This window comes from Pongo pygmaeus, chromosome 1, assembly GCF_028885625.2.
Source record: "Pongo pygmaeus isolate AG05252 chromosome 1, NHGRI_mPonPyg2-v2.0_pri, whole genome shotgun sequence".
NCBI lineage: Eukaryota > Metazoa > Chordata > Mammalia > Primates > Hominidae > Pongo > Pongo pygmaeus.
In genome coordinates this window covers 23,121,317-23,192,914 of record NC_072373.2, presented here as the reverse complement: position 1 = coordinate 23,192,914, position 71,598 = coordinate 23,121,317, and the positions used below count along the sequence as shown (strand labels likewise).

The 71,598-nt window shown below is 47.4% G+C and overlaps 1 protein-coding gene across 1 annotated transcript; it reads right to left on the bottom strand.

Moving 5' to 3' along the window:
- Positions 1 to 16,900: 16,900 nt before the first annotated feature.
- PARP1 (poly(ADP-ribose) polymerase 1) lies at positions 16,901 to 64,479 on the bottom strand. Its single transcript, XM_054484932.2, has 23 exons — positions 64,103 to 64,479; positions 58,496 to 58,661; positions 48,467 to 48,582; positions 46,669 to 46,883; positions 44,907 to 45,006; positions 42,569 to 42,685; positions 41,756 to 41,932; positions 39,200 to 39,347; positions 37,227 to 37,367; positions 36,079 to 36,321; positions 35,730 to 35,798; positions 35,299 to 35,431; positions 33,260 to 33,455; positions 30,389 to 30,517; positions 26,608 to 26,691; positions 24,380 to 24,502; positions 23,661 to 23,789; positions 22,132 to 22,230; positions 21,192 to 21,344; positions 20,131 to 20,258; positions 19,289 to 19,350; positions 18,153 to 18,267; positions 16,901 to 17,733 (listed from the first exon to the last, which is right to left on the bottom strand). The coding sequence occupies exons 1-23, from the start codon at positions 64,220 to 64,222 to the stop codon at positions 17,652 to 17,654; spliced, it is 3,045 nt and encodes a 1,014-aa protein (XP_054340907.1). The 5' UTR covers positions 64,223 to 64,479; the 3' UTR covers positions 16,901 to 17,651.
- Positions 64,480 to 71,598: the final 7,119 nt, after the last annotated feature.

Here is a 71,598-nt window from a genome sequence, read left to right as displayed (position 1 = left end):
CAGAGACTACTCAGAAGTGATTTGCTTAATGCTTCTATTTCCAGAAGTGCTAAACAGAATATGCTCTATCTTTTGCCAGCTAATACTTTCAGAGTAGCAAGAATTAGTTCAGTCAGTTAACATGGGTTTTTTAAAAAAAAGCAAGGGGCTGGCATGGTGGCTTAAGCCTGTGATCCTAGCACTTTGGGAGGCTGAGGTCAGGGGATCACCTGAGGCCAAGAGCTCAAGACCAGCCTGGCCAACATGGTGAAACCTTATCTTTACTAAAAATACAAAAACTAGCCAGGCGTGGTGGTGCACACATGTAGTCCCAGCCACTTGGGAAGCTGAAGCAGGGGAATTGCTTGAACGTGGGAGGAGGAGGTTGCAGTGAGCTGAGGCCATGCCACCGCACTCCAGCCTGGGCAACGGAGGAGCAAGACTCCATCTAAAACACACACACACACACACACACACACACACACACACACAAACAAAAAAAGAGTAAGCCATAGAAAAGCTAAGCCTTGATAGGGACTGGGAAGCTGGGAAGGAAATTTGAAAAAAACACAGGTCACCTGCCACACAGATGGGAGCTGAGGGTAGTAGACTTGGTCTCCATATAAAATAAATTTTTCTGGCCGGGTACAGTGGCTCACTCCTGTAATCCCAGCACTTTGGGAGGCCGAGGCACGTAGATCACGTGAGGTCAGGAGTTCGAGACCAGCCTGGCCAACATGGTGAAACCCCGTCTCTACTAAAAATATAAAAATTAGCCGGGTATGGTGGCAGGCGCCTGTAATCCCAGCTACTTGGGAGGCTGAGGCAGGAGGTTGCTTGAGGCAGAGGTTGCAGTGAGCCGAGATCGTCCCATTGTACTCCAGCCTGGGGAACAAGTGTAGCTTCGTCTCAAAAAAAATAAATAAAGTAAAATAAATTTTTCTGTTTAACAACAAACTGAGCCTTATAAGGTATGATTATTAAAATTATTCAATTATAACTGACCTTAAAAGTTATGATTATTAGAATTATTCAAGCAGTGTTGGTTTGACCAACACTCAAGGAAGCCATGCAAAGGAGTCACACACTGGCTAGAAGGCTGGCCTATGTCCAGAGTTCTTAACCCCGAGACCCCAAACAAAGGTAAAGTCCCGGCTGGATGCAGTGGCTCAGCTTGTAATCCCAGCACTTTGGGAGGCCAAGGCGGGTGGATCACCTGAGGCCTGGAGGTTAACACCAGCCTGGCCAACATAGTACAACCCCATCTCTGCTGAAAATACAAAAAATTAGCTGGGTGTGGTAGCACACTCCTGTAGTTCCAGCTACTCAGAAGGTTGAGGCATGAGCATTGCTTGTACCCAGGAGGCTGAGGTTGCAGTGAGCCAAGATTGCATTGTGTCAAGAATTAGTGGGTTCTTGGTCTCACTGACTTCAATAACGAAGCCTTGGACCCTCGCGGTGTTGAGTGTTACAGCTCTAAAGGTGGCGCGTTTGGAGTTTGTTCCTTCTGATGTTCAGATGTGTTCGGAGTTTCTTCCTTCTGGTGGGTTTGTGGTCTCGCTGGCTCAGGAGTGAAGCTGCAGACCTTCGCGGTGAGCGTTAGGGCTCTTAAGGCAGCGCATCTGGAGTTGTTCATTCCTCCCAGTGGGCTCGTGGTCTCACTAGCTTCAAGGAGTGAAACTGCAGATCTTTGCAGTGAGTGTTACAGCTCATAAAAGCAGTGTGGACCCAAAGAGTGAGCAGTAACAAGATTTATTGCAAACAGTGAAAGAACAAAGCTTCCACAGTGTGGAAGGGGACCCCAGCTGGTTGCCACCGCTGGCTCGGGGAGCCTGCTTTTATTCTCTTATCTGGCCCCACCCACATCCTGCTGATTGGTAGAGCTGAGTGGTCTGCTTTGACAGGGCGCTGATTGGTGCGTTTACAATCCCTGAGCTAGACACAAAGGTTCTCCATGTCCCCACCAGATTAGTTACAGAGTATGGACACAAAGGTTCTTCAAGGCCCCACCAGAGTAGCTAGATACAGAGTGTCCATTGGTGCATTCACAAACCCTGAGCTAGACACAGGGTGCTGATTGGTGTGTTTACAAACCTTGAGCTAGATACAGACGGCCGATTGGTGTATTTACAATCCCTGAACTAGACATAAAGGTTCTCCAAGGCCCCACCAGAGTAGCTAGATACAGAGTGTCGATTGGTGCATTCACAAACCCTGAACTAGACACAGGGTGCTGATTGGTGTATTTACAGTCCCTGAGCTAGACACAAAAGTTCTCCAAGGCCCCACCAGAGTAGTTAGCTACAGAGAGTCCATTGGTGCATTCACAAACCCAGAGCTAGACACAGGGTGCTGATTGGTGTGTTTACAATCCCTGAGCTAGACACAGGGTGCTGATTGGTGTATTTACAATCCCTGAGCTAGACATAAAGGTTCTCCACCTACCCACCAGACTCAGGAGCCCAGCTGGCTTCACCCAGTGGATCCCGCACTGGGGCTGCAGGTGGAGCTGCCTGCCAGTCCTGCGTGCACCCGCACTCCTCAGCCCTTGGGTGGTCGATGGGACTGGGCGCCCTGGAGCAGGGGGCGGCGCTCATCGGGGAGGCACGGGCCGCACAGGAGCCCACGGAGGGGGTGGGAGGCTCAGGCATGGCGGGCTGCAGGTCCGGAGCCCTGCCCCGCGGGAAGGCAGCTAAGGCCCAGCGAGAAATCGAGCGCAGTGCCGGTGGGCTGGCACTGCTGGAGGACCCAGCACACCCTCCGCAGCCACTGGCCCGGGTGCTAAGCCCCTCATTGCTCGGGGCCGGCAGGGCCGGCCGGCTGCTCCGAGTGCAGGCTCCGCCGAGCCCACGCCCACCCGGAACTGGCGTTGGCCCGCAAGCACCGTGCGCAGCCTCGGTTCCCGCCCGCGCCTCGCCTTCCGCACCTCCCCGCAAGCTGAGGGAGCCGGCTCCCGCCTTGGCCAGCCCAGAAAGGGGCTCCCACAGTGCAGCGGCGGGCTGAAGGGCTCCTCAAGTGCCGCCAAAGTGGGAGCCCAGGCAGAGGAGGCGCCAAGAGCCAGCGAGGGCTGTGAGGACTGCCAGCACGCTGTCACCTCTCAGCATCACTGCACTCCAGCCTGGGTGACACAGTGAGACTCCGTCTCAAAAAAAAAAAAAAAAAAAGAAAAAGAAAAAGAAAGGTGAGGACCCTTCTTTTCCTTTGAAAAATTCACATACTTATTGAATTGATAATTTATTGCTGCGTAATAAATCACCCCAAGAACAGTAGTTTCTTATCTCACAGCTTCTGTGGGTCAGGAATTTGGACGCAGCTTAGATGGGTGATCCTGGCTCATGAGATTGAAGTGAATGTCGACCAGGGCTCAGGCATCTAACACAGCAGCTGTCAGCTAGGGTAGAGGGGTGATTTTGCCCCTCAGAGGACATTTGGCAACATCTGGAAACATTTTTTATAGTCACTAAGTTGGGGGAGTATGCTATTGGCATCTAGTGGATGGGGGCCAGGGATGCTGTGATAGCTCCTACAGCACACAGCATAACTCCCCGCAACAAAAATTATCCAGCCCCAAATGTCAATAGAGGCACCCTGATCCAAAGGCTCAAATAGGGCTGGAGGATCCCCTTCTGAGAACGCTCACTCACACGGCGGGTAAGGGCTGCTGGTGTGCTCCCAACATGGCAGCTGGCTTTCCCCTGAGCAAGTCAGCTAAGAAAGAGGGCAAGGGGGCCGGGCGTGGTCGCTCACACCTGTAATCCCAGCACTTTGGGAGGCCGAGGTGGGCGGATCACCTGAGGTCAGGAGTTTGAGACCAGCCTGGCCAACATGGCAAAACCCGTCTCTATTAAAAATACAAAAATTAGCTGGGTGTGGTGGTGCATGCTACTGGGGAGGCTGAGGTTGGAGAATCACTTGAACCCAGGAGACGGAGGTTGCAGTGAGCTGAGACTGCGCCATTGCACTCCAGCCTGGGTGACGCAAACGAAACTCCATCTCAAAAAAAAAGAAAGAAAGAAAGAAAGAAAGAGGGCAAGGGCCAGGGGGCGTGGTGGCTCACGCCTATAATCCTAGCACTTTGGTAGGCTAAGGAGGGCAGATTGCCTGAGGCCGGGAGGTCAAGACCAGCCCGCGGAACTTAGTGAGACACCTGTCTCTACACAACAACAACAACAACAACATCAACAACAACAACAACAAAAATATATATATAGAAAGAGGGCAACGAGGAAGCCTTTTATGATGAGTTTATTAGAAGCAAGTTACTGAGTACAGCCTTCACTGAAGGGAGAGGACCTGGCTTCCACCAGTTTTTTTGTTTTTGTTTTGTTTTTCAACCCCTTTCCCTCGGCTTTCACCATTTGAGGAGGGGATCATCAAAGAATTTGTGGACATTTGAAAACCAGCAAGCCTATCCACAACACAATTCTACACATTAAGTTCAGTGTCACAGATTCCAGAGCCTGCCCATGGAATCCCTAAATTAAATAACTCAAGGTTCCTTCCAGCTCCAACAGATAAAATCTAGTAACTTCCGATCAAGACATCTTCAAGGACAGGTAAAAACTAACAAAGCAGCGAAAACCTCAGGATTCTATCCCCAGCTCCTGTGTTCACATTATACCCTTCCTTTCCTCCTCCTGGGCTCTCCATCCAAAGTCCTTGCAACTTACTGTGTCACTGTATTTCGTTCCAAAGCAGGACTGAGGGGCTGACATTTACGGGTGAACCTTGAGACTCCACTTCAAGAGAAAGATTAGCTGAGGTTTCAAGACCCCCCCACTCCCACCTTTTAGACTTAATGCAAGTAGGACTGACAATGTTGCAAGTAAAGGTAGTTCTTACTGTCTGGTCAGAGGAAATGAGGTACAGCCAGGTTCAGCAATGCACCCATTCATGGATGTCATGGGCTGATTCCCTGAGGCTTTATTTAATTTCAGTCCATTCATTTAGTTGCTTTCCATTAATCATGAGCAATATCCCCCAGGAATTGTGGTCCTAAGACAGTTCTTGGAAAAAGAAAGCAGAGTCCATTTGATTTTGTAACTTAGTTCTCAAGATTTTCTAGAGAATCATTTCTTGGTAGTGATTTTCTGTTTTCAGAATGGAGAAGGAGATGCTTAGAGGCTTCTGGGTGTAAAATGGCTTCCTCAATCCTGTGCTTTGATGGATCAAAGGAGGGAGACGGTAATAGACTATTCTGTGACCCGCCCTTGAAGCGTCAGGCGAGCTCAGCTGAGCACTTGGAGAAAAGTACTGATGGAGCAGAGGGTTTTTAAAAACAGGGCCCCGGTGTTTTTCCTGGCCTGGAAATGCTGCCAGTTTTACTTCTTGCCACCTCTTTGATCACCTTTGGAACAAGCAGGGGCTGTGAAGAGAACAGTCAGGCTCAGGCACCACCATCCCTTGCCTTAGCAGTCTGAGTGTTACTGGGAGGTGCTGACCAAATGACGTCTGTGTGTTGGGGTGGTGGGGGGCCTCCCTTCCCGGAGCCTCTCAGGATGGGAGAGGACAGTGCTTTGTGGCGTGAAGGCACTGCGGAAGAGGAACAACGAGCCTACTCCTTGGGAAGCAGATACAACCTGTGGGTCTGTCACACATGGGCAACGAAACCTCTGTGTGTCCTCGCCCCTGGGGCTCACCCGCTGCAGGCCCCATTCATCACCCGAGAGTGAAAGAAAGGACAGAGCACAGCACGGCCTGCCTCAGCCCCCCGAGTAGCTAGGACTTAAAGGCCTGTACCATCATGCCCAGCTATTTTTTTTTTTTTTAGATGGAGTCTCGCTCTGTTGCCCAGGCTGAAGTGCAGTGGCACGATCTCAGCTCACTGCAACCTCTGCCTCCCGGGTTCAAGCGATTCTCGTGCCTCAGCCTCCCAAGTAGCTGGGATTACAGGTGCTTGCCACTACGTCCAGCTAATTTTTGGTATTTTTGGTAGAGACAGGATTTCCTTATGTTGCCCAGGCTGGTCTTGAACTCCTGAGCTCAGGTGATCCACCTGCCTCGGCCTCCGAAAGTGCTAGGATTACAGAAGTGAGTCTCCGCACCCGGCCTCCAGCTAATTTTTTAAAATGTTTTTATTTTTTGTAGAGACAAGGTCTTGCTATGTTACCCAGGCTGGTCTCAAATTCTTGACCTCGAGCCATCTTCCTGCCTCAGCCTCCCAGTGTTGAGATTAAGGCATGAGCCACTGCACCTGGCGAGATCCTGGGTTCTAAAGAAGACTTCTCGGGGTTCACTGAGGGTGTGGGGTTGTGCTGGGAACTCCACCCTGAACGTTGCACTCCTTAGGCCCATCCTGCCTCCTTCTCTCCTCTGCGGGAGGCCCTGACCCAGGCCTCCACCCACGCTTCGCCTCCAGGGCTGCAGCATGGGGCCCAGACTCCCCTGCTTCCCCTTCTCGTGGCTATTAAAGGCAAATAAACAGACCCTTTTACAACTCTAGAGTTTTCCTGCCTGTTGTTACCGGGAGCAGGCAGCTGTTAGCAATCAGCAAATGTGGGCAAGTTCCTGAGGTGCCAGAACTGTACAGCGTTCTTATGGGGAGCCCTGTTCCACAGGCCACTGCTCCCTTATCTTCAATCAGCCGGCAGGTTTCCTGATTTCCTTATCTCAGAGCCTACTTTTGGCCAAGGGGACCTTCTCCTCCACAAAACCCAACGTCCCAGTCAGAAATGACAATAAGCCCTTTGGAAGTGATTCAAGCAGAAAAATGAGTGCCACTTTGTTTCTCTCCAGCGGGTAATTATGCTCTGCCAGGGGATGAGGCCTGAAGAAAGTTTCCTTAGAAACCGAGGCCAGCAGCAGTCTTTCAGGTGTGCGTTCTGGGAGTAAAGGCCAGGAGCTTCTTGGAGGTAACCAGCCCTGGCAACAAGCTTGGCAACCTCGATCTGGCCAGTGCTACGGAGCCGGAGGAACCAGGAGAAGCTTGCTGTGGAAAGGAAGCACCAGCAGAAGCCACCACTGGTGCCCACGTCCCCAGCCACAGTGCCTTCCAGCCAGGGCTGAGGGCACCACAGTTAACAAGGGGAAAGTGAAGGGACTTGGGGAACCCAAGCCCAGTGCTTGTGTGTGCTAAACAGTAGGGATAATGAGAGTGTGACAGGAAAATAGAGACTTCCCAATCCTATTTAAAAGGTTGATGGTTTTTATTATCTGATTGTACAGGCTTATTGTGAAAAAATGTGAAAAACCCCAAAGATTACAATTACTCTTATGTTTACCACATACAGATTACTACTTTTCCATTTTGGGGTTTTCTTCTCAATCCTTTTTTCTAAAATGCATATATATATATTTTTTTCCTCACAAAATTGCATCACGCATCAGACAATGATGTGCCTGGCCAATTTTTGTATTTTTTTTAGTGGAGATGGGGTTTCACCATGTTGGCCAGGCTGGTCTTGAACTCCTGCTGGGATTACAGGAGTGAGCCACAGCGCCCGGCCTAATCTCCAAATTTTATCAAATTAATGTATGTATATATAGTGTGATAAGCAAGTGCAGTAGTTGAAAGATTTAAAATAGAACGAGGGGCCGGGCGCTGTGGCTCACGCCTGTAATCCCAGCACTCTGGGAGGCCGAGGCAGGCAGATCACCTGAGGTCAGGAGTTTGAGATCAGCCTGGCCAACATGGTGAAACCCTGTTTCTACCAAAAATACAAAAATTAGCTGGGTGTGGTGGCGTGCACCTGTAATCCCAGCTACTTGGGAAGCTGAGGCAGGAGAATCGCTTCAACCTGGGAGGCAGAGGTTGCAGTGAGCCAAGATTGTGCTACTGCACTCCAGCCTGGGCAACAGAACGAGACTCTTCTCAAAAAAAAATAAAATAGAATGAGGGCTGGGCGTGGTGGCTCATAGCACTTTGGAAGGCTGAGGTGGGAGGATCCCTTGAGTCCAGGAGAGAACAGCGTGGGCAAAATAGTGAGACCCCCCCGCCCCCGTCCCCTGCATGCTGCACGCACTGTCAAGGCTCTTGGATGGAGAAGGCCCCCAGCTGGGCTGACTCAAGTAAAGAGGAAACTTTATGAGAAAGTGACAAAGACTCTGGGTATCCAAAAGAAAGAAGCAGAGGATCAGGTCTGTGGGAAACAGGAAGTGGAAGCAGAAAGTCCCATCTTCTCTCCCCTGAGGTGTGAGGGGCATGGCCTCTGGAGAGCTGCTGGGCTCCCTCTTCCCTTTGATGACTTCTACCAACTCACTCTGCAGAGTCTAACTTGGTCCACCTATGACATCTTGGCTCTAATTTTTTTACCACTGAGGGGCAGGAGTTGATGTTGCTGTTTTTTGAATGGCATTTAAAATCAACTTTTATTTATTAAGGTGCGATTTATCTTCAGTAAACTATCTAAAGTGTGCGACTCAACGGATTTGACATCATAATTGACACGCACATTTCCAGCACCCCCGAAAAGAGTCCCTGGAGGTGCAACAATTTTTTCTTTGTACAAATTGCTGAGCGTATTGACTGCTGGCTTTGGGTTATGTGAAGGGAGTTGTCACTTGGTCCACTCAATAAGCAGGATTTGTGTAGACGCCAGGCAAGGAAAGGCCCATCTAAACAGTCATCTACTGTATGAGCTTGGGCAGGTTAGTCCCGCTGTGCCTCAGGTTCCCATATGTAGACTCAATCATAATATCCCTCATGGGGTTGGTGTGAGGATCAAATTTAAAAATGTGCAACAGAATGTTAAAATCAAAGTTGTGGCCAGGCACAGTGGCTATGCCTGTAATCCCAGAACTTTGGGAGGCTGAGAAGGAGGATTGCTTGAACCCAGGAGTTCAAAACCAGCTGGTCAACATAGTCAGACCCCATGTCTATAAACAATAAAAATAAAAATTAGCCAGATGTGGTGGCATGCGCCTGTAGTCCCAGCTACTGGGGAGGCTGAGGCAGGAGGATCACTTGAACCCGGGAGGCAGAGGTTGCAGTGAGCCAAGATTGTACCACTGCACTCCAGCCTGGGCAACACAGAAAGACCCTGTCTCAAAAAAAAAAAAAAAAAAAAATTGAAGTTTTAATGGAGACTTCAAGATAAAATATGTGAAAAAGAAACAGTCTGCGAAGAGCTCCATGATTTTTGGGAGCTTCAGCTAGGTGGGGGATATAAAAGGGCCCAGAGCATGGAGAGGGAGGGAGCATTTCCTAAGAAGGCTATCCTAGGCCAAGAGCCCATGCTCCCCCAACTAAGCAGAAGGGAGTCATTGTCTCCTTGGAGTTTATTGGTAACTCCTCAGCGGCAGGTATGGTGGTCCAGGGTCAGTCCCGTCCTCTGGGAGACACAGGACTAACTGCTTTTTGGGGAGCAACTGGGGAGCTGTGTGGGGACTGGCCAAGCTCCCGGAGATGGTCAGGGCCAGGGATGTGTGAGTGAGTCCTGTGGACCAGGTGTGGGTGTCCAGTGGGAGAGAGCAGGGTCTTGTCCAGTGGAGACCCCAGCAGCAGGGAGCTGGAGTAAGTGCCTAATCACTAAGAACTGCACAGGGGGCTACTGCAACAGGCACCTGCCTGGTTTAAGGGAGTGCCCTCTGAGGGACCCAGCAGGGACCCCCTGAAAAGCTGATGAACGTACCCTAAGGAAGAGCCAGTGACACATGCCTGCAAGAGCTAGATTAACCGGGTGCCAATGCAGGGAAGTCCTTTCCTATCCCCCAGCGGCTCCCTCCCTTCACCTTCCCTGAAACTGCCTAGAAAGTAGGACGAGAAGAGGAGAGGCTGAGAAATGGAGGAGAAAGCAACTTTTTTCTTTCCTACCGCAGGCCTCCAGCCCAGGGAGAAACGTTAATGCTAAATCAAGTTCAGAGATTTGACTGTTACCGTGGACTAGACATCCCAATTACTGAGCTGGAAGTGTCTGAATCTGAGAGTCACCAGGGGAAACTGTCTTTTACAGAAGGGAAGGCCTGCAGAATTTCCTTCCAGTGGGAGGGGAAGGCGTCTCCTCTGAACAATTTTAAAGGGCCAGTGGGAGAAAAATAAATGGTTTGTTCACACGTTGTGTTTGTTCAACATAAGGTAGTTAAGACGTGTTTTGTTGAGTGTCCGTTAGTTTATCAGAGGTGTCCTGCATTTCATCAGTGCTGTCACAAGCCAGGGCCTGCCTGGAGATGATCCCTGCCCCGGGGACCAATGCGGGAGATGCCCAAGACGACCACACTGCAGTTCACTGGGCTTGTTCTTAGGGAGTTGCTAACCCTGCCCCGGAGATCTCAGAGGTCCTCACAGGCCCTCGGGCTGGTCCTGGTGTCCTGGGCACCACTGTGGCTGCCCATCCTAAGAGGGAATGGAATTGCCACCAGTATAACTGGAATCCAGTAACTGCTCAGGCAAAAGACTGTGGCCCCAGTCAAGGAAAGCAGGACCATCCCCTGGGCAAAAACATGAGTTCACAGCAAAAAGACAAGCTAGGGAGGAAAAGAAGAGTTTGGTTGCCAATGGCGTCCGCAGTGTCATGAAAGCCTGGCTGAGCCTGTGAGATGAGCACTAAGTGCCGCCACTTCAACTATTCTGGGCAACTGCTTCTATTTCTGTGATGGTTTACATCTTTTCTCACAAAATCAAAGAACGTTAAGCAGCTGAGGGCACCTCAGTGATGATCTGCACCGGAAGTTCTAAAGACCTTGAGCTCATGGGCCGCTGAGAATCTGATGGGCTTATGGACACACTACCCACAAGAGTGCCTGTGTCTCAGCTTCTGTGCACAATTTCTAGGGCATGACACGCTCCCAGGCCACATTCTTCACTCCCTTTGTCCTTGCTGACATCCTGCACCGTACCTGATACTCTAACTCCAGCCTTCCTGCAGCTGTGGGGCACAGGCATGTGCCCCAACCCCTAGGCAATGAGATGAGAAGAGAGGACTATTGGGAACAATGGAGAAAAGTTTTTCTCTCTGGTAAAAGATGAGGGGGTAACTCTCCTTTCCTGCCCCTGGATGGTGGTGCTAGGTGTCCAACTGCCATCTGGAAACCATGAAAAGCCAAGAGAAACAGAGAAGCAGAATTAACCAACGCTGCAAACGTCAATTTTTTAACATTTTTATTAAAAAAAAATTGAAACAGAATCTCACTATGTTGCCTCACCCAGGCTGGAGCACAGTGGCGCCATCTCAGCTCTCTGTAACCTCTGCCTCCTGGGTTCAAGCAATTCTCCCACCTCAGCCTCTCAAGTAGCTGGGACTACAGGCACGTGCCACCCCGCCTGGCTAAATTTTTGTATTTTTAGTAGAGATGGGGTTTCACTATGTTGGCCAGGCTGGTCTCGAACTCCTGACCTCAGGTGATCCTCCCACTTCAGCCTCCAAGTACTGAGATTACAGGCGTGAGCCACCGCACCCAACCTTGTTTTTTTAGAGTCAGGTCTCGCTGTCATCCAGACTGGTGCAGCGATGTGATCACAGTTCACTGCGGGCCGGAACTCCGGGGCTCAAGTGATTGCGATCCTCCCACCACAGCCTCCCTAGCAGCTGGGACTACAGGCACACGCCACCATGCCTGGCTAAGTTTTTAAATTTTTTGTAGAGACAGGGTTTCATTATGCTGCTGGGCTGGTCTTAAACTCCTGGCCTCTGGAGATCCTCCTGCCTTGGCCTTCCAAAGAGTTGGGATTACAGGTGTGAGCCACAGTGTCCGGCTCCCACTTCTTGAAAAGTGGCTTTCCTTTTTATTTTTTAAGCTGAAAGCAGCTCAACTGACAAACAGATTCCCCGAAGACCACCCAAACCATCTTTTGAGAGTTCATGGACCCAGTTTAGGAAGCATGACTAGTCTGGTCTCCTCATTCTACTATCTTCTCTGGTCAACTTGCTTCTGCAACTAGAAAGTAATCGTGGAAAGGTGAAGGCAGGCTGGAATGTGGCTTTCCGAGCCACTGTGTGTTGTCTCTGAACTCTCTGGAAAAACTGGGATGAAAGGCAGTCTTCACATATGAAGAATAATAAGGTAGAAACATCACAATGGAAAAGACACATGTTCTCAACCTGGCTCAATCTCAGCCTCTCTTGGGACCTCTTACCTCTCTGAGCCTGTTTCCACATCTGCCTACTTCGCATTAGGTTGTCTCAAGGGACTGCACATGAAAGTGCCAGAGTAGGTTCTTGCTGGCATCTGGCTGACTTCTTCCTGACCACAGTCGTTCCACAGCATGAAGATGCAGCCTGCCACACACGAGTGGTTCAGAGGATGATCCAGGAGGCTGAGTTGGCTGCTGCCTTCTTTCACTTTGGCCAGGAGAGCAGTGAGAGCACAGTGCACCCAGGATACTGAGGCCCTGCCACCCGCTTGTCATCAGGGAGAAGAGGCAGGAGCTGGTGCCACCATCTGCTTCTCACCACCCTCCATCAACACCCTGCTGGCTTGACTGCATGCTGGCTCCATAGCTTGGGTTCTTGTTGGTTCACAGAAACAAAATCCTTTAAAATTATATTTCTGGAATCTTATATAGTGCTAGGCAGACACAGAGATCACAACTACTCCAAACTTTGTTATTGGCTCTAAACCAAAGCTGCACACTGGCTTATTCAAATCTAAAAAGCCCAGCCTGGTCCCTGGGTGAGTACCACATGGCTAAAATTAGCCTGGCCATCTGCTGAGACAGCAGCTGGGCTATTCTGAGCCCCAGCAGGCCTGCCTGAAGTGGAGCTGGGCCTGGGAGTAAGTGCTGGAGAGGCTGGACACTTCACAGTTAAGGGGACTACAGGGAGGGACATGGAGGATGAGGCCACACTGAGAGGGAAGGCCAGTGTCATGGTGATGTTTTCACAGGATAGAGAAAACACAGGATGGTTTCTGTGTCCTGTTCTCTAGTTTCTCCTCTTACCTGGAGCTTCCTTTTTGGCTTCAGACTCGAGCAAAACCACTCTTTAGGATTTTAACAATAATGGCTAAGATTTATGGAGCACTTATTATAGGTCAGGAACCACACGAAGTACTTTAGGAGAATCAGCACACACACTCTCAAGACAATTCTAAAAGGTAGGTACAAGATCTGGGGGATTCAGAATGGCCTGATTGTTCCTTTTACAGAGTTCATGAGAAAGAGGTTTGGCTGAAAGCACCAGACAGGCATGAGCCCTGGGTCAGACAACCCCAAGAATATAGGGATTCCCTTCTGTGAGCCCTGACCCGTGCCTGCCTTCATCTCTGGAAAGGACCAAGAGTATCCTCAGAATCCAGAATCCACTGAACTAAAGGGCAGGACATTTAGGGGTACAAATGTGATGTACACATTTATAGGTACCCTATAATAAAGAACTCAATTTGAGTGTACGCATAGCCATTGTAACTCACCATCAGAAACCCTACACTCAGGCTAGACTTGTTCTGTGGCTTAAAACTGCAGTGTCTCGGCCGGGTGGAGTGGCTCATGCCTATAATCCCAGCACTTTGAGAGGCCGAGGCAGGTGGATCACTTGAGGCCAGGAGTTTGAGACCAGCCTGGCCAACATGGTGAAACCCCATCTCTACTAAAAATACAAAAATTAGCTGGGCGTGGTGGTGTGTGCCTGTAATCCCAGCTACTAGGGATTACTAGGGAGGCTGAGGCGGGAGAATCCCCTGAACCCGGGAGGTGGAGGTTGCAGGGAGGTGGAGGTTGCAGTGAGCTGAGATGGCGCCACTGCACTCCAATTTGGCCTGGGCAACAGAGTGAGACTCTCTTTCAAAAAACTGCAAAAAACAACAAAACCCCCCAAAACCTGCAATGTCTCTGCCCCTCTAACTGGCTGCTTTGGTCTTTTTTTCTGTAGTTGGTCATGAAGCCATAGTTGACATCTGTGACTTTCCTTCTGGTACCCATTCCTTATTTCCTTTGCCCTCAGCCAGAACCTGTTGACTAAAGTGACCCAAGCCTTCACTCCTGAAGGGTCTGAATTTTCCACAGTGCTGTCATTTTTTGGAGTTGCAGTGTTTTTGGTTGCTATACTTCCCCTCGCCTTTACCACTGGACATGGTGGCACTAAAGCCCTCCCGAGAATCTCCTGGGCTCTAGACATAGTCCTGCTTGCCTCCCTGTGCAGCATCCCACTTTCCCCTTGGTAATCAGGATCAGTCACTTCTGCCAGCAAGGTCACCCCCTTCCTCTGCACATTGCTGCAGTGGTACAAGGAGCCCCAAACAGCCAAGTGGTAGCCTCATCTTCTAAGTCGATGAAACTATAATTGTGTTGTCCCCTAGAAGCGTCTCTCCCTTAGGGACTAAGACCTCCAAACACAAGCCCTGTGAGGGGGTATCAGATGTGGTGACAGCAAGAGGAACTACTCCCACCTCACCCACTGGTCCCCAGACCCATGCGCTTTGGCCATGGGGAAACACCAGGTTGGTCTCTGATTTCAAGCCTCTACTGCATCCGTAAGATGAAACCCCATCCCTTCAGGACGTTGTCTCACAACTGGCACCATCATGAGCCATTCTACTCCTCATTTAGTTCATTTCTGGGTGATGGGGCATGTGGCAAAACCAGTTAATTCTAAGTACAAGCCTCATGCTGGACTCTGTGCTGTGGAATGAGGTCGCTGATCACAAGCAAAGCTATACAGAATGCCACAGTGGTGGGCGACACTGAGTGCTCTCAGTCCACATGGCCCATAGGACGCACACCAGCTGTCCCTATTACCAGCACTGTTCCCTGGTCCAGTGGGCAACATTTTTCACAAAAGGGCTAATTCGCTGAGGAGGAAGGTGTTTACAGGCCACATTTTCTTTACTTTTGAAGTCTCCAAAATATATCTTCTTATAACCTAGATGACCGACTCTAGAGAACAGTAGAGAGAAATGAGAAAACCAACACTGACCTCTTAAGCCATACAAATGGGCATATTTGGCACGTGCCAAAGGGAAGCTGCCATCTAACCTTCCATGCTGAGGCTGAATGGCAGAAGTGAGGGGGCAGTGGGATGCTAAGCACTGTATCAGACCTCCCTAAACCCCAACGGCCCCAACTTAGACTCAATTTGGAAGGCCCTGCCTGATGAAATGGTGGAAACACTATGCCTCAAAAAAACCACCACCAGTCTTTGAGGAGTCAAAGCAGAATTTAAGGGAAAGGCAATGACACCACTTTGAGAAATGTGAACTCCTCAAGCACCTGGGTGTACTTTATAGAGCAGAGTAAAACCAGCCCAACAGGTCAGAGGTGAATGATTCCCAATGTTCAGATCTTAACAGTTAAGATACAAGGTTTCTGAAGGCCAAAAGACAATGCAGCTTCCAGGCTGTTGGTGTAAACAATGAACACTAAGTACATACTATGCCCGCACCAGGGACAAGGCCACCATTAGATTTCATTCCTAAAAGCAGTACTTGAGGTTTGCCCTAAGGCAAAGTTCCAAGCAAATCATTCTACAGCAGCTTTGCCTTAGTGCTCTGGGACGCTGAAGGAATGGTTCTTCACCTCTTGTGTAGCAAGAGATAACCACTGATGCAGAATTCATTGGCGAGCATATTGGCTAAAACACTACTGTGTACGTAGTGCATCTTTTATAGATGTATGCATGCACCACTGTGTGGAACAGTGTGCTCTGAAATGTGAGCCCAGTACTGCCTTGGGCAACTACTGTTGGCCAAGGCCACTTCCAGGCACAAAGGCAGGAGGAGGGCAGCTCACCAGGAGGGGCAGAGGGCTATACCTCTCTCTTCTCTCATGGAGCACCCCGAGTTTCTATGCAAGGCTGGCTTTAATTTTTTTTTTTTTTTTTGATACGGAGTCTCGCTGTGCTGCCCAGGCTGGAGTGCAGTGGCGCGATCTCGGCTCACTGCAGGCTCCAACCCCAGGTTCACGGTTGGCTTTAATTTTTAAATTAAATTATCACATTTTAGTTGCTACTCTGAGATATGTCTTGAATTTTTTTTTTTTTTTTTGAGACTGGAGTCTTGCTCTGTTGCCACACATGATCTCAGCTCACTGCAACCTCTGACTCCTGGGTTCAAGCGGTTCTCCTGCCTCAGCCTCCTGAGTAGCTGGGATTACAGGTGCGTGCCACCATGTCCAGCTAATTTTTGTATTTTCAGTAGAGACGGAATTTCACCAGTTGGCGAAGATGGTCTCCATCTCCTGACCTCGTGATCCGTTCGCCTTGGCCTCCCAAAGTGTTGGGATTACAGGCATGAGCCACTGCACCCGGCCAGGACTTGCATTTTTTTAAAGTGAAGAGAGAAAAGCAGAATGTGTAAACTAAAACATAAAATGCTAATTTCTCTTTTGAAAGGAAAATAGATTGAGAAATGTGAATCTTCCTTAAAAAAAGAAACCAGTTTTGATTACAGGGAACCCATTAAGTAATCACTCCAACCTAAAAATACTTGTTTAATCAGGTACTGTGAGGGTAATTGCCTTTCTCTGTGCTGATAAAAAAAAAAAAAAGGTAAAGAGTACAGAATACTCAGGAGCCCAAGAGCCGAAGAGCCTGGATTGCTGGATAATCAGGAGAGAGGGTCTCCAGGTCAAAGGTGCTGGTCTTGAACTCCTGGCCTCAAATGATCCTCCCACCTCAGCCTCCCAAAGCACTGGGATTACAGGTGTGAGCTACTACCTCACTTGTCCCCTTCTGTAAAAGGTCAGAAGTGACATAAGACACTGGCCCTGCTTTCAGGCAACTGAAACGTAAACATTTAAGTATGATTCTCAAATGTAGAGTAGTTGTATGAGGCAATGTGGTGTATGAAAGGCAGTCCTCCAGAGAGCAGGATGAGTTGATCACCACAATGCATCTGATAAGCCGAAAAAAAAAAAAAAAGTGTCTCCTATGCCTGGTGCTTGGCCCACCCTTAGGTGGGGCATTCCCATTAAGCAATGCTATTTGCTGCCTGGCACGTTCTGGGGTTTCACAGATAAGGGTAGAAACAATCCCCCCAAAGTCTCTTGGGACCTTGCACTGTGAAGATTAACCATATCTGTAGTCAGAATGAGACCAGACACGCGATACACAAATAGAGAAGGCATCTGCATTTTTAATCGAGTATTACTATTAGCCCTTGGATAAATATATTTGCGGTAGAGTTTTAATTTGGAAGACAAAAGTGCCCATAAGAAAGTCAAGAATTTCAAATGCAACTTTTAATACTACATATTTCAAGAGCTCCCATGTTCAGTATTCCTGGAGAAGGAAAGCTCTTTTTGTTTCTAAGTATGAGAAATTGTTAGCGTTCCTTCCTTTGGTCTTCCCACACCCCTCATCACAAAGAGGCAAACAAAAAAACTAAAAGGGGACAATAAGTGCAAGATAAAAAAGAAAATCTAAATAGTATGAAATTAGTTTTTATTTTTAACTAAAAATAAATGCTTAACATCTTTCCAAAATCAAAACTAAAGACGAACACTTAGAAAAAAGGGTGGAAGCGTATTTTTCCTCCCCTGGGGAAACCAATACGGCAGACATTCTAACAAAGCTTGGTTTTTTCCACAGGACTAGTCTATGCAAACAGAATCTCTCTCCAGCCTTTTCTCTATGTCAGTTTTATCTACCTGGCAAGAAAAAACAAAAACCCCAAAACAACCCCTCCCCACAAACACAACACAAAACAAGGGATTGAGAAGTTAGAGAAAACCTTTAACGCGTTTCTGTAAAATCTTTTCTGATGTGCTACCCATCAGCAACTTAGCGGCCAGGTGAGTTGGTGCAGAAGCGCTTTGGGTGAATTCATACCAGAGCCACCGGGTGTGACTCGGCCACCTCTCCCAATTACCACAGGGAGGTCTTAAAATTGAATTTCAGTTTCAGCAGATACTTCAGATTTACCTGAGCAATATCGTAGACAATGTACCTGAGGGGAAGCTTGTTAAGGAGCCAACAGTCATACAACAGAGGGTACACGTGCCTCATCTCCCCCAGGCTGGCAGGACGCTCAGTGCCAGCCTGAAAGTCACTCTAAGGCCTCTTCATGGGGCTGGGTTGCCTCATCTCCCCAGGGCTGGCAGGATGCTCAATGCCAGCCTGAAAGTTACTCTAAGTCTTCTTCAGGCAGAGGAGAGGAGATCATCCTCTGGAAACTGGGGGAAGGCTCATACTCTGTAAGCCAGGCTGTGCACAGGGAGGGACCACAGAAGGGAAACAGTCACCATGGGACACATTACAGGACAGCCTCTAATCCTTGTCTGCCCCGGGTAATCTGACAGCATGTAAGTGACTCTGTAGCTCGAGAACATCCCTTTGTGCTCACACAGCATACTCAAGAAAGGATACTCGTTATATAGTAGACAGGTGTCATTCACACCAGATGAAATCCCGGTCCCAAGAGGAACCTCTACACCATCCAGACTAATGCTAGCTGAAGGGTCAGGGGTAGTTTTGCCCAAACCTGAAAAACAGAAGTCACAAGTGACATGAACTGTGAGAGCAGATGTGACAAAGCTTCCAGGGAGATGAGCTCTATTTGATGTTGAGTCCAGGTGGTCTTTCTTTTTTTTTTTCCTTTTTGAGATGGAGTCTCACTCTGTTGCCCAGGCGACAGTGCAATGGCGTGATTTCAGCTCAGTGCAACCTCCACCTCCCGGATTCAAGCAATTCTCGTGCCTCAGCCTCCTGAGTAGCTGGGATTACAGGTGCGCGCCACCACACCCAGCTAATTTTCTGTATTTTAGTAGAGACAGGGTTTCACCATGTTGGCCAGGATGGTCTCGAACTCCTGACCTCAGGTGATCCACCACACTCAGCCTCATGTGCTCATTTTAAAGACATGCTCTATCTTTCTTCAGATATAAAACTAAGGCAATAAATCAAGGTTCCCAGGGCATCAACCTTTACTGAGTTTAATGAGAACAGTGGCAGTACCCTCCCTATAGGATCACATTTCGGCTCAATAGAATTTCAAAGCGGCCACTTCAACCAGGCAGTGGAAGGTTCTAAATCATATGCTGCAAATTCTAGCAATCCAAGATTCTCCAGGCACTACTATGTCACGAGAGGTCCCTCACTGCTGTAGCTACAAGTTAGGTTAAAGCCGAAACCCATGCACCTGGTTACTGGTGCCTGCACCAAGATTCTCCTGTGGCATCTGTGATACCAGCTGCAGCCACAGAGAGTGAACTGTTTTTAAAAATGAACCTCCTGCTATAGAGCTTGCCTATTTTTTTTTTTTTTTTTTACAAAAATAAATAAAATGAACCTCCAATTATGGTCAGCTGCAGCATATTAACCACCACTACCACCCCCCCAAACAACAACAACAAAAACACACACACACCCCTCGAAAAGATAAAATGAATCTCCAGCTGTTTGACAGCCAGCCACAAGGCAGCCTTCTCAGGATAGCAAGCCTCCCTGCTTCTGTGCTGTCCAGGGTGCCTTGGGCTGTAGCAACAGCTTTGGAAACACTTTACCTTTGACACTGTGCTTGCCCTTGGGTAACTTGCTGATATGTGAAGCGTGCTTCAGTTCATACCTATTCAAAAGAGGACAGTCTCAGAAGAGGCCTTCACACTGGGCTCTCAAAACCAACAGTTTGATTAGGAGAATAAGATCAGATATAGAGATGAGATAAAAGCCCACAAAACCCAGACCATCTTAACTGCTCAGGCTCCCTCCTGAGCTTCTGGAACTGCTCCAGAACCTGAAGCTGCAGTTGTGGCTGAACATAGTTTGTGCCCAGCAATCACTGCTATGGGGCCACTTTCAAGGCAAGGCCCTATTTGGAGGGTGGTCAGCAGCTCTGGGTTTCCATCTACATTCCACAGTCCCCAGACCCCTGGCCTTTTACATGACCCTGTGCTTTTGGTTACAGTTCACAGGACTAGGGTGATGTCCAAATCAAGCTGGACTAATCAGATCTTTCTCTATGGAGAATCTGGAAGTGGGATTAAAATTCCAGTTCCATTTGGGTTGGTCTAAGAAAACTGAAACACTGGTGAGTGGAGGAGGCGGCCTGGGGGATCATCCTTTGTGCAACTCAATCTCTCTGCTTCCCAGTCCAAGGACAGAAGACACTGCCAGCTCTGGAGGCCTGGCTGCGTTCCTGCCCTTGCATTTCCTGAAGTATCCTTGTATCTCCCTTGTTCCCTTAACTTGAATTGGATTCTGCTACTTATAAGAAAAGAATCCTAATTGGTGGGTCCAGTAACTGCAGTGGGGAATTTCCACTCTCCCAGCCAAGGGGAGTTCTGCCTATGGCCCATTCCATCTGTCTCCATGAAATGCCATCAGTCCCAGAGCCAGGTTTACTCACATGTTTCCAAGGGCAACTTCTCCCAACAGGATTAAGCCTATTGGGTCTCCCTGAGATGTATGGCAGTAGTTGGCACTCTTGGAGACCATGTCAGCGAAATAGATCCCTTTACCAAACATGTAGCCCGTCTGGAAGGTTGGAAAAGGGACAGCTGAGAATCTTCTGATGGGAAATTAGGAACAGCTGTTCACTGAGTGCCAACTTGAGCAAGCCACCCAGCTAAGTGCTGCAATCCATCACTTCTAATTTTCACAATGCCCATGGTGAGGAAATACCAAAGTTTTAGCTCACAAGCCAGGCTGCTCAGATCCTAGCTCTGCCGGGTGCCAAGGAGCTGCAAGAAACTACGTAACCTCTCTGGACTGTACTTGCCTCTTTTCTCAAATGGGGAACATAATCTCATGGAGCTGCCGTGAGGACGGAATGAGCTCATCCATGTTACTTAAACTAGCGCCTGTCAACACCCAAGGAATGCAGGCTGGTATTTTTATTCCCTTTTGTAAATGAAACACGAGGTTCACAAAGGGTAGGCCATTTGCCCGTTATACACTACTGCACAGCACCAGAGAGAATCATTTAAACTTCTCTCCTCCTCATTCTACAACTGTGAAACGAGAGGCTTAGAAGGCCCTGTCCAGGTGGACCCATCTAGAATCCAGCAGGTGGCATCACGATCCCTCGTGTCTAGGTAAAGCCTTACTCATTCATCGCTACGTTTTCCTGCTGAAGACACTGACACTCAGAGGTGGCCTGGGTGGAAGTGGTAGAGGTAAGCCTGGACTCAGCTTGGCCTGTAGCCACACGTGTCTGTTCTTTGCTTGTCAACACACCCGATTAGCATCTGCAGCAGGCCCTGGCCTGGATGCTCTACCTCCTTTGTTCCAGAAACTGTGTTTGAAACCCCTGACAGGGTTAGGGTCAGGAGGATAAAAGGGTGAAGGCCCAAAGAAAGGATGTCTGGCAGAATCCCCCTAAGCCAACTAGGCCTCTTACTCAAAGTTCTTTATGGAGACACCTGCAGAGACAGGTATTGCCCACCCCTCGCCAGGCCAGGCACATACCACGGGCGCTTCAGGCGGGGCTATCCGAAGACCCTGGGACAGGATCCCAGCGAAGTTGGTGGTCCTGGACCCGTGCCACAGCAATCTTCGGTTATGAAGCTGCTTAAAGGGCTTGTAACGCTGGCATTCGCCTTCACGCTCTATCTTAAAGATCTGGTTGGAGTAGTAAACAAAGGGAAGGACAAAAGAAGCCATTTGTTACTCTGGTTGACTGAAAGATAGGACTGGATATAGGAGAAATGACCAGCTGTCCCTAAGGATAGAAGACTTAAGGTCTGCTGCAATGTAAAAAAATGTTTTCCGCAAGGCTGGGATGGAAGGTCCAGGTCCTGCCCAGCAAAGCCCAGCCATTGCTAGTTAGTATTACCATGCAGCAGATGTGCACTTGAGGAACTTTATCTTGGACCTCTGATAATCTATGTTCTGAGACCAGGTTTGGGGACAGGAAATGTCCTTTAAAACAGAATAAAAAGCCATCCCCAAACTACTGTATAAGACTGCTAATTTTATAATCCCAGCACTTTGGGAGGCCAACGCAGGTGGATCATCTGAGGTCAGGAGTTCAAGACCAGCCTGGCCAACATAGTGAATCCCTGTCTCTACTAAAAATACAAAAATTAGCTGGGTGTGGTGGCTCACGCCTGTAATCCCAGCTACTCTGGAGGCTGAGACAGGAGAATCACTTGAACCCGGGACGCAGAGGCTGCAGCGGGCCGGGATTGTACCACTGCACTCCAGCCTGGGTGACAGAGTGAGACTCCATGTCCAAAAAAAAAAAAAAAAAAAAAGACCACTAATTTTTCTGCTGAACAAATGAGTCACTTCTTTGGGTTATTTAAAGTAAATAAACTGCTCTTTTCTACCCAGGCCCAGGTTGGAGGAGTGGGCAGGGAAGAGCTGGCAGGACACAGAAGGAAGTGGGGGAAGAAGGGATTCTTACATCGATGACTTCCAAGTCATACGCATTGTGTGTGGTTGCATGAGTGTTCTTAACATACTTCCTGATGATCTCGGCTTCTTCAGAATCTCTGTCAACCACCTGGATAAACAGAATCTTGGGATTAACACAAAAGAGACCCCAGGAGAGCTACAGAGGAGGAATGCTCAGGCTCAGTCGATGCACAGCTCAACACCACACTCCTCAAAGGAAGCCGGGCATGACCGAGAGCCTGTGTCCCAGGCCTGTGGGCTGGGCAGATCCTGGGCCAGTGGCTCCACTTCCCTGAGCCTCCACCTCTTCATCTATTTGGGCTGCTAGAGAATCTCAGGGTTCTTTTTTGTCTTAAAATTCTATGTTTTGGGATATCAGGGAAGCTAGAATGTGGGGTTCACTGTCAGTGAACAGGGCATCTCCAGAACAAGCAATTGGCTCCTGGAAGAGAGGCCAGCTCAGCATGAGTTAAAACACAATGGGCCAGAGGAAGTCACAGCTATGATGTGCAATTAAAATTATCCCTGGCTCAGAGCACAAGCCTAACAAGCATCTGTCAAATAGCTGATGTAATCTATGCTCAGTAAGCCTGAGTATTATGGCGGAGACTAGTTATGTTTTATTTTCATATTTATATTCAAAGTTCAGAAAACCTAGGAATGCTGGTCTACCTCACTGTCTTTTAATTAAAAGCCTTCAGAATTGTAAAAAGAGAATAAGAATCCCTTCACGAAGAACCACACCTACAGTTTTCCCATCAGGAAGGTGCTCTAGGGGCAAAACAAATGACATGTGGTGTCTTACCCTGCTTGGACCCATAGATCAATACTTTGTCCTAGGAAAGAAGCCAAGGCTCTTTCTTTAGTGATGTAAACACCTGGTACCAGACTCAACATACTCTCGCCCACCCGAACCCCTGCAACACTGCAGGGAATGGGCTGAGGACAATGGGGCACATGAGTGTAGAGACAGGCTCAAGGACTGGGCCATCTAGAAGCTGAGGCAAAAATCCCTCCTCTAGTTGGTCTAAGCAGGGTGTTTAGAGACTGTGTGTGCCAACACAGGCCACTTCAGCACCAGAGAAAAATGAACCCAAGCATTGTGTTTTTATTACAGCTGCCATCAAGCATTTCCAATTCTGAAATGGACACCGGTAATAAGCCTTCTAAAAGTTCACGCTACAAGGGTTTAGAAAAACAGAGCTCCTCTCTAGATTAAGGAGAGGAAAAAAAACAAACAAACAAACAAAAAAGAACTTTTGGTAAGACCCTCAAAAATCAATTTGTACGCCAAGCTGAGGTGCTGGCTTGGAAGGCTGCCTTGCAAACAAGGTGCATTATCTACACGTGAAATGCCCAAAGGTTCTCAAAGGACCACCAGCAGCAATGTCCGGGAACTTGTCAGAAAAGTGAATTATTGGGCACCAGCCATCTGTGTTTTAACAAGCTTTCCAGGAGATCCTAACACACATGGAAGTTTGGGACCGCTGCCCTCAGGATGAGAGATTAAGATGCTTGAGGAAGGCCTGACCCTGTTACCTTAATGTCAGTTTTGAGCTTCTCATAGTTGACATCGATGGGGTCCTTGCTGCTATCATCAGACCCTCCCCTGAGCAGACTGTAGGCCACCTCGATGTCCAGCAGGTTGTCAAGCATTTCCACCTTGGCCTGGAGGAGGAAAAGAAAGCCCCCGACTTAGGTATCATGGTGAATGAGACAGACTCACCCAGGTGGCAGAGAAAACCTACATGCAGAGAACGTCCAACACAGTGAAGGGCAAACCCTCCTGCTGGTCACGGCCAGCCTGTTACCTGCTGCACATATTGAGAGCTCATAAGGACTTTCTGGAATGCTAACAAGGCCTTGTGACCTGGGGGAGTTGAGAGGTGGAAGAACTGTCTTTCCTCTCGTACATGCTGACATTTGGGACCTACAGTGAAGGTACTTTAGACAAATGGGTCCTGAGCCAGGAGCTCTCTTAAAAGGCAGGGAGGGAAAATGGGGAGGAAGATGCTGTTATGAGGGAGAGGCTGTCCCTCTCCAACCGCTCTTTCCCCAATGGATTTGGTAGAACACGGGCAGGAAAAACAGCTCTGCCTCCATCAATGTGGGTAGAAACCCAACTTCAAAACAAGGGCAAGAGGGTGGCCCTCCCAGCATTGGTGCTGCCCTCAGGGATCATGATGGGGAGGGACGGTTGCAAGGTAGTCCCACCCCAGCCCAGCAGACCTGCAGTCCCTTCTGAACCCTTGCGCTACCTGCACACTGTCTGCATTGTTCAGAAGCGGAGGCTTCCTCATCCCAAAGTCGTGGGGGATCAGGGTGTAAAAGCGATTTGAGAGATCCAGGATCTGAGAGTCGCTGCTGCCCTGAGACACTGCCTGGAGAGGAGGGGACAGAAGGAACGCAAGACTGAGGGAGCAGCTCCGAGCCCCCGGCCAGGCTTTCTCTTCTAGCAGGTGGGTGCTGCAGCAGGTCCAGAAGTAGCGTGGTATGTGCACATGCCAGGACACATGGGAAACGACTAGAAGACCACCTTCCTGTTAAAGAGCAGGGCAGGACCCCCATCCTCTAAAAGCACCGCTCAACACGTGATAGGCTTCTCCCATGAAGTTTCATTTGTACAAAGAACTGTGCAGTTACAGACATTTGAAACCCCACCACAACTATGCAAAATGTTAACTGTAAAATCTAGGTGGTGGGCTCATGACTATTGCTGTAAAATTCCTTCAACTTTTTGTATGTTTGAAACATTTTCATAATAAAATGTTGGGAGGAGGTTGCCCATCGCTATAAAATTCAGTCAGGCTCCCTGCGTCCACTGACCTTCATTGGAATTAGTTTTTACTGTACCTGGAGGTTGAAGTGGCCAGGCACAGAAAGGCTAAGCAACCCTTACACTTACTGCCAGTGTCACCTGGTGCTCTATATGCAAAGGGTGCGCAAAAAATGCACAGAGATGGAAGAGCAGGGCCACTGGGATTCCAGGAATTTGGCAGACAGCCTAGGTGACCACAGGAAGGTCAAGGGAATATGAAGTGGCACCAGCAGGGCCGAAGCCCCACGCCTGCTTCTCGCTGTGACACGGACTTCACCAAGTTGTACAACTTCCATCTGTGTTGCCCAGGTGGCTCTGGCAATGGGTAAGGATGCTATTCTAGCTCATCTTCCTGAAGAGTACTGCATGGGAAGAAGCTGGGGCCAAGGAAAGCCTTGTAAGTTCTCAGTCAGTGAGGAACAAGGAGAGAGGTTCACTGCTCAGAGCCGGAGTTGACAGATCCGGTTCAGGGCCTTTTCTCCAGCACCAGCCAGAAAGCCCGCTGCCTGGGCCCACTTCTGCTTCCTGTGTGCTTTCCTTCTTTCTATAGGCCAGGCCTGTACCCACCCACAAATACAAGCGGAACCCTCCAGCCCCTCCAGGTTGTAGCTAGAAGGCTCCGGGACTGGGAGACCTTGAAAGATGCTCAAAGAATGTTGAAATAACATGAATGAAAGAGGCTTCCATTTGATGACTTCCTAGTAACTGCAAAATAAACTCTGCCTAACTCTTAAGGACACATAAAATAAAAACCACAACACAGGTGACCCTTGAACAATCAATTTGAAGTATGCGGGTCCATTTATACACAGATGTTTTCAATAAATACAGTTAGCTCTCTACAGCTGTGGGCTCTGCAGTTGAGAATTCAACCAAACTCAGATAAAAAATATAGTATTCTCAGGCCAGGTGTGGTGGCTCATGCCTGTAATCCCAGCACTTTGGGAGGCTGAGGCGGGCGGATCACTTGAACCCAGGAGTTTGAGACCAGTCTGGCCAACATAGTGAAACACCACCTCTACTAAAAATACAAAAAAATTAGCCAGGTGTGGTGGCCCATGCTTGCAACCCCAGCTACTTGGGAGTCTGAGGCACGAGAACCGCTTGAACCTGGGGGTGGAGGTTGCAGTGAGCTGAGATTGTACCACTGCACTCCAGCCTGGGGGACAGAGCGAGACTCTGTCTCAAAAAAGAAAAAGAAAAGAAAAATCCCACCAAAAAAAAAAAAAAAAAAATCTCAGGATGCGAGACCCACAGATGTGCAGGGCCAACTTTTCTCCTCCATGGGTTCTGCAGGGCAGACTCTAGGACTTGAGCATGAGTGAATTTTAGTGACCCCGAGGGAGTCCTGGAACCAATCCCCGAGGATACAGAGGGATGACTTTACTTTTAAGAGATAGGGTAACCAACGTCCTCAAGTTTATGGTCAGTTTACTACGTATCTGACAACTGAAAAATGTTGCTCTTCATTAGTTTTGTGATAAACTTTTTTAAGTAGCAGGCACTTGTCATTTATTGAACTGAAAAAAATCTAAACCCTCGTGAAGTGCAGTTTAGTACTTCCAGTTTCTTAACCTTGAGTAGATGTTACCCTTGCCACCCCCAGGTCTCACCCCCTAAGTCGGCCAGAGGAGGGCTCCAGGAGGCCCCTGGTGGCCCTGGGCTTACCTGCTGGACCTCACTGAGGATGGAGTATGCGGCCTGGATCTGCCTTTTGCTCAGCTTCCCCAAGGGCATCTTCTGAAGGTCGATCTGAGGAGACAGGGGATTTCGCTCTGAAAGCTGGGCACTGTGCAGTGTGATCGCAGGAAAGCTGGACCGGGCAGCCCACCATCAGGCCCCCAACAAGAGAAGTCAGGAGCCTGCTGGGATTTCCTGAGGACACCAGTGACCCAAATCCAGAGTCTGTAGCCCCACCCCACCATGAGGGATGGCAGTGTGCCTGAAGATTCTTGCTCACTTCCTTTACGGCTGGGCTTAGCCAACCATGTCTCCTCTGCCCCTATGCCCAGTTTCAAATAGCCCAGCACGTCTGGACAAAGATACAGCATAATTCCCATCCAATTCTGATGTGCAGATGCGGGCTCATAAATCATGCTGACCACCCCACCCAGTGGCCTTCCCTGGGGTCCCAGAGCCAAGGCAGTTAGTTAAGTGCACCCCTGGGTTCCCAGTTGGAAAAGAACCAAGAGTTTTCAAGTGTTGAACACTATTTTTAAAAAGGACACATTCCTGAACTTATGGACTTACATTCAAATCAATGCCGTCCCTTTCAGATCAGTCACCTCCAACAAATATTGCTACTGCTCACATCTTGGGAACTGCCTGCCATCAAGAGAAGCTGCAGTGGAAGAAGCATGAGATCTGCAGCCTTCATTTTCCATTTGTTAAGTGGGGCCACCTTCCTTAAAAGGCACTCACTCCCTTTTGCGAGCAGCCCTGCTTATTTGGCTCAGCCGCCGCGTGGAGACACCTGTGTACCAATGGGCCCCACACTCTGTATCCTGGGACATCGTCTCTGGGGCTTTGCCAATAGACCCTTCTGAGCTCCCTGGGGGCCGCGACTGCGCCTTTCCATTTCTGCATGTCCAGCACTTCCTGCAGTGCTTGGAACAAAGAACTCAACAAGAATCTTAGAAATGGAACTGCTATGGTGATAAAATTAAATAAAAGGATGTGAAAAGTGCTCATAGCTCATCAGACACCTACCAGGAGCCAACAGCTTCTAATAACATCCACAAGCCCTGGCATGGGCTTCCCTGTACCCTCAACACTGCAAACTCCATCCTAAGGGAAGATCTGATTTCTGGCAAGAATTAAGCAGCCGGAGCCACATCTGGGGAAGAAGGTGGATAATCTATTTCAAGCCAAGAACAAGGTACAATAAAAGAACAGAGTGACTTTGGTATGGACCCTCAACCAGCTCTGAAAGCAATTCTCAAGAAGGAATCCCAAAAGAAGTTCTGACGGCACAGCATGGCCAGAGTGAGGGCAGAGCTCTGAAGGGCGTGACATTTTCCACGCTGTATAATTCTGGTGTTTATGTAAAAAAAGAAAATACCTAGTTTCCCTAATTGTACACCCCTAAAAACATACGCACAAACTAAAAATAAGAGGTGGGCTCCATCCACACAGGCCGCCCTCAGTACTGGAAAAGAAACTCAGGCACAGCGCTGGATGGTGGGCTGGGAGCAGTGGCTCCACAGCTGCCCAGTTTAGAGAGAAACAGAAAAGTAGGAGAAACACCTTGGCACTGGGGACCCACAAGCCCCAGCTGCAGCCAGGAGGAGGCTCCTAGGGCTGCAGCCTGGAAACCTGCCCCCTGCCATGTGTCCTGACTGCCCGGAACCCATTCCCTTCTGTACTCAGGACGTGCCCTCCTCACAGGGAGAGTCAGGTTCCCCTGGTGCTGGGGATGAAGCCCTGAGGGCCACTGTGTCTACTTCTCCACATGGTTACCCCAATCCCACGTGGACCCCGCTGAGATCAGGAGTAGGCACCCCGCTTTCCACACACTTCCAGCTAGCTGCCTTTTAGCTTGTTTCAGCAAGCAGCGCCCCTGTCCCTTTTCTTCCTGCTAAACTAGTTACCTGTCCAGTGAAAAACATTAAAATGTCATTTCAGGCTGGGTGCCATGGCTCACGCCTGTAATCCCAGCACTTTGGGAGGCTGAGGCAGGTGGATCACCTGAGGTTAGGAGTTCAAGACCAGCCTGGCCAAAATAGTGAAACCCCATCTCTACTAAAAATAAAAAAAAAATTAGCCAGGCACAGTGGTGCACGCCTATAGTCCCAGCTACTCGGCAGGCTGAGGCAGAGAATCGCTTGAACCCAGGAGGCAGAGGTTACAATGAGCCGAGATCGTGCATTGCACTCCAGCCCAGGCAAAGACAGTGAAACTGCATCTCAAACCAAACCAAACACAAAACAACAACAAAAAAACATTTCACAGGAAAGGACTTGGGTTTGAGAATAGCTGAGAACTTCTATGAATCACAGATAGACCAAGGTGTGGGAGACTGGAAATGATGTGCAGGACTTCCAAACGTGAATGAAACGAGCCCCTCTTCTCCCTCACCGTAGCACCTCTCAACCTTTCCCTCCACCTCCGTCCCTAATTCTCAGTGAGCCCACCCGTAAGTTGTTCACACTAGTGACCTCATAAACAAAAGTCAGATTACACAGCGATTTGAACAAGCACAGCGAACAAGCCCTGGCCATTTTTTAAACCCGTTAGAGGATGTAACTCAACACTCCACTCTACAACAGCACAGGCGTGAGCATTCCTGCCAGGCTGAGCTCTTGGCAGGGAGATACTGGGTTGGCCCTGATGTCCATGGGGCTTAGGCTGCCAGTGGTTTATACTGCCCAGCTTTGACCCCCGGTCCTCCCAGCTCTAAGGCAGGCCAGGAGGTTCTATAAGGAAGGACTTGGGAAGACAGTAGAACGTGAGCGTGAAGGGAGCAACCCCATGGAGAAGGGTGGAATGCTTAAGGCTGATCTGAGACTCTTAACCTCCGCTGGTTCCTAGGAGCCTAGAACAAAGGGAATAACCAAATGTATCGCAGCTGCTTGTTTTTCAGAGCAGCCTGAAGCTTCTGGGTTCAGCAGCTAGGGAAGAGAGGAGAGGGTGTTTGCTGGCCAGGTGGGACCATCTCTGCTCTGAAGGCCCCCAGGGTCAGTACTTAAGAGCTCTGAGGCTAGGAGCAGCAAGAACAAGGGGGCCGCCCTTTTGCACTCATCTCCTGGAGGAAGAGCGGAGATGAGAGGGAGAACAGACAGGAAACACGGAGCCTCTGCCTGCAGTCTCTGCCATTCTGCCCTGGACAGAAGCATGACTAATCCAACAACCATCACCCCCACCCCACTGCCAACCTTTTAAAAACTGGTATGAATTTTATCTTACGAATCAAGTGTCACAGCAATTTTCTTTTACTCTAAGTGGGCTGTCTTGCACTTCCCATGGTAACTCCAGTTGGTTGGTTTGGTTGGGCCACAAAGGAAGCATGGCTAATACACCTTGCCACGGCATGAAGGAGAAAAATACAAAGGGTGGGCTGGGCATGGTGGCTCACACCTATATTCCTAGCATTTGGGGAGACCGAGGTGGGTGGATCACTTGAGCTCAGCAGTTGGAGACCAGCTTGGGCAACAACATGGTGAGACTCTGTCTAAAAAAAAAAGAGTACAAAGGGGACTAGGGACCAGGGAACAACTCTCTCCAACATACCACATGCTTCACTGCAAATCAAATAACACTCTGCAAAAGTGCAACCACTCCAGGCCCCAACACTCACACAATTTAAGATTGAAGGACAGGTACGAGAAGCTGACAGCCAACGTATTCTGTTTTTGAAACAGAAACAAGAACAGGCAGAGAGCTCTTCACTAGCTCAGCAAATAATCATCCACAGCAAACGCTTACAGATAAAATGATAAAGCGCAATAACCTCATACTCCACCATGGCTTTCTTCATACTTTCCACATCAAAGATCATCTTGATGAGGTCCTGAACTGGCTTGGGGAGCTTGGACTTGGTGCCAGGATTTACTGTCAGCTTCTTCACTGCCTCTTCATCCTTCAGGAAGAAAGCACATTGCTAAGACACCCAAATCAACAACTCAAGCAAGTATCCGCATCTGTGGCGCTGGGCTGCAGACAAAGGACACAGGCTAGAGTGCCACCAGCAAAAAAAGCCGAGTGTTAATCAAAAAGGTGTGGAAAACAGTGGCCAGGATGAGTGTGCCTGATGCTGCACATGGGTCAGACTCTTCCTGTGCCTGCCCTGAAGTTCTCTTGGCTGCTCCAGATTCTTATTCTAGTTGCCACTGCAGCATCTGCATGGGCTGACTCACCCTGGGGTTGCTAGTCCCTGCCTGGGAACCTGACTAGTAACCACTCATGCCCAACCTGGAAGTGCTGGGCAGCTGTAGAGGCAAATCTTGGAGCAATGGGACATGAAACTGATGTACAAATTCCTTCTCTTTTCTCTTACACTTCCTCACACAAGGGCCAGTTGCAAGACTAAGTTTATATAGCCTTCTCTAAATTCCCAAAGGACCAAGCAACCAGTCCCATGCGTTGCCAGCCAGCCTGACAGCATTAAAGCATTAGCTGTCCGTCCTCTTCCTACACTGCCTAATAGACTATTGAGACTCCACCCCCCACTGTCTGAAGAACCCAGGTTATATCAAGATCACACTGTACTGAAACTGCTTTAATTCTTTAGACTTGAACTGTATGAGGGCATAGACTGTGCTCTGTCCAGCACAGTGTCCCTAGCAACTAAAACGGAATTTGGTATTTGGAGTGAAAGGAATTGGCATTGGGCTTTGAACCTGGAATCAGACTGGCTTACCCAAGAGCTAACTTGTGTTGTTAGTGTTCATGGCTGCTGCTGTCACCTTCATAGTAGACCTACTCTCAGTGTTGAAACATCATCTTAAATGTACTGTTATCTTCTGGGTGTAACTTCATTGGAGGGCAAAGTATCTATGTGTTCAAAACCCTTATTTAAGTGTATCTACCTTATGACCCAGTAACTACTTGTAATGACAACAATCACAGAGGCACACAAATATTTAAATGTATATCAGCATCATTACAGTAAATGCCCAGAATCAATCTAAATGACTAACAGGAGACAGGAAGCTGTTCTGCTTAATGATGAATTCTAGCCCATGCACAGGATGGGATTCAATGCAGCCTTAAATAATGCTCTGGATTGGTGCAGCCAGTGGCCAATACAGTAGCCACTGGCCAAACTGAGGTGTGCTGTAGGTGCAAAATATACACCAGATTTCAAAGACTTAGTAGAGAAAAAACTAAAAGGGAAATTTTCTCATTAATAATTTTGTTGGTATTGATCAGGTGTTGAAATTAGCATATTTTGGATATATGGGGTTAAATAATACCAAGATTAATTTCATTGGCTTCTTGCTTTTTAAAATGTGGCTATAAAAAACTTTAAATGTATTGAAATGGCTTGAATTATAATTCTATTGGACAGCACTGCTCTAGAAGACATAAGGAAATGCTCCTGGTACATTAGGGCAAAAAGCAGATGGTTGTAACATGGTACATATGGTGGTGGGAAACGTACATATGCAGTGAAAGCTGACTGAAAAAGATATCTACCATTACTTTAACTGTGGTTAAATCTGGGCAATCTTAGTTTTTTGTGCCTTAGTATTAATATTTCTCAAAAATTTTTAAAATATTTAACTCAGTAAAGGGCACTACTGAGTCAGGCTAAATCTGTCCTGAAAGTCTACTGTCTGAGCTTCATCATTGTATAAGCAAGATGTAAATCCTATTTTTAATATGGAGAGTTCATGAGGCCCTCTGTAAACTAAAGAATTCCCCCTTTGAGACATGCTAGGCCTCAAAGATTTAGAATTAAAATCTCTACCCACCTACAGATCTCTTTTTGTAAAATAAATGTTTTCTTTTATCTGATTAAAAAAGTGATAAATTTTTATTTTTAAAAAGGCAAGCATTTTGCAAAGAAAAAAGACAAAACAGAAAAGTTAAAAATGTCAACCAATAGACCAATGAATGCTGTGTGCTAACAGATGTAAGGAGACGCCCAAAACTACAGAGATAGCACTAGGAAATAATTTGGGACTAATAAAGTGTGACCTAGCAGAGCAGGTCAAGTTACTATAATTCTGTCATGACAGACCAGTCACATGATCAAGGGTGACCATGGATTCAGATAAAAAGCCTTATCTGGAATCTGTGAATTACGCCCTATTGTTTCAGGAGTAAATGAAAAGACTGTTCCTCCTCGATATCTCAAAGATGCTACCACAATTCTCATTTAAGCTCTATCTCATACTTCAAGGTGCTGACTGTATTAAATGCTTTTTCTGCCATCTACTGAGATGATCATGTGGTTTTTGTCCTTCATTCTATTCATATATTACATTGATTTTTAAATGTCGAACCAACCTTACATTCCTGGGATAAATCCCACTTGGGAGTGGTGTATAGATCCGTCTATGCTGCTGGATTCGGTTTGTTAGGATTTTGTATCTCTATTCATAGGGTTTCTGCATGTCTATTCACAGGAAATTGCTCTGTAGTTCTCCTGTGCTGCTTTGGCTCTGGTATCAGGGTGGTACTGGCCTTCATGCAATGAGCTGGGAAGTATTTTCTTCTACTTTTGGGGGAGAATTTGTGAAGGACTAGTATTCTCCTTTCAACATTTGGTAGTATGTTTACTATGATGCCATCTGATCCACGATGTGGATTTTCTAGAATAAGGTGTCCCTTCCTTTTCCTAGAAGCAGACAGTGTAAGGGCATTATGTGGTTACCTGGCCATAGTCAATCTCCAGGGGGTAGAACTTTTTGGGATACTTCGTGAAATTTTTGGAGTGCCAAGCATTCCCGGTTTTTTCTTCATATAATTTCATGAAGTGCTCAATGGCATCCTCCTTGGACGGCATCTGTTCCAGTTTGTTGCTACCGATCACCGTACCCACACGGCCCCAGGACCTGAATATCCAATACCTGCGGTGGGAAGGAGGGTGTCAGATACACATGTGTGGGTCAGCTGTCCCATTTCAGGAGGAGTTCCCGTTTCCTGCCATTACATTCAGGTGGAGAAGAATTTTACACACCCCAAAAGGATGGTGATTAACACAGAACAAACGGAACTGCTATAACAATAAAGGGTCTTTATTTTACTTCTCATTAAACTTTCAAATCATATTGACTATAAAAAATGCCAAAGAATAGTTTAAACTTGGTTCTGGCAGCCAAGCCTGAGGACTGAATCCTGGAGTCTGTAGACCTTTGCATAAAAATGATTCTACTCCTCTCCCCAAAGAAATACAAAGTACTATCTGGAAGTCATGTGTTCAAGGAGTCAACCCTTACATCTGTACCCTAAAAATAATGAACTTTCAACTCAGATCCAAGGCCAAGACATGATGAAATGAGGAGGGCAGTGGCAATGGCTCCTCAGGTCCGGTGACCTAGAGATGCAGGCTGTCATGTTCAAATTCCAGCTCAATTGAGGGTACACATCGCATATACCCAGCTACTGTGCTGTTCAGCTTTGGATGAGCTAATTTTTGATTAACTCAAAGCAGAGGTAATGCAAAACTTAATTATCATTTCATAATAAATATAGATATATCATAAACCCACATACAAGATTTGTGTACATTTTAAAGACAGAACTACAGACTTCAAAGAAAATTTGGGACTCCCTGGCCATTCTCTGGGCTACTGAACAGGGGTATAAAAATTCATTCTCTGCTTGGTTTTTCCTGTGAAAATTTTTGAGAAGCACTACCTTGATCTACGTTGAAAATTTTTTCTGACCCTAACAGCCTACACCACCCTTTCACTTAACACCAGCAAATCTAAGCCACCAGAAAAATGTCCACATCCACAATCAACGTTAGAATTTAGTAAGAGTTCCTTCCACGTGCCTTTACACTGACACATAAATCCTGTTTTGTAGTGGCTGTACTGAGGGGCAATGAACTCGCTAGATAAGGACCACTCTGCCTAGAAACATAAGGACAAAAGCCAGCCCACCCTCTCACCACCTCCCAGCTGCTGTACCCCACGATCCAGACTCCAACCTTGCCTGTCTCACCATGTTAAAAAAAAAAAAAGGCAAATCCAAACTCTTTAGTTACTAGGGAGTTTGAACATTAAAGAGTAAGTTCAACGCTTGCCAACCTTTATTTGCTTCAGTTTTAAAACATATGTAAAATCAGAAAATCTTGACTCAAGTAGCTGAAAGAAAAGCCAGCTGGGGCTGGGTGCAGAGGCTCATGCCTGTAATCCCAGCACTTTGGGAGGCTGAGGCGGGAGGATCACTTGAGTCCAGGAGTTTGAGACCAGTCTGGGCAACACAGCGAGGCCCCTGTCTCCATAAAAAATAAGGCATGGTGGTGCGCACCTATACTCCCAGTTACTCAGGAGGCTGAGGTGGGAGGATTGCTTGAGCCTGGGAGGTCAAGGCTCCGCTGAGCTGTGATTACGCCACTGCACTCCAGCCTGGGTAACAGAGCGAGACTATTTCAAAAAACAAAACAAATAGTTGGAAAACAACAGCAACAAAAAACAAAACACCAAACAAAAAGAAAAGCCAGCAGAAGAATACGTGAAACCATACCTTGGGACAACTGTACAAGGACAGCAATGCTACTGGTTAGTAAGTGGCTTCTTTCTCCCCTTTAAGCAAAGGCCTTATAATTTGTTTTTGATCTCTGTGATTAGATTTCATTCCCCAGGCACTGGGCCTAACGGGTTTCACAAGGCTGATGGCACAGCACTAACCAATGCAGGACGGGCCCATGTCTCTGCACAACCAGGCTACACCTGCAGAACTCACCTGTTTTCCTTGTCGTCCTCCAGAAGCTGCAGCTTGTAATAGGAGTTGGTTCCTTTAACGATGTCCACCAGGCCAAGGGTGGCACTGAAGACCTTCCCACCTTTCTCCAGGACATGCGCAGAGTGTTCCAGTCCTGTCCCGGAGGCAAAGCACCTACAGTTTTCTCTCCCCTTGAGGGGCTAGCGCTCTCACGGAGAAGGGATCTGCAGGCCTGAGGTTCACGCCTCTTGGATACACTAACACCACCCTCGGGAGGCTCCCCACAAATGTGTGTTCTCAGGACTGGGGGAGCTGGTGAAGAAGGCCTGAGCGAGGAAAAAGGCACGACCACACTGCCCCAGGTGTGCTGTGGGCATTCGGATGCGTGCTCCTAGTCAGCTGGGGGTTGGGGGGCGGCACAGCCCACTTGGCTGGCAGTCCTGTTTGCTTACCAGAATCAGGATCCACAGCTGCTCCTCCTTTAAGAGTTAATTTCATTCTCTTTTCAGATTTGTTGATACCTTGGAAGGGAACAGAAAAATGTAAACATGAAGTGAAATGTAACTAAAAAGTAAGGGGAAGGTAGAAGGCAAATTAGTTGTTCTCATTCCCATCATCTGTCAACTCGGCTTCTATATACACGCTCCTCCCGCCACCCCAAAGCGCCTGCCATTCTGTGTCCTGCTCTGCAGCACTCAACAGGCCATGTCAGGGACACAAAGGGAGAGGTTCCGTGCAGGCCAACCTGGCCACCAATGTCCCCGGCTTTTGGCCCTGGAGGGGGCAGCTTGGGGCCCTCACCTTCCTCCTTGACCTGGCCCTTGCTTTTTTTGGAGAGCGCAGCCCCTGACTTCCCTCTTGGGGCCACAACTTCAACAGGCTCTGCCTTCACCTCTGCCCCCCAAGGGGACAAGATGTGCGCTAAGAACAACTCCTGAAGGCTCTTGGTGGAGGCGGAGACGTCCTGGAGGAAGTCCTCAGACACAACTCGGATGTTGGCTTCCTTTACTTCCTCCATCTTCTTATTCATCTTTTCCACTTCCTCTGTTCAAATTGAAAGGAAAAAAAAAACCAAAATACAAGTTTAAAACAAAACTGAAACCTCAAATTACTATAGTTATATTTACTGTGTACTTCCAAACCCTCAGCATTCACAGCTCTCCTTTGCTTCCAAGTCTAATGCTCCCAAGAGTGTTTTTATCAGCAACATTCCCCCTTTTCTAAGGTATGATGAGCCAGGGCAGCCTTCTCCAAACCATTCTACAGCACGATGTTAACAGACACTCCAAAGAAAAAACACCCTGATGTCAAATATGTATGGGAAATCCTGTATTCTATTCCTCTGGTTCCTGAAGACCTACAGTGGTAATCAGCATAATAAACCCACACAGAAACCTGTTTACCTTTGTTTCACCCTACCTTTTCCAAACATACCTGAACCGCGAACTTCTGTTTTGGCAGATATCTACGCACGTCTTACAGAGCAGTGCGAAGTGATGAGAATACAGGTTGAGCAGATTCCCTTATCCGAGATGCTTGAGACCAGAAACCTTTCAGACCTTAAAATACTTGCTTCATATTTACTGACTGAGCATCTAATCCAAAACTCTGAAATCTGAAGTGCTCCAATGAACACTTCCTTTGAGCATCATGTTGTCACTCAAAAAGTGTTGAATTTTGAGGCAATTTCTTTGGACATCGGGACTAGGGAGACTCAACCTATAGCAGCTTACCGTCTTTAGTTGAGAACATGCAACGCATGTGAATCTATAGTACAAAGCAGCAACACTGAGAGCAAATACTGGTTTCCCTTCATAAAGAACCAGAGCGATGATGATGTTAAGATCCAGTTTTTCAGCACTGTGTTCGACTCTTCCTCACTGACTCGTCATCACAACCTTAAGATACAGAAGCATTATCCCTGTTGCACAAATTCAGATTCAACTCACTTTTGGTGCTGATGCACAGGGAAGCCTTGTTGGCCGTCCCCGTCAACTTCCCCCCGAGTTTCTCAATCATAGCCTTCACTTCATCCTTGTTCCGGGACAGCTTCCCGAGAGTCAGGATCTTCATGTTGGATAATGGCTTATCTGGGATGAAAGGAGAGAATCATTCAGCAACGCCAGCTCTGGTGCTGCTCCCTAGTAAGGGGACGTGGAGGAGCAGGTGAGCCAAGCAGCGAGCTCCTGGGAAAAGCCTATGAAAATATACTCGCGAGAAAACAGGACGGGACAGCAAGCTGCCACCTGAGCACCTACAGATGTCCCTCAACACAGAAAGGACTGGGCAGGGAGCAAGCCACAAAATACCACTCCATGGCCAGGCCAGCCTTGCTGGTGTGAGCCAGGCAGCTGCGGGTTACCCCAGGTCCGCACCAAGGTCAGGCTAGGGAGGCTGCATCTGCGGACAAGGGACCAGGAGGCTGGAGTCGGATGGGAAGAGGGGTAAGGTCACATGAACCCCCAATTCCTTCTGTTATTCTCCCAAACAAACTGCAATTCTTATTAATTAACCCCATTTTAAAATGAGACATGTCCATGATAGTCCCTCAAAGCAGTGGCCAGCACAATCACACGGAGCTGAGCTAACCGATTCTAGGAGAAAAGCAGCAGCCTGGTGTGCACTGACCCAGGCCAGAAAGGCCTGGACAGGGGTCTGCCTTCTGTTCACAGCAAACAACACAGTGCTGGTGACACCCTTCCAGAACTGGAGATGCTGCAAGGAAAAGTCCTTCCTGCCTTCCCTGTGAGGGCAAACAACTAGGAAACACTGACAGACAGTTTAACTGAAACTGCTGAGGTCTCCAAAGAACAAAATTATTGATTTATGCTGAACTGCAAGTCAGGGGAAAGCAGAGGAGGGAACCCTCCATGGAGGGGTCAGAATGCCAGCCCCCACCTGGCCCTTCATGTGGGCACCTGGACCCAGGCTGCCAGCAGCACAATGGACTCGGGATGACCACCCACACACACTGCAGTGACCACTGGTCCCCTCTCAAGATATGAAAAGGAGGTCAATAACAGGTTTATTGTTCAAGGAAGGAACCCTCATCCTCCACCCACCAAACTGTGACCTTCACCAACAGACTATGCCACATGTCTCTGAGTAAATAAGCAGTGGGTCACTTTTCCTGCCAAAAAAATACATTGCTCTCACTGTCTTGGTTGGCTTGGGGCATTTCTCACTAGTGCTGATTAGTAACTCCCTCTGCATACAACAGAGACTTGAGCATCACACCAGGGCCTGGATGACTGGTGGGCGCAGGGCGGCCTGGAGCGTGAGGCCTGGGATGCTGCTCTGCAGTGCAGTCAGGCAGGAGACCCTGCGCCCAACTCCAGGTAAGGCTTTCGACCTAGCCTTTCTTAGGAGCCCCTCTCCTAGCCTCCCAGAATAAGAGGTGCTTGTTCTTTTACAATGTTTATTTTTAGAGATAGGGTATCACTCCGTCGCCCAGGCTGGCGTGCAGTAGCGTGATCATAGCTCAGTGCAGGCTTGACCTCCCAGGCTCAAGGGATCCTCCACCTCAGCCTCCTGAGTATCTAGGGCTAAAGGCACATGCTGCTACACTCGGATTAATTTTAAACATTTTTGTAGAGATGGGGTCTCGCTACATTGCCCAGGTTGGTCTCAAACTCCTGGCTTCAGCAATTCTTTTGCCTCAGCTTCCCAAAGTGCTAGGATTACAGGTGTTGAGTCACTGCTCCCAGCTGATGCTATGTTCTTAATACTCTCCCACCTTGCTGTGGTCGGGGGTTTAACAAGCCAAAAGGCCTATCCCCTGCAGGGCAAGGCTTCCCCATGCTGGGGTCAGCAAAGAGAGACCCCTGACGGATACTTTCTTCACCAGCTCCACACCACCAGCAAGTAGTGGGCAAACAATTCCTGGAAAGCAGCTCTAAGACCGGGGCCCCAAATGCTGTACCTGCTGAAGCAGAGGAGTTCACAGCAGCAGGCGCCGAGGCTGTGGAGGGCGGGGGCGTGGCTGCCACGGGGGCGCTGGTTTCTGGGGGGAATATACGGTCCTGCTTTTTAACCTTCAATTTCTTGAGGTAAGAGATTTCTCGGAATTCCTAAAAAATATTAAGTTTTAGTTAAGAAGCCAGCTCTCCCTTGAAGTAACCACCCCATAGACCAAAGAGGATCTGGCTTGTCCAAATTAAAGAATCTCTTTTTTTCTTCCTACAATAAAGAGTAACAAAAAATAGAAAAATGTGAGGCTTTAAGGATGAAAGACAGTATTATTGCTGCTACAGTACTTATTTCTGGTACTTTTACATTTATAATAGGGCTGATATTGTGGCTGCTTTAAGAGAAAAATCTTTCCCTAAAAAAAACAAAAACAGAAACCAGTGGCCAACTGGGTCAGGGAACCACCACTGGAACTGCTGTATGACTACAGCCTCCCTGGCCTCATTCTTGAGTTGTTCCCTTCGAGAGTTAACAGGCCTCTGTGGGATCACACGCCTACTCCAGAACTCCGAGACCCCGAATACTATATACACTGGGAGATTATTACCCAAAAGGAAATCACAGTATTTGCTTTCCTTTTTAGAAGAAGGAAAAATGAATGCAGAGAGCCCTGTGGTATTCACTATAAATTCTTCCATCAGCACAATTCACTCTTCACTCCGAGTGATTTACAAGGGGCCTTGCTCTAAATGGTCACTCAGTAAGTATCAAATACATGAAGCTCAGGGAAAGACACTGTGCTCCCAGGTCTTCATCCAATCAAGAAACTGCCCTTTCCAGCTATGCCCGTGTTCAGGGTGTCAGTTGGATACAAGAGGTCACAGATTGCTTCCAACACACACTGACCACCTAATATGTGCTACCAACCATAGTTTGGTTAAAAAGACAGTTTCTGCTCTTCAGAAAGTATCTCATTTGTGACTTAAGCATCAGCTATAGGAAGGTGAACTTTAACACAGGAGCTAAACTATGCCAGAGGTGTGCTAAGGTGATGTGAGACAGGGAACGCTAGCATGCACTTGGAGGCAGTGATCTGCTAAGCCCGCTGGGAGCTGAAAACACAGGGGACTGCCTAAGCACAGCCATCTGTGTAGCACAGGTGGCATGTGGGGCGCCCTGGCCAGGCACCCTATTGCTAGGTACTCCTAAAAAGAATGAGCAAGACTGGCAGTGGGGTGGGGAGAGGGGTATGTGAGAAGGAGAAAAAGGGTGGCAGAAAGAGGCTGCAGAAGGTCAGCAGAGCCGCATCACAGGGCTCTGAGGACAAGCTACAGAGCTGGCCTTGATTCTGTGGGACAAGTGCCTCGGGGCAACAGTGTCACTGCATGGGCAGCAAGCACTGCCAGACCGAAAACCTGTCTTGCACATGCACATAACCTTTAAAATTGTATATAGATGCTCTACAATTGACATATAACCGAAAACCTGTCTTGCACATGCACATAACCTTTAAAAATGTATATAGATGCTCTACAATTGACATACAAAATACAAGGAACGGCACATTGCTTATTGCCATCTTACTATTTCCCCATCAAAGATAGTAAAAGAAATACAAATACCATGTAAGGGTCTGTAAGATTTGCATACCCAGAAAAATTGGGGAATCAGTATAAGATTTTAAGGGTGGGGGAAGTGACAAGGTCAGATTTATTTTAGAGGAAGCACTCAAAGGCACAGAGAGAAAACTAGGAGGGATCATGCAATCATGGCAGTGAACAAGTGAGCCAGGGGCCGATGGAAATGGAGTTCAGTTGTAGGTGTAGAGCGAGTAATGTCGATTGTTACTCGGGTAACGATTCCTGAGCGTGTACTGTGTGCCGCCGTTCCAAGTGCTCCACCCAGGAGCAGGCAGCAGCGAGGGAAGCAGCTTGGTGAGTGGCAGAGCTCTGCACCTACCCAGGCTGCTGGGCCTGGATCCTGCTGAGTCTGAGGGGGCACAGGTGAGGGCCTCAGAGCAGCCAGCCCCACAAAGATACTGCCAGAACCCCACCAGCATGGCTCCAAAGGAGGCTCCCCATGGAGGTATTTTGCATTGAGAATTCCATAAACAGTTCCATTAAAAAAAGAGAGAACGTGCAACACCAGGAGATATGTGAACCCTGGATCCAATTCTCCTGCTAGCACTAAGGCAAGGAAAAATCCTTGAAAAAAACTTGTATCAGAAAGCAGGAATTACTATCCATTTCTTCACCATATGTCCCTCAAGCCTAGAACTGTGCCTGGCACATAGGAGGCATTCAATAAATAAAAACTATTCATGGTCTTTGCAAGCAACATTTTATACCAAATAGACAAACCTCTACTCCATACTTAGAGGAGCTTTGGTTCTACATTTGTGTAGTTTGCAAACATATAATTTTATATTCTGGTTAACAGGATGACACAACTGTAAAGAAGTCTGAGGAACATGGCCCTGCAATCTCAGGGACCTGAAGTATAAACAAGCGCAGAAAGTGGGGCCAGGTTTTTCTCCCAACAGATCCCAGGATCTTCCCCTACCCCTTACCTTTGGGGTTACCCACTCCTTCCGGTTGGGTGTCTGTGTCTTGACCATACACTTGGTCCAGGCAGTGACGTCCCCAGTGCAGTAATAAGCATCGCTCTTGAAGACCAGCTGACCCGAGCATTCCTCACAGGGAAGGAGGGCACCGAACACCATGCCATCAGCTACTCGGTCCAAGATCTGCAGCCAGTGGAGAAACACGTCAGAGGGCAAATGCGGGACTACAGAACAGGACACTTACTAATGTGGGATGGAGGAACTTGCACAGATTCCACTCACTACAAAGAAGAGAGGCTTCTTGCTGTGGGGCTCTTAACACCCCACCCCCCCCTTGGTTAACAATGGAGCTTGGATTCTTGTAATGTAGGAGACCTTATTTCCAAGTGTTCCTGCAGTGCCCCCATCCCTCAGTGATTTAGAAATGAAGGGAGAGCATCCACTGGCGTTGCAAAAGTACAGTGCCAAGCCAACTCCAAGAATGACAGCAGAGAAGGGCCAGCTGGGGACACTGATGGGATGCTATCATGCCACTCCTCAGGAGGGGGCGCTCCTCTCTTCACAGGCCTGACACTCTAGAGCAAGCACTAATGTGGAAGATGTCTAGTGGGGCGTGTGAATGCCGGCCCCATCCACCCCAGAAAAATGGTGACCACGATGGTGGTGATGACCGTGCAACACAACCACGATTTATACTCCTTGCAATTAATACCAGCAGGTGTTCACACGGAGGGCCTCCCACACTCCATTGGGACAGTCACTCCACAACGACGGGGTCTGCCTCACATGCGTGTCCCACTTAACACAAAGGCAGCTCACCGCCGACTCCCCAGAAGGCACTTGCTGCTTGTTGAAGATGAGTAGCTCCTTCAGGTCATTAGTCGAACACACTTTCTTTAGCTCGTCCTTGATGTTCCAGATCAGGTCGTTCTGAGCCTATGGACAAGACCCAGGGGCTGAGAGGCCAGCTCTTTTCAAAGGAAGAATCCAACTGGAGGAGGAGCCCTGGTCATGCTGAGCCTCCAGTTATACCCTTGTGCACCAGCGAGCTGCCCCTGCAAATCTGGGTGATTAGCACAGGATTTGGCTCCCGGTCATGCTCCTGTGGACACCAAATTAAACCTGCTGTGTGGTCTCTCAGAGAATACTGTGGAAGGTGATGAGGAAGCCCTAAGGGTGTGGGGGAGACTGCACCAAGGCTCCTGGAACCAACCCTCAAATCAATCCCCAGAAACACCAGGTAAGAGCCTGGAAGTGCTAGGCTGAGCCCACGGCCCATGTTTATCAGCAACTAGAGGAGGCAGGGTATGGCCATTCTCCACCAATCTTAAGAGTAGGAATGATTCACAAACACCAATTTCCTTGATGGTATATTATATTCAGTATCATGCAGGAATGTATTTAAGCTCTTCTGAAAATGGAAGTTTTAATCTTTATTAAGTGCCTACTCTTGGTTGGATGCTTTTACGTGTCATCTCACTTATTTTTTCTTTTTTTTGAGATGGAGTCTCACTCTGTCGCCCAGAATGGAGTGCAGTGGTGCGATCTCAGCTCACTGCAACCTCCACCTTCTGGGTTCAAGCAATTCTCCTGCCTCAGTCTCCTGAGTAGCTGGGATTACAGGTGTGCACCACCACGCCCAGCTAATTTTTGTATTTTTAATAGAAACGGTGTTTCACCATGTTGGCCAGGCTAGTCTCAAACTCCTGGCCTCAAGTGATCCGCCTGCCTCGGCCTTCCAAAGTGCTGGGATTACAGGCGCTCAAGCCACTGCACCCGGCCTCATCTCATTTATTCTCATAACAATCAAGCTTGCTGAGGAAGCTATCAGCCTCTCCATTTTAAAGGCTGAGGTGAGTTTCCTCCTTCCCCAGGAAAATGGGCAAGTTATTCACCATCTCTGCTCAGATTCCACCTCTGCAAAATGGAGACAAAAATGCCAGCCCTATCATATCCCATAGGGTTGCTATTAGTACCAAAGGAGGATTTTAACTCCACTGGCAAAGGTACAGGCACACACGTCTGCACCTGTTTCCCAGCTTCATTTTTAAGGGGTCTCTCGACATCTCCTCTCCATCACACACAGCATACACTGGGACACCAGGAATGGAGACATGAGAGGATGAGGAAAAGGTCTAGTGACACAGGGTTAAACGGAAGAAGTACAACAATGTCACCTAGGTGACCAAGGGGGGAGAGCCAACAGACACAGATGTGCCACAGTGGGAACGCTGAGGGGCATTTTAATTTTCTGACTCTCTATACATCTCTGATATCACTAGGGAAGAGAGAAGGACACTAATCTCACCAAATGGCCAATGTGAAGTGGCACCACAGTTCTCCTGCAGCCAGTTTTGGTGCATGACAGACACTTTTTTACCATAAGACAATTGAACAAAACGTGTGATTCTTATTTAGCAACTAGAACCATATAAGAAATTGCTTTTAATTTTAGTACCACTAGTAAAAACTGAATACTTATAGAAGAGACACAAACAGATGGCTCATGGAAATCATGTTCTCAAGAGAGACCAACTGTTCTCCCCCAATTTCCCAGACACCCAGCATTTTCTGATTAATAATTTTTGCTTTGCTTCAACACACACATAATCAACACAGGGATGAATCTTTCTGGTCAAGGACCACTGATTTAATGGATAGTTTTCTTCTGTCATTATCAGTCTATTCCTTTTTTAAAAATGAAGATCTTCATTTAAAAAATGTGGAGACACTTGATCTCTTCAAGCCATTTGTCTATGCTAAGAATCTTTGGCATCCTCTAATTAAGTATTCACTTTCCAAAGTTTGCAAGTGACCACAAAGGTGCAGGGTGTACAGTAGTGCATAATTTGGCCAAAGCATGAATCTCTGTCATCCCAGTATGAAGTTGGTGAGCGGAAACAGAGCACTCAGCCCTTGCTCAAGCCTGGCTGCAGGTCAGACACCTACAGCCTAATGTGGATTCTCTTCCAAATAAAAATGGTTTCTTTTGGAGGAGGGAAAACAATCTGGGGAAAAGCCATGCTATTTAATAACTGCCATCAATTTGCTAAATGTCTTAGTAAGTGGGACACAACTCCTTGAATTGTCTTCCCAGAATGAGAAAGAGAATCCAGACAGCAGAATGTCGAAAGGAGACATAGAGCTGAGAACTCACCTTTAGGGCTTTTTCAAGCTTACTATCTTTGTCTTTTTCTTTTTTAGATTTCTTCTTGGCCACTTCATCCACTCCATCCACCTCATCGCCTTTTCTCTTTCTGAAGGAGACACAGGATATGAGAGAGAGCCAGAGCCATTAAAAGTCTGACACCCAATGACTTGCGGTGATGCAGTATCTTAATGTCATTCTATCAACTCCCTGTAGGGCCTACTCACACTTGTCACTCCCTAACCCCTGCCCCACTCAGTGCCCTTAGGCGATCACTGTCTACTCAGGGAGTATTTGCAACCAAGATAGCAGAAGACACCATCCAATTCAGAACATACTCTCCCAGCCAGGGAAAGGGGCTAGGGTTGTTCCAGGGACTCAGAACAACCCATTACAAGAATCCAGGGCTCAGGCCCCATCTGAGGTTAAAAAAAAAAAAAAAAAAAACCATGTATCTCCTGGCCTGGAAGGTTCTAGCAGGGACTAGGCTAGAGGTAAGCCCATGGCTAGGGGGTAGGGATTGCAGAAAGACAAAGCACAAGTCCAGGGGGCTAGGCCTTTCGAGCTAAAATACAGAGCAAAGGAAAAAGGCTGCTCACAGAGGTGGGGCTGTACTGCCACATAAAGCCCTGACAAGAAGTGACAGTCAAAGCAGTGCTAACCAGCCTGCCCCAATTGGCTCAGCAAACACGGCTCTGAGGCTATCACCTGCCCCCAAAATACAGGGGCAGGACGGCCACAGTGGTCTGTCAGTCTCAGCTATCACACAGACCTGAGCACAAACCCTTGCACTTTCCTCAACCTAAAATAGGGAAAAGAATACCATCTGCCGCACAGAACTCTGGTGATGGGCAAATGAAAACAGTCCAAATACAGGGCTTGATACAGTGTCTGGCATACGAAATGCGCTCAACACATTCTGGCAGTTATCATGGCGTAAGTGGGAGCTGATGAACTCCAACACCTATATCATGTGCTGCAATGCCCTGTGGGCTTTTTGACCCATGGCCTGATTTTTCAGTTTTCTTGCACATTCTAGATCCCCATGTGCTGCTGCAATGAACAGGCGTTATGAACTGAGATAATGTGTGATGGCTGCTCGATGGTTGCCCAGTCACCGTCCAAGGAGCAGGGTGCATAGCAGGCTCTGCCACACCACCCCTGGTGTGCTTGTTAACAAACAATTCTCCAGACTGAGGCTGAGGGACCAGCAGAGGGTAAACTGGAGAGAGCAAGAGGTGTCCATGGATTCAAGACAGTCACTGATGGTCCTTCCCATTCTAAATTTTAACACCATGCAAAACCCTTATCATTCTGAACTCTAAGCCAGGAAAATTATCCACTGCCCATCCCCTAACTAAAAATGGTCACGATTCTCCCAGCATTGTTCTGAATAGTGATCAACCCAGGCAAAACAAATACTCACCCAGGGAAGGAGGGTGGTCTTTTAAGTATCTAAAGGGTTGTGGTGGGAAAAGTGTAGTTAGCCTGTCCATGGAGCTCAGATGTTGGAAGGGGAATAGACCACCAGGAAGCAGGTCTCACAGGGCAGAGGGCTCTCGGCAGAGGCCATGGGAACCCCTGGCTGTCCTTCCCTACCCTGTCCTTTGCCCTCACATCTCTGCTGTCACCGTTCCTCAGTTTGCATCTCCCTGGCTTACTGACAGTCAGCGAAGGGAAACAGAGGAGTGATATGGAACCTGTAGAGCCTTTGGGCCTCCCTCGAACCCCTCACTGAAGCCCCAGGGCAACCCCGCAGTGCTCCACCCACCCTTCACTCTTGACTCCTGGGAGCTGCTTCTTCAGGGCTTCTTTATCCTCTGTAGCAAGGAGGCTGAAGCCCTTGAGCTGACTCGCACTGTACTCGGGCCGGAAACCCAGCTCCTCCCTGTTCTTGACAAAGCAGCCTGGGTGGTACCAGCGGTCAATCATGCCTAGCTGTGGCTTCTCCGGGTCCAGCATCTTCTTGGACAGGCGCACCTGGCCCTGCAGGAAAAACCATATGTGGTACCAAGGGAGCGACAAGGAAGGATAGTGAACATGATACGGGCAGCCTGTGCTCCAGCCAGTGAGGAGCTGAGGGTCCAAGCCAAGGCCTGCTCGCCAACTTGAAGACTCATGGGCTTTTGAGAGGTTTAGCTCTCTCAGGTCATCAAGTATTGTATGTTACCCACCCTCAAGACTCAGGGTTCCTTAAATTCCAAATGGCTGGCGACCTACCTACCTGCCTGGACATGTGAAGAATTGCTAACATTCCCCTTAAGATGTTTCTGCTGACCTGGGGCAGGCATAAAAACACATGGTATGGTGTGCTGGGCAGAGCTAGAGCCTTGCACACCTGCATGGGCTTCCAATGCAGCACTTTTTTTTTTTTTTTTTTTTTTGAGACAAGGGTCTTGCCCTAGCTGGAGTGCTAGGCTGGAGTGCAGTGACTTGATCTGAGCTCACTGCAACTTCTGCCTCCCAGGCTTAAGTGACCCTCCTACCTCGGCCTCGCCTGGCTAATTTTTTTGCAGAGATGAGGTCTCACTATGTTGCCCGGGCTGGTCCAGAACTTCTGGACTCAAGCAATACTCCTGCCTCAGCCTACCACCCCACCGTGCCCAGCCCCCAATGCAGCGCTTTTGTACTAGCAGGGACTTTCTGTCCACTCCCACCCTCCTATGGCCTCCTTAGTCTCTTTACAGATGACACCCCCTAAGGAGTAATAAACCCACAGGCAAGAATCCAGTCCTGCCAGCCTGCCCAGGTCCCCAGTCCCCAGGCCTGATATTCCCAGGAGAGTTCCAGGCCTGGAAGGCTCAATCCAGAGAATGCAGCAGGAGGGGCTCCTGGCATTACATAAAACCAGTAACCCAGCAGCACATACCATCCGGCACTCCCCTTGAGGTAAAGAGGATCTTAATGTTTGCCTTAAATTTTTGGTGGTTGAAGGTAGCTGGAGAAGATATAGCAATTCCATGTTTTTCTTTTCTAAATACCCATTGGCTAACCTCAGTTTTCTGTGCAATGCCTCCAGGAGGCAGAAACTTTCAATTAATGCCTTAAATGAATCAATTAATATATGCATGTCACATTAGAGAAGGGTGAGAAGGCTGTGGGGCACAAGCCTTCCCTTCTACCTGTGTCTCCATCCATTTTCTCTGACTGGCTGTCAGCCTTCAAGGACTAGAGCTGGTGGGAATGCCTGGTTAATGAAGTTCCTTTGATTAAACAGAAGGCTGGAGGCTCATAACAGGGTAAACACACTCCTTATACCTAATTCTACCATAAAACACAGACAAACAGTCTCTCCCCAGCCACTGCTGGGTCCAAAAGAGACTCCTTTTGTTAACACTTTCCAAGAGCAGATGCATACATACATGAGAACAGGACCGTGATAAGGAAGACCAGACCTGTCTGGAAGTCACTGACATATCTGGTCAATACTAATGTCTTCACTTTATTTTTAATCACTTGCGTTGAGCTAGCACCCTAAAGCCCCCATTTCTTCTTTTCTCTTGAGATAGCCAATAACATCAATGCAAGCAATCCATAAAGTTCAGGGATCTGAGCCCCCAAGATCTTACCTTTTCTATCTTCTCCATACAGCCCTTGCACGTACTTCTGTTGGACTTGGCATACTCTGCTGCAAAGTCACCCAGAGTCTTCTCTGCCTTGCTACCAATTCCATCCTGGCCTTTGCCTGGAGAATCAAACAGACAGCAATGCTCATCTCAACAGCCCCAAAATGCAGCTCAGAGGAGCCCCCTGTCCTCTTCTACCTCCCCAGGATCCTTCCACTGGGACACCTTATGCCTTGGGAGACTACAATTGGTCCATCTCATCTGTCTGTTTGTAACAACCATGGTCAGCTAATAGAGCTTCTTTTCTGGAGATAAACGACCCTTCTCAGACTGAGCTCCTTGAAAGAGCAGCATATCAGGGGGTGGTCAGCTGTCTGACATTCCACCTCCTCCCCTTCCTCTGGAGGCCCCTCCCACGCTTTAGAAAGCACTTATTAGGTGCTTACCTTAAAAGCCTGGAAGCATACTGACGTCTCACTAAGCCTTCTAATTTCCATTATACTTCTATTTACCAAAGTGTTGAATTAAAGGAAATATTTTGATATAAGTCAGACACAAGTATATGTAAGAATTAAATAGGTACTAAAGGTATCATTTCAAATTAGTGGGAAAAGGTTGAATTATTCAACAAAGAGCTCTGGGGATCACTGGCTAGCCATTTGGGACAAAAACTGGATTCTTCTCTTATTATAAAAATAAATTCCCAAGTTGAATGTTTCTTGCCTAAGATTAGGAATAAGACGAAGCTATCTTCCCATCACTTCTATTCCACATTGTATTGGAGGTTCTAGTAAGTGCATTAAGGAAAGAAAAAGAAACAAAAGGTGTAAGTTCGGAAAATAGTAAGTAAAGCCATCTCTACTTGTAGATGATTCTATTTGATATTCCTAAGAGATATCTTGAGAAATCTATTTTAAAACCTACTAAATTAAGTGAATTTAGCAAATACGCAGGGCACACTGTCAATATACAAACATACAAAAATGTCTAATACTAGCAATAAACATACTGGAAAAGGCAAGGGCATTGTTACTTAAACAGCGTTAAAATACATAAAACACTTAGATAAATTTAACAAAAGATGTGCAAGATCTCTACACTAAAAGCTATAAGACTTTGCTGAAATCAAAGAAGACCTAAATAAATGAAGAGATGCATCATGTTCATGGACTGTTAAGATGTCAATTATCTGCAGTTTGATCCATGGATCCAGTGAGATGCCAATCAAATTCCTAGCAGCTGTATTTGTAATAGCCCCAAACTGGCAACAACCCCAAAGTCACCTACAGAAAAATGGATAAACAAATGGAGATATCCAAACAAAGGACTACTCCCCAGAAATAAAAAGAACTAATGACACACAAGATGACCTGGATGAATCTCACAGGCATTGCTCTGAGTGAAGAAAGCATGTAAGAGGGTATACAATTCCTTTTCTTCCTGAAATTCTAAATCAGGCAAAATTAATCTATGGGGATAGAAATCAGAACAGTGGTTACCTGAGTCATGGAAAAAAGACTAGAAAAAGTACAAGGGAACTTCCCAGGGTGACAGAAATGTCTATAACTCAATGGGGTATATGCTAGATATGTATAAGCATTTGTCAAAACTCACTGAACTGTATACGTAAGATCTGTGCATGTAACTATGTAAATCATTTTTAATATTCCAGATATAATACCAAAGACATACCACAAATGAGAAGACAGACATGACTACACAAATGTTAGTGAAAGATGAAACTTTAATGAGGCAAAAAAAATACAATAGACAAAACTAAAAGAAAATGTCAAACTTGGAAAAATATTTGTAAAATGTTATGACAAAGAGTCAGTATCTTTTACATTTCCTTAAGAAAAAGACAAGGCCAGGCATGGTGCCTCACACCTGTAATCCCAGCACTTTGCGAGGATGAGGCAGGAGGATCACTTGAGCCCAGGAGTTCAAGACCAGCCTGGGCAACATAGAGACCTCCTCCATTTAAGGAAGAAACAAACAAACAAAACAACCAAACCCCAGCATGGTGGCACACGCCTGTACTCCTAGCTGCTTAGGAAGCTAAGGTAAGAAGATTGCTTAAGTATAGGAGTTTAAGGCTACAGTGAGCTAGGATCGTGCAACTCCACTCTAGCCTTGGGTGACAGAGTGAGACCCTGACTCCAAAAAAAAGAAACACTTAGGAATGGTATGTTAGTAGAGAAATGGGTACATTATATACTGCTGGTATAGTATGTGCAATTGAAGCAACCTTTTCTGGAAGGCAATTTGGCACATACATAGAAAGCCTTAAAATTGTTCATCTCTGAACAGTAACTGCACATCTTAGAATTAAAGAAATAACTGTACAGGTGCATGGGATGTACAAGAAGTTTGCAGCAGCTCTATGTGTAATATAACTAAAAGGTTAAAATTCTAGTCTCAAAGCAAGACAGGGCTGGGTGCGGTAGCTCACACTTGTAGTCCCAGCTGCTCAGCAGACTGGAGGATTGCTTAAGCCCAGGAGGCCAAGGCTGGAGTGTAGGCTGTGATCATTCCACTGCACTCCAGCCTGGGTGACAGAGCAAGATCTTGTCTTGAAAAAAAATAAAAAAAGCAAGACAGACTGGATTTGAATCCTGGCTCAGGAATTTACTACCAGTATAACCTTGGGTCAGTTACCTAACTTCTCTGTGCCTGAACTTCCTCACCTGTAAAAACTGACAAACGACACGATTAAATTAATATGTCAAGTACTTGGAATACTGCATGAAATTTAGCAAAACCTCACTAAATGACTACGGTGCACTGGAATCTGTAACTTTTAACATGAGAAAAGTAAATATCAAGTTATAAAAGTACTAACAGGTCAACATCACTAGTCATTAGGGAAATGAAAATCGAAAACCACAGTGAGATACTACTTCACACACATTAGGATGACTATTATTTAAAACAAAAAAAGTGTTCATAAGAATGAGGACAAATTGGAACCCCCTTGTCTTGCTGGTGGAAATGGAAGAGCTGTTGTAGAAAACAGGATGGAGGCTACTCAAAAAATTAAACATGGAATTACCATGATTCAGTGATTTCACTTCTGGGTATATACAGCAGAGAAGTGAAAGCAAGGTCTCTAATATATATCTGTATACTGATGTTCATTATAGCATTATTAATAATATTCATTATCATTGTTATGAATATTATGAATACCATTCATAATAGCCAAAATGCAGAAACCTGGCCGGGTGCGGTGGCTCACGTCTGTAATCCCAGCCTGGCCCATGTGGTGAAACCTTGTCTCCACTAAAAATACAAAAAAATTAGGTGGATGTGGTGGTGCATGCATGTAATCCCAGCTACTCGGGAGGCTGAGGCAGGAGAACTACCTGAACCCAGGAGGTGGAGGTTGCAGTGAGCTGAGATCAGGCCACTGCACTCCAGCCTGGGCAACAGAGTGAGACTCTGTCTCAAAAAAACAAAAAACGAAGTGCAGAAACCACCTAAATGTCCACTGACATACGAATGGGCAAATGAAATATGGTATATTCATGCAATTAATGTTTATTAGTCTTTAAAAAGGAGGAAATTCAGACACATGCTGCAACACAGATGAACCTAGAAGAACTATGCTGAGTGAAGTAAGCCAGACACAAAAGGACAAATACTGTCTAACTCCACTTACATGAGGTGCTAGTTGTCAACTTCACAGAGACAAAAGCAACAGTGGTCATGAGGGGCAGGGAGAACAGGCAGTTATTGCTTAATGGATTGGGAGTTTCAGTTTGGGAAGATGAAAAAGTTCTGGAGCTGGATGATGGTAATGTTTGCCTAACAGTGTGAATCTACTTCATACCACTGAACTCTACACTTAAAAATGGTTAAGACAGGCCAGGCGCAGTGGCTCACGCCTATAATCCCAGCACTTTGGGAGGCCGAGGTGGGTAGATCACCTGAGGTCAGGAGTTCAAGACAAGCCTGGCCAACATAGTGAAACCCCGTCTCTACTAAAAATACAAAAATTGGCCAGATGTGGTGGCGCACACCTGTAATCCCAGCTACTTGGGAGGCTGAGGCAGGAGAATCGCCTGAACCCGGGAGACAGAGGATGCAGTGAGCCATGATTGCGCCACTGTACTCCAACCTGGGCAACTGAGCAAGACCCTGTCTCAAAAAAAAAATTAAAAAAAAAAAAAGGGTTAAGGTAAATTTTATGTTATGCCTATTCTGCCACCAAAAAAAAAAAAAAAAAAAAAAATCAAGTAAGAAAAGTGATACTTAGAGTAGGATCTCAATTCTGCAGGAAAGAAAGAAAATCAAGCACACTCACAAGCAAATTGGTATTTTCTAAGGAGATATCCCACATGTTAATAAGTCATTTCTGAATTAGAGGATTTGGGATGAATTAAACTTTTCGTCTATCTAAAAATAGTAAGTTAGGCTCTCTGGATGAAAAATCCCCGGACAATTGGTAGGTAGTATCCTAACTATGGTTATGATGGTTTCACAAACAGACACATTTTCAGTGAAATTATTATGCCTTTTCATATTATAAAATTATACTTAGGTCAGCCTGGCCAACATGGCGAAACTCCATCCCTACTAAAAACACCCAGCCAGGTGTGGTGGCACACACCTGTAATCCCAGCAACCCGGGAGGCAGAGTTTGCAGTGAGCTGAGATGGCACCACTGCACTCCAGCCTGGGTGACAGAGATTATCTATCTGTCTATGTACTTAGGTATATTTAAATTATAACTAGATATAACATATCTATGCCCCTAAACCTACAACTTCTTCTATCCTGAATACAAAAGAGAAAACAGCCACAGAACAAGAAAAATGTCAGCCAGGTGTATTTGCTCATGCCTATAAACCCTGTGCTTTGGGAGGCAGAGGTGAGACTGTTTGAAGGCAAGAGTTTGAGACCGGCCTGGGGTCTTGCCAAGCAAGATCCCTTGGGCAACACAGTGAGACTCTGTCTCTATCTTAAAAAAAAAAAAAAAAAAAAAAAGGTTAAAAAATTAGTTGGGCAACTGTAGTCCTAGCTTCTCCAGAGGCTGAGGTGGGAGGATTGCTTGAGCCCAGGAGTTAGAAACTGCAGTGAGCTAAGATCATGCCAGTACATTCCAGCCTAGGCAACAGAATGAGAACTGTCCTCTGTTAAAACTGACATACTCACCCTCTGAACCCTTTCTTGGCAAATTTATTTACTTTTTAAAATTCCCAATTCTGAGCCGTTACTAATCTGTTTGCAGCAAGCAGCTAGTCAGACACACCAACAGCTGCAAGGACCAGCTGCTGCAAGAAGGGCAGACAGTGATATGGTTTGGATCTGTGTCCCCACCAAATCTCCTATCAAACTATAATCCCGAATGTTGGAGGTGGGGCCTGGTGGGAGGTGACTGGATCACGGGGACAGATTTCTCCCTTGGTGCTGTGTCATGATACTTGTGAGTTCTCCTGAGATCTGGTTGTTGAAAAATGTGTAGCACCTCCCTTCTCACTCTCTTCCTCCTGCTCCGGCCATGTCAACTGCCGGCTTCTCCTCTGCCTTCTGCCATGACAGTAACAAGGTTGGAGGACTGACACTACCCAACCTAAAGACTTACTATGAAGCCACGGCAGTCAACACAGTGTGGTACTGGCAAAAGGATAAGTAGATCAGTGGGACAGAACAGGGAGCCCAGAGACAGAGCCACACAAGCACAGTCCACTGATCTTTGACAAAAAAGTAAAGGCAAAAATGGAGAAAAGATAGTCTTTTCAACAAACGGAGCTGTAACAACTGGACATCCACATGCGAAAAAAAAAGAAAAAAAATAAAGGAATCTAGACACAGACCTTACACCCTTCACAAAAAGTAACTCAAAATGGGTAACAGACCTAAATGTAAGACACAAAACTGTTAAACTTCTAGAAGAAAATCTAGATGACCTTGGGTCTGGTGATGACTTTTTACAAACAACACCAAAAGCCCAACCCACTAAATAAGTAACTGATTAACTAGACTTCACAAAATTAAAAACTTCTGCTCTGCGGAAGACCAGCCGCACACTGAGAAAAAATACTTTCAAAAGACATACGATAAAGGGCTGTTATCCAAAATATACCAAGAACTCTTAGGATTCAACAGTAAGAAAACAAACAATGTGATTTTAAAAAGAGCAAAACCAGGAGTTTGAGACCAGTCTGGGCAACAAGGTGAGGCCCTGTCTCTACAAAAAATTTAAAAAAATTAGCCAGGCATGGTGGTGCGCACCTGTAGTCCCAGCTACTCAAGAGGCTGAGGTGGGAGACAGAGGTCAAGGCTGCAGCGAACTGTGATCACACCACTGCACTCTAGCCTGGGCGACGGAGCAAGACAGTCTTAAAAAAAAAAAAAAAAAAAGTGGGGGTAGGGGCAGGCAAAAGACATTTCACCAAAGATATACAGATGGTAAATAAACATATGAGAAGATGTTCAAGATAATTACAGTATTAGGGAAATGCAAATTAAAACAATAATAAAATACTATACATCTATTAGAATGGCCAAAATCCAAAACAATGACAACATCAAATGCTGCCAAAGATGTACGATGATACGAACTCTCATCCATTGCTGGTGGGAATGGAAAATGGTTCAGCTTTTTGGAAGACAGCTTGGCAGTTTCTTACAAAACTAAATATACCCTTACCACATGATCCAGCAATTGTACTCGATTACCCAAAGGAGTTGAAAACTTATGTCCCCATAAAAACCTGCACATGGTGGATGTTTCTAGCAGCTTTGTTCATAATCGCCAAAACTTGGAAGCAATCAAGATGTCCTTCAGCAGGTCAATGAATAAACAAACTGTGGTAATCCAGACAATGGAATATTATTCGGTAATAAAAAGAAATGAGGTATCAATATGACAAGACATGGAGGAATCTTTTTTTTTTTTTTGAGACGGAGTTTCGCTCTGTTGCCAGGCTGGAGTGCAGTGGCATGATCTCGGCTCACTGCAACCTCCGCCTCCCAGTACAACCAATTCTCCTGTCTCGGCCTCCCGAGTAGCTGGGACTACAGGCGCACACCACCACACCCGGCTAATTTTTGTATTTCTAATAGAGACAGGATTTCACCATATTGGCCAGGCTGGTCTCGAACTCCTGACCTCGTAATCCGCTGGCCTCAGCCTCCCAAAGTGCTGGGATTACGGACGTGAGCCACTGTGCCCGGCCCGACATGGAGGAATCTTAAGAGCACATTGTAGTGAGAGAAGCCAATCTGAAAAGGCTACCTTCTGTATGATTCCAACTATATTATATTCTGGAAAAGGAAAAACTATGGAGAAAGCAAAAAGATCAGTGGTTTCTGGAGGTTAGAGGGGAGGGAGGAATGACTAGGCAAAGCACAGAGATTTCCCAGGCAGTGAAAGGACTCTGGAGGCTACCATAAAGGTACATGCATGTCAATGTACATTTGTTTAAACTGACAGAATGTACAATGCAAAGAGTGAGCCCTCATGTAAACTACAGACCTCGAGGGATAACGATGTGTCAATGTAGCTCATCAGTTATAACCATGGACCACTCCCATAACGATGTGTCAATATAGCTCATTAGCTATAACCATGGACCACTCTGGTGGCGATGTTGATTGTGGACAAGTCTGTGTATGTGTGGGGTGGGGAGGGCTAGCGGGTATATGGAAACTCTGTACTTTACTCAATTTTGCTGTGAACCTAAAACTGCTATAAGAAAAAAAGTCTACATACAGGACAATGTCATGAACCTGGGAGGCGGAGCTTACGGTGAGCCGAGATCGCACCACTGCACTCCAGCTTGGGTGACAGAGTGAGATGCCGTCTCCAAAAAAAAAAAAAAAAGTTTACATATAAAAAAAGGTTAAACAGACAATGGGACAGAAATTCTTAAAAGGACCCCAAAATACAGAGATTTTGTGCATGATACAAGACACCTCTCAATGGGGGAGATGAATAAGCCAATAAACAAAGTACAAAAAATTAGCCGGGAATGGTGGCAGGCACCACGCTACTCGGGAGGCTGAGGCAGGAGAATCGCCTGAACCTGGGAGGCGGAGGTGGCAGTGAGCCAAGACCATGCCACAGCACTCCAGCCTGGGCAACAGAGTGAGACTCCATCTCGAAAACAAAACAAAAACAAAAACAAAAAACAACAACAGAAAAACAAAGTAGGGAAACTAGATCACCATCTGGAAAAAAATAAAACTGGAGTCATGCCTCACACCACACATCAGCACACACCGGGATAACTTTCAAACAGAGTAAACATTTAGATGTTAAAAGAAATAAGGAACCATAAAATTACACATACTGGATGTAGTTCATCTGTATCTCCAGGCTGGGCTACCTGACAGTGGCTGCTGGTGCCACAGCCTTGTTCCCTAGCATTGTCACTACCTCAGGGTAAGGGCCACACCCTGGCATACCCATCCTGTAGTGATCACCACAGTAACAAACACAGCACTGTCACCAACAGGCCGACTCTTTCAAAACCAGGGACTCTGAGTCCTCCCACCACTTCCAGATCTAGAGGCAGCTCTGGCTGCAGGGTGTGACTGTGCAGAGGCCAGTAACACAATCTGGAAGTGCAGAGAACCACAGCACCTCAGGTGAGCTAAAACCAATGAGAAACAGACAGAAAGAACCAATGGATAATGCTGCTCCCTTCCTCCTGCTCCGAGGGGCTTTTCTGAAGCTTGGTGGCAAAGGACTTGCATGAGGGCATCCTGCATGACCAAGCCATTGGCTGTTTCTCATGAAGCCATGGCCAGCTTGACAACATATGGCACTGTGCTTGCCCTCCTGCCTCCCCTTCCTCCCTCTCTCTTGCTGCCCTAGGATTACATCTCCTTATAAAGCCTTTAATAGCTTTGCTTTCTGCTCTGCTCTCTCTGTCACCTGACGTGACCTGTACTAAGACATGGGAGAAGACATAAAAGGAGAAAACTGTGGAGACAGTAAAAAGAGCAGTGGTTGTCAGGAATTAGGAGGGATAAACAGGGGATTTTTAGAGCAGTGAAACTGATGCAGGGCAGGCCAGCCCTAAATCGGGGATTGGCCTGGGAGGGTCCTTGGCTTCGCTCTGGAAAGAATTTAAGAGCGAGCTGGTGTAGAAGAAAGCAGCTTTATTGAGGCAGCAGTGTTCCGGCTCTGTGACTGCTCCTGCAGAGCAGGGCTACCCCACAGGCAGTGTGCTGAGAGCAGCAGCTCAAAGGCAGTTCTGAGGTCATATTTACACCCACTTTTAATTATATGCAAATTAAGGGGCAGACTATGCAGACATGTTAAGAAACGGGGTGGTAACTTTTAGGTCATCAGATTGTTGTCACAGAAAGGGGTGGTAACTTCCGGGTATTGCCATGGCAATGGTGAACTGATATGGCACACTGGTGGGTGTTTTATGGAAAGCTGCTTCGTCTCTGTCCCTGCTTTAGTTAGTCCTCGGTTTGGTTTGGTGTCTGAGCCCCACCTCCTACCTCATTTCCCTCTCAGAGATGAGTTATTCTTCCTTAATCTTAAGGGGGCTGCAGAAGGGTGCAGGTCTGAAACTACTCTGTATGATACTATAACAGCAGATGCATGTCATCATACATTTGTCCAAACCCATAGAATGTAGAGCATCAGGAATTTCTGGACTCTGGGCAATAATGATGTGTCAGTGTAGGTTCCTCAATTATAACAAATGTACTCCTCTGGTGGGAGGTGTTGACAAGGAAGAGCCTGTGTGGTGGGAGGGGGAGGGGGTACTGGAAACTCTTTGTTCTTCGCTTACTTTTGCCATGAACAAAAATAAAGTCTATTAAAAACAAAACAACTTTAAAGGCTACATTCCAAGCATCTGGAAAAACAAAATACCAAATACCATGCAACAGATGATGCTGAGTCCAGGAGGTGTTACTGAAATAACATGGGCACCATACTCTTGATCTGCACGTGTGGGAGAGGGCAAGCTGGGGGAGGTTTGCTTTGCTCTCTGAGACGAGGCCCTCCTGGGAGCTTCAGGGTGGGGGCTGAATGCCTGTGCTGCCCCAGTTTGTACACACCTGTCACTCCTCCGGCTTCCGCTGTCTTCTTGACTTTCTGCTGGTCATCCCACCGAAGCTCAGAGAACCCATCCACCTCAACGTCAGGGTGCCGGATGGAGTGGCCCACCTTCCAGAAGCAGGAGAAGTGGTACCAGTGTGGGACTTTTCCATCAAACATGGGCGACTAGAAGGAAGAGAAACAGAGGGAAGTAAGTGAGCAGTTAACTTTTGGCTTAGACCCACTAGACCTTGACGTCGACCTCGACCCCAGTCCCAGCCCCAGTCGTGGGATAGCACATGAAACCTTTGTTCTCCTATCTGTGAAAGGACAGCCTCTGCTCTCACATGAAGAGCCGCAGCATCCTTCTCATGATCTTCCCCAAGGCTCAGAAGACTGTAGCCCACTGTTCTTGAGCTCATTCTCTTGGGACACCAAACACAGCCACGAAAAAGGTGGCCTTTTACCACTGAGCTCTGCCCCACGTCCCTTTTGACCACACACTGCTACATTTAGTGGTGAGCTGCCTTGTGGCCTAGTGAAATGCACAGAAGACACCTGTGCAGAGTCACAATCCTGCAGCATCTGCTGGGAACAGCGAGACAACTGCTCCAGGCATGCCTGGACTCAAAGGGCCTGTGTGTCCCAGAAAAGGGCTCTTTAAGTGCCTCTGCAGTTAAGAATAACGAGGAACAAGACCCAGATAATGAGCAAAGCAGAGAAAGTGTGTCAGAAAAAAGTGTCAAGCTCGCAGCAGCCACACAGATGGGAGTGGAATGAATGGAGGTCTATGAGGCAACTGTGACAGCGGATGGTTCGGGGCAGCATGCCTGGAGCTGGAGTCAGCTGCTCACTGGCCTTCCGGGGCGCAGTTTCCCAGGTGCAGGACCTGGGAAGTCTGGCCACAGGGAACACAGTTCCCCTCTCCAGGTGGTTTGCTTCCCACTAGGCCTTTCATTGTGACAGGGTCAGGTTCTGCTCTTAGGCCTCGAGCACTGTCTGGCTTTGTTTTTGAGACCGAGTCTTGCTCTGTCGCCCAGGCTGGAGTGCAGTGGTGAGATCTCAGCTCACTGCAACCTCTGTCTCCCGGGTTCAAGCGATTCTCCTGCCTCGGCCTCCTGAGTAGCTGGGACTACAGGCACGTGCCACCCACGCCTGGCTAATTTTTGTATTGTTAGTAGCAATGGGGCTTCACCATGTTGGCCAGGCTGGTCTCGAACTTCTGACCTCGTGACCCGCCTGCCTCGGCTTCCCGAAGTGCTGGGATTACAGGCGTGAGCCACTGCACCCAGTCCTGGCTTTACAGAGTGGACGGTGACAGCGATTGGGAAGAAGGGGAAGACACAGCATGTCATGTGGGTCCCTGCGCCTTTCATAAGCCATCCTGTGTAATCCCACAATCTGCCTCTGGGTGGGAACCAGCACTTTCATTCACATGGAGACAGCGGGGCTGGAAATCCTTGCCTGGGGGGTTGGGAGTTACAGAGGCAGCAAATGAATGATTTGACACTATGATTCCTCCCACCACACTCCACTGCCCGGCAGGAAGAGCTACTTAAAAATACACCAACTGTGATCTGACTAAAGTAAGGGAAGTCCCAAACATCTGCTTTTATAGAACATAAAGCTAAATGTCACACAGATGCAATAAGAGTATTAAAACAGCATTAAAAGTAAATGTGCTGAATTTTTGGGATGGAGTTGTGGGGACAGGGAAAATACTCCGGAAAAGCAATGATAAGGTGGCCTACTATCTCTCTCCACTGTGAGTGGCCTCTTTCTGGATGTGATGTATTAGAATGCACAGCTAAGACTATGGCAGCTCAAGGACTCCTCAATGTCAGCTTTCCCCTGGGTCTGGAATGCTCCTCGGCCCTGTTCAGAGCACTCCCTCAGATCCCCCAGTGCCCCTTCCACAGCTCCCCTCGCTAAGAACTATGCATTTGGTGATTATTTCATAAGAGCCTATCTTGCTATTCTCTAGCAACATCTGTCACAGAGGGCGCGCAGTGTTTGCTTAGGGCTCCAAGTCAGATGGAAGAAAAAAGGAAGGATGTGGAAATTCCTGCTGTAGAAGAGACAACAAATGGCATTTCTGAGAGCATACTCATGTTCCAGCTCTCAAACGTTCCACCAGATCTCAACTAGGCTGCTGATACAGATCCCTAAGCATCTGGCTATCATGCAATGGCCTCGACCTGGCTCTGCCTGCTTGTCTACCCCTTGTCTACCCTTCCTGTGCAATGCTCTAGTTACCCTTGTATAAAAGGGCACAGGTAATGGCTATGGCACTTCTTCCTGGCTCTGCCAGGGGCCCCAGACCTGCTGCCCTTTGGTCTGGGTGCTGTCTCCCCCAACCATTGGCACAGTGCTGGACACCCTAGAGGTGCTGCCCAATGGTGCAATCACAGCACAAGCTTAGAGGACAAGAGCCTCAGCAGAAGCATCCCTGACCAAAGCAATGCTTTGCCCTAAAACTCAGGACTGAGAATGATGTGGCAGAAAGGCACCAGACCAAGGTCACAAGACTATCGACTCCATTTGTTAGCTGCACAGCCCAGGCAAGGCGCAGAATCTTTGGCTTTGCACCCAAGCAAAAACTGAGCACCTAACATACCAGGGTCCTCACCCAACCAGCACTGATGAACTGGGTTCCTTTCTGTGCAGAACAGGCCATGCTACCTGTCCACCTACGCCACAGTGAGAATGAACTGACCTCATCGCATGCCTCCGGGTGCTCAAACCCTCCCAGGACAGAGCAACTCAAAGGTCTACCGCCATCCTCCTCCCACCAAAATGCTGGAGGGCCCAGCTCATCCCTCCCAAGATGCCCCAGGCATGAGGGCTAAAGTATCAGGTATCAGATACTCAGAGAACAATACTCCCATGTAAATGTAAAAGAAGGTATTTAAATTCAAGCAAGTGAAAAGGCTTGTTTCTTTTTGGCCTTCACCAGCTCAGCCTACCAGACCAACTTTAAGTTCTGAATTAAAACTCTGAATCCACCCTCAATCACCATTACATAAAAATCACAGTTACTTTTAATAATAAAGAGTTTCTTTCACTATCAAGTATACCAAAGGAAAGCCCAGAATGTTGTTATTACTATTTTTTTTTCAGACAGGGTCTGGGTCTGGGTCTGTCGCCCAGGCTGGAGTGCAGTAGCACTATCTCAGCTCCCTGCAACCTCCACCTCCCAGGCTCAAGCAATCTTCCAGCTTCAGCCTCCGGAGTAGCTGGGACTTCCAGGCATGCACCACCATGCCCCGCTAATCATTGCATTTTTTTGTAGAGACAGGTTTCACCATGTTGGCCAGGCTGGTCTCGAACTGCTGAGCTTAAGTGATCTGCCCACCCCAGCCTCCCAAAGTGCTGAGATTACAAGCATGCGCCACCGAGCCCGGCCCCAGAATGTCAAACTTGATCAGGTTCAGTTTCCTCCATCCGGCCTCCCCCACAGCCAAGCCTCCTCTAACTTCCTCCACAGCGGTGTTGTTCTAGCCTCAACACACTGTCTGGACTTGGGTTTTCTGTTTGTCTTTCCACTAGAACACGGTACTCTGCCCACCTGTTAAGGCCCGTGGATGTCCCTTTCTCGGAATAACATTTAAAAATGCGTAATAAAAAGGCTCGCAAATGGCCAGGCGTGGTGGCTCACGCCTGTAATCCTAGCACTTTGTGGGGCCGAGGTGCGTGGATCGCTTGAGCTCAGGAGTTTGAGACCAGCCTGGGCAACACAGTGAGACGCCATCTCAAAAAACAAAACAAAAAGGCTCGAAAAGGAAACATATTGAAATAATTATCAAAATATTTGAAAGGTAATTTGGGTACAGTAACCCGTGAGCTTTAAAGTATTAAATAACAAGATCTAGTACTGTCTCTAATAACTGTGATTTTTGTAGCAATGAGAGTAAATTATATTTTGAGAAACTCCCAACTGTAAAGTGATATGAAAATATCTGTAATTACCACTGGTGAAAAAAATAATAGGGACTGCTAATATGCCTTTGCTTTGCTGCTTACATTTATGATTAGAGAAAATAACGAATTTTATCTGTAGGTTAGTGGAGATGGAGATATCAATTTTTTCTTATCTAAACTCATGGACCTTTTGCGTTCTACCTACCATCCCACAGACCCTGGGTTAAGAACTCCTGCACCAGGAGTGAGAACTTCATAACAGGCTGCCTTATATATTCAAGCTAAGTTCTAGGTTCCTTAGTGGGAAACAAGGCTCTTCAAATTGTAGGCCCTGTCTACTTTCCTATCCTCATCTTTCTGCTCCACTTCTGTGAATTAACGACTACTAATCAAGCTTCCACCCTTAGCTGGGTCATCTCGGACTCCTAGGCACACAATGCCTAGAGCACAGCTCCATCAGGTGGCATTCATCCCTTCTTACGGTAATGTTTGTTTACCAGTCAATTCCCGTTTAACCAAACTGGAAATTCCCAAAGGTGGATTCTGTGTCCTTAAAACCTAACAGAGTGCTTAGAACTTAACAAATGCCTACCAAATAAGCACTGTGTGCCACGTACAGACTTAGGTATGCCCCGAGGACACCAAGATGACCGACATATTGTGAAATAAGATAACGGAAGTACACCTGGCACTTGGGTATCCACTCGGTAAATGTCGCTCTCCCTTGTACTCTCTAAGTACTGAAAATCCACTGAGGGCTATCTGGTCATTCCTAAAACACATTACAGCTCATAGTAGGGAGCAAAATCAAGCTACCTTGACCATGAGCACTAAGCTTGGGTAATACGTTGGAAGCGAGGAGGAACAGGGCAGGTGAGAACCAGAATTATTAATACAAAGGCAGACATCGGCAAACTGGAAGCTGGAGGCAGGAGCCCCTGGGAAATGACAGGGGCCTTCAAGCCCACCACCTCACAGAAGGCTCAGGAAACCTCAGAAGGGGATCCTCAATGTATCGAAAAGCCCACATGAGAAACCCCCTGGAGCCACTCTTACTCAAACCAGACAGCTGCAAATGCACCAAGAGAACGCGTCTGTGAATCTGGAAAATTTGGGGAAAATGTTATTTTAAAGCACAAATTAGGCTCAAAGTGAATGTACTGTACAGAAATGACACCTTTCTGCATAGTTTTGCCTAATTAAAATAAAAAATGAGGGTGAGCGTTGAAATGACGTGTTGAAATGACTGCCAAAAATAGGTTTAACAAAAAAAAAAAAAACCCCACATGCCAGTCGCCACCATCTATGTAGAACAAAAACCTTCCAGAACAAGATAGGTCAAAATCAGATTAGCTTAAAGAGACCATGTACAATTCCCCCCCAACCCCTGAGGCCAACGGCAGTAATAAAACACCACCACCCCGAAAGGAGGAGAAGCGGCTCCTCGTTTTCACAAAGCGAAAGGCAACACCAGCTGCAGACTGTATTTCCCGGGCTTTTCCTGCAACATCAGCAAAACCTTCCGGAAGGGTCGGCCGGGCCGCTCGGGAGGAGGGGCGGCCGCGGCCCCATAGGCCCCAAGTGCCGCTCCGAGGGCCCGGGCTCGGGCCCGCTCGCTCCCTGGGCCCGCCCTCCCCCAGCCTTCCCGGACACAGTTAACCCGGGGCGCCGCGTCCCCGCCCCGCCGCCCGCACAGCGGCCCGCACCTGCACCATGATGGCCATCCGGAGCGAGTCCTTGGGGATGCTCTCGCTGCATTTCTTGCAAGAGGCGCGCCCGCTCTTAGCATACTCGACTCGATAAAGCTTATCCGAAGACTCCGCCATCCTCCCCTAGCTGCCGCCAAAGCTCCGGGAGCCCGACGCCACGACCTGGAAACACGCCGCCGCCTCGCCGCCCCGCGTGCGCTCACTCAGCCACAGGCGCCTGAGCGCCCAGAGCCGCCACCGAACACGCCGCACCGGCCACCGCCGTTCCCCGATAGATTGCTGATGCCTGGCCGCGGGAACGCCCACGGAGCCCACGTCCACGGGGCGGGGCCGGCGGCGCGCGCGCCCCCTGCCGGCCGCGGGGCGGAGTTTCCCGGGCGCCTGCGGGTGGAGCTCTGCGGGCCGCTGCCCTGGGGGCCGAGGCGGGGCTTGGGCTGAGCTAGTAGCTGTTTGGAGGACCCGGCGCCACCCCTTTGATTGTTCTGTCCCGGGAAGTCTTACTTGTTTTCATAACTAGTTTTACCCCCAACCCCTCCCCCTTTTATTTTTGAGACTGAGTCTCACCGCGCTGGAGTGCAGTGGCGCCATCACGGCTCGCTGCAGTCTGGAACTCCTGAGCCCAGCGATCCTCCCACCTCAGCCTCCCAAGTAGCTGGGACTACATGCGCTCACCACAACTGGCTCATTAAAAAAAAAATTTTTTTTTAGGGACAGGGTCTCAACAAGTTGGCTAGACTGGTCTCAAACTCCTGCTACAAGTGTTCTTCACGCCTCAGCCTCCCGAAGTGCTGGGATCAGGGGCATGAGCTACCACGCCGGCCCCAAACTCTTAAGTGTGTCCTCTCTCCCCTGAGGGCGGCTGGGTCCGGGACGCGCAGGGCCCCCCCCTCAGGAATATAGTTGATTGGCCCGAGGTGGACCCTGCAGTGTTAGGTCCACCCCCCTGGCTTGGACGGGCGTTCTAACCATAGACCGTCGGGACAAAATACCAACTGAAACCTAGCGTTTCCTTTATTATGAATTTGACTACAAATCCCAGGAGTATTAGCAGTACCTGTGACTTTGTGGGCAATAGTCATCACAGATGTTTTCATGTTACTTTACAGTTGTTGGTGATAACTCAAAATATTATTAAGCTCATCACTACTCGAAATTGTGGTAATGACTAGACCTGTTGCTATCAGATATTTTGTGTGTGTGTGTGTGTGTGTGTGTAAAGAAAGAGATGGGGAATCTCTCCATGTTGCCCAGGCTGGTCTTGAACCCCTGGCCTCAAGCAATCCTCCCACCTCGACCTCCCAAAGTGCTGGGATTACAGGCATGAGCCACTGCACCTGGCCTAGATCTTGTTGTTTAATATAGAACTATACTTTAAAATATAGTTTATTAAAATTGGTTTCTTTTCTAATCCTATGCATTTTTTTTTTCATTTCAAAGATTGTAACATGAGTGTGCTGTATTTGAAAATATTCAATTCTGGTATAGAGGATAAGAAAAATAAGCAGATGAATAAAACTCATAAAACATGTTAACCATAGAGAAGAAGCTAGTGGCTTAAGAGACAAGGATGTTGAGTAAGCAAGAAGGTTGTGAGACATAGGCTGAATCCTAAAAGTTAGTAACCAGTTAGATACGTTGAAGGTAGGCTGGGCACAGTGGCTCATGCCTATAATCCTAGCACTTTGGGAGGCTGAGGTGGGCGGATCCCTTGAGCCCGGGAGTTCAAGACCAGCCTGGACAACATGGCAAAACCTTGTCTCTACAAAAATTAGCTGGGGGTGATGGCAGATGCCTGTAGTCCCAGCTACTGGGGAGGCTGAGGTGGGAGGATCACCTGAGCCCTGAAGGTTGAGGCTGTGGTGAGCCATGATAGTGCCACTGGACTCCAGCCTGGGTGACAGTGTGACCCTGTCTCAAAAAAAAAAAAAAAGATATTTTGAAGGTAAACAGAGTAAGTGGAAAATATGATGGAACAAATAAAAGTTTTACTTAGAGAATGACCAAGTCAAAAGGCATGATCATGCCATCTCTGGGTTGACAACTATATCATCCCTAAATGGCCACTCATTGGTGATAAGATTATGGTCCCATCCTGCCACCCATATGCTCTGCCCCAAAAATGCAGCTAAAGTTCAGGTCTGTTCAGCAGGCTGATTGGTGAGCTGCAGCTGTGGCTGAGTGTGCTTGCACTTGTGTCTCTCTGATAGTGTAGTGTGAGTTGCTCCAGGTACCCTCTGTTGAGCCACCTTGAGCATCCTCAACTCTGTTAGTGGGACAGGCTGATGTGGCAGAGAGAGGGAAAACATATCAATATTAGCCAGGCGCAGTGGCTCATGCCTGTAATCCCAGCGCTTTGGGAGGCTGAGGCGGGTGGATCACCTAAGGTCAGGAGTTCAAGACCAGCCTGGTCAACATGGTGAAACCCCGTCTCTACTAAGAATACAAAAATTAGCTGGGCTTTGTGGTGCGTGCCTGTAATCCCAGCTACTCGGGAGGCTGAGGCATGAGAATCACTTGAACCCAGGAGGCAGAGGTTGCAGTGAGCCGAGATCACGCCATTGCACTCCAGCCTGGGCAACATAGTGAGACTGTCTCAAAAAAAGCAAAGAAAAGAAGAGAAAAGTGGGGGGATGGGGGGTGGGGACGGGAGAGGAGAGGAGAGGAAAGGATTGGATTCCCTAATTCTAGGTTCTGGTGGTGTGGTCCATCTGCCTTGCCTGTACCCTATCCCGTGTATGTTATTCACCCCATCAAGTTCTTGCTGTAAGTGGTTTTAAACTGATTCAATAAACCCTGCAATTCAAGCATCATAATTTGGTCTGTGAGGCTTTCTGTTCTGTAACTTCTGGGATAGTTTGCCTGATAATGTGCCTAGAAGCTACTATAGCATTAAGGTAGGTTCTTCCACAATATTTATTCTGGAAAGGGCTTCATGGACCACCAAAGGGGTCCTAGGCACACACACAAAAGGTTAAGAATTCCTGCCCTAGAACCTAAGGAAAGCCAGCTATCACCTACTGCCTTCTCAATATTTCGGTTTGGATGGCTTATATGCATCTCCGTTTATGTCCAAAACTGCCCTAGTGCTCCCCATCTCAGGAAATGGCCCACCATTCTTTGCATTACTTAGGCCAAATGCTTTGTAGTCAACTTGACTCTTCTCTTTTGTCCCATGTTCAATCCATCCCCGAATTCTAACTTCCTGACTTTGATCCTTTCTCATGGCCCAGCTGCCATCCTTTTTGGTGGCTCTGTATCCCTCACCAGAATGTAAGCTCCATGAGGGCAGGAGCTTGTGTCTGTTTTGTTGCAATAGCCTCAGTGCCTGGAACAGTGCCAAGCACTCACCAATATTTGTCGAATGAATGACTGAATCCCACAGTTGGCCCTCCCTTCGCGCAGCCCAACAGTTTAATTAATAATGTTACTTCACATTTGTATACAACTAACTTATACTGTGCCTAAAATTTGAAATTCCCCATGCTGATTTATAACCCCTATAGTATACCAGGCAAAGTTGGTGGCTATAGAGAATACCACCAGGACAGGGTTGTCTAAAGAATTACTTGATAATTCTTGTTAATAATACAAAAATGAAAAAAGAACGCCATCATGCAGTTTACAAATAAATCTTATGTGGCTTTACAGTTTTTTTCTTTGAAAGGAATGAGCTGTGTCCAGGTAGGTTAAATGCTTTATAGACAAGAGAAAAAAAAAAAGCTGCCATAGAACCACCTTATTTGTCATTATCATCGACTTCATTTTTTATTTTCCTTACCTTCTCTGTCTTTCTCTGCTTTGTTTTTTTTTTTTTTTCTTGCCTTCTTCGGCCTCGACAGCATTGTTTTTGCCACATGAGCTTTCCTTTGGCTGGATATGCAGCATTCTGCTCTTGGTACTTTTCCTTCAGTCGAGAAGCCTTCTTTTTGGGCTGCTTGCCATCTGCAGCATGGTCACTCATGTCCCTCCCAGGTTCTTGGCATCACTGCCAGTGGACAGACCGGGATCTCCTTTGATTTGAGGGCAGTACTCAGAACACAAAGTGAAAGCCCAAAGGAGGCCTTTCGGGTGCATTAGAATCTCTGAATTTCTGTTTTACTTCTCTTTTAGGAGGGATATCAGTTTTCATTTCTTTTTCATAAAGGGCCTTGAATACTCTTGGCCATGCCTCCAATTTCCTTCTCTTTAGCAAGTAAGGTTTTCCACCTTTCTGAACATGTTAACGAACATTCTGAGAAGATGAATGAAGCGTCTGGTTGCTTCTCCTGTATCCTGGCAAGTGTGCGCAGAATGCCCGTGATGACATTTTGCCCCTGGGATCATTGGGCTCTCCTTCGCCCATGTTTAGTTATTTTTGCTCAGTGAGGCACAGAATCACTCAGTGTCCACTTGGCCCTCACTTACCTTGGCAGTGTCTCTAGGTAAGGAGTTCTAGATCAGCCTGGACAACATAGCACGACCCTGTCTCCACACACACAAAAAAGTAAAGAAACTCACAACAAACATTTGGTTGTAAGGTATGGGTCCAACTACATTCTTTTGCATGTGGAGATCCACCATCTGTGGAAGAGACTGTCCTTTTCCCGCTGAATGATCTTGGCACCCTTGTTGAAATCATTTAACCGTATATGTTGAGGGTTTATTTTTGGGCTCTCTATTCTGTTCCATTGGTCTATATGTTTGTCTTTATTCCAACACCACATCATAGTAAGTTTTGAAATCAGAAAGTGTGAGACCTCCAACTTTACCTTTATTTTATAAAGTTGATTTGTCTTGGTTTGGTTTTATATTTTGTCAAGATTGATCAGGAGTGGAAAGAAGAGATGGTGGCTCGCGCCTGTAATCCCAGCACTTTGGGAGGCCAAGGCGGGCGGATCACAAGGTCAGGAGTTTGAGACCAGCCTGACTAACACGGTGAAACCCTGTCTCTACTAAAAATACAAAACAATTAGCTGGGCGTGGTGGTGCCTATAATCCCAGCTACTCAGGAGGCTGAGGCAGGAGAATCCCTTGATCCTGGGAGGCAGAGGTTGCAGTGAGCCGAGATTGTGCCGCTGCACTCCAGCCTGGTCGACAGACCGAGACTCTGTCTCAAAAAGAAAAAAAAAGAAAGAAAGAAGAAAGACACACAATTCTGACTGCTGGTGTATGTGTGTGTGGTGGTGGTGTTGGGGGGGATGTCTAAAGCCCCACACCAGGGATTTCCTATTAAGCAGGTGAGGCAGAAGTTGCACAGAGGAGCTGGGCTCCCATTTCACACCTAGAGACAAGGGAGATGGGAGTGCAGGCTGGCCTATGTCTGGGAAGAAGGCAGGGACAGATTTCCGTGGACAACTAGCAGTGTCTGCCACAGTTGTATCTTACATTATTCTTCTTCCTCAGGACTAAACGGCCCTGCAATCCAAAAAATCAGATCTTCAGATGTGGGGACACTTTTCTTTTTTCTATCATTGATTTGGCTATTTGCTTTGCTTCATTTTTAGAAATACCCTCCCAATTTCATATGTTCTGTTTATCTCTTTAACTTTTTGCAAGTTAATGAGAAGCTGTCTCAGGTCAATTTCTCAGGTCACTGATGAAAGCTTCTCCTGTGTTCATCTTTCATTAGATTAACAAATTTTAACCATTACATGTTTTACTTTCCAATATCTTGAGCTGATGTTTAATGAATGCAACATAGTCTAGGAGTTATTGCTCTCTTAAAGATGTGTCTTTAATTTTTAGGTTTTGTCAGTTCTGCTGAGTTTGGTATAGTAAGACCCTCCCATAATGTAGTGTTCCAAAACACAAATGGTAAGATGTGGGGTTGTGTAATTGTGAGGTTAGTAAGAGGATTGGTCTGAGCCTCCAACTATAGCTGGTTCTCAGGATGTGGCTGTGGGTCCAAATTCTTCCTGGTCATGGCTGTGGTTTGATACTCCCGGGTAGCAATTTTCCACCCCGGCTTACATATTGATGGGTTCAATTTGGGGTCTTGTGGCTTCCTGGGACTTATGGAGAGCAGCAGCGTTTTCAGAAATCTCCCCTGTTTGTGTCCTGATCCAGGGAGAGTAGATCTGGAGAATCCTTGGGACAAGAAGGACCGTACCACTTCCTCCCACTTCTGAGGAGGGCCATGTGTTATTTCCCTACCTGGATGTGCTCTCCTCCATGCTCTCCTCCCTTATCCTCTAATCGCATGATACGATTTGTCCTGCTCCTATTTGAAAATGAGGTATGGGGGAGGAAGGACGCCATCACCAGTCACCGTAACACTGAATCCGAGCTCACTGCGTTTATTGTAGGTGTCTTTCACAGTGTTGACGGTCTTCAACCATTCAGTGGTTCTTGCTTATCTGCTCATTTGTGTATTTGAGAAGATCTTGATACCTATCTCCTGCTTTCTTTCCACAGCTACGTCTGGTGACTTTGTGTGTGGGGAGGTGAGGGTGGGTGTGTGCCCCTGCGATGGGGGTGCCAGTGGGTTGTCTCTGGCTGTGGGAGTTCCATCTTCCCCAGGGGTCAGTCACAGCCTGGAGCCACAGAGCCTCCCTCATCCCCACACTGGCTGTGCCCACACCGCCTTGACAGATGCCAGGACCCCCTCCTCCCTGCCTGGGTTTGCAGTTTCCTTACTCACTCCTGGCTCTGCAGCAGGCCCCTCCTGGGCTGCTATCTGGGAGTCTCCCACATACACCTAATCCTGTGTGCTGTCCATCCTGCAGGGCTTCCTGATTTATAGGTCCACTGCAGATTGTGAGGCCTGTGATTCCATCCTTGGGCCTCACAGGACCTAACATGAGTTCCCAGGCACTAACTAGATATTTCCCCACCCAGCAGGAAAGGCTCCCCGCCAGCCAGTTCCCCAATCAACTCGATCAGCTGTACCCTACCCACCTAGACCCCAACTTAATGGATTTCACCTTCCTGCCAGCTGGGCAAAAGATTCAAACAAGCCAACTGCATCCCCATGTGGGATCCAAGGGTCACCCCACCATCTTGTCACTACAAAGCCTGCCTCCCACAGTCCCTGCTGGCTCACTCTGCTCCCCACGGCAGCCCCTATGTGGCCCTGCAGGGTGGACAGTATCCTTCTCCCCCAGACTCTGAGCAATAAGCTGCTGCCAGCCTCTTCTGTCCAGTGTCAGGTACCATGTCCTTGACCATCACATGCTATTGAGGGCGAGAGATCCCTCCTCCACCAATGGGGTGAATAGGAAGTGATCCAAAAGCACTGATGGCACACTTTGCTGTACGCTTTTCCTGTACTATTATGGATACATTAGTTTACTTTAAGATATTTCTTCTCTGACTTCATGGGATTTGGGACATGAGGGGTGTTAAATGACATGTGCTCAGTCTATCTTCCCATAAGTTACTTGGCTTTAAAAAAAATTAGATTGTTTCGGTTGTTTCCTTTTTTTTCTGTTAAAAAACGTGAAAAATAGGCCGGGCACAGTGACTCACGCCTGTAATCCCAGCACTTTGGGAGGCCGAGGTGGGAAGATCACCTG

Coding starts and splice junctions, on each gene's coding strand:
- PARP1 (XM_054484932.2), bottom strand. CDS start 64,222: ATGGCGGAGTCTTCGGATAAGCTTTATCGAGTCGAGTATGCTAAGAGC. Junction 48,583..58,495: donor GGAAGCCGGAGGAGTGACAG/GTGTGTACAAAC, acceptor TTGATTCTCCAG/GCAAAGGCCAGGATGGAATT. Junction 39,348..41,755: donor AGGAGTGGGTAACCCCAAAG/GTAAGGGGTAGG, acceptor AATATTTTTTAG/GAATTCCGAGAAATCTCTTA.